Consider the following 72,089-nt stretch of genomic DNA (forward strand, 5'->3'; position numbering starts at 1 on the left):
ATATAAATACATTTCATAATAATATTTATTCTAATCTTAGTTATTAGCTTTAAGAGTTACTCCGATATCTATAGATCTCTATCATTTTAAGAGCGGTTTTACGTTTTATATCTCTGTAGATATTTATGTATTGAGATATGCTCTAAAGGAAAATGGAGTATGTTTTATGTTTTCTGTGTATGTTTTTGCACTACGCTAATATGGCGCTGAAACTGGAAGTGATGTTGTGGCATAGGCTACATAATTATGGCCACCTCACACAAACACTAAAGGCCCCTGAGGACACCCCCTGACGATTGCGCAAAATGGCGTTGGGTTGAGCTGAATTGCGAGAGGCCACGCTACCACTCAGTATGAATATATGTCAGATTATGTGGACGGGGCTCCGGCAGTCACACAAATGTTTTTTAAAAGCTCTATATCTATAAACCGTTATTTGAAACAAACCTATGAAAGCAAAATTTGCTTTCATGGGTTTATTTCACATAATGATACTTACATATAGACCTCTTTAAAAAAAAAAAATCACTTGACCACCAAAGCCCCACCCACACATACACATAGCCTGTAATGGCTCAGAGATCTTGATTAACAGCTGAGAATTTCCTCCTTGCTTTGCTGTTTATCATTTCAATCTATATGAATGTGTGGGTGGAGCTCCGATGGTCATGTGATTGTTTAAAAAAAGAGAGATTTTCTATGTAAATTACATTATGTGAAACAAACCTATAAAAGCAAAATTAATCATTCACACTAGTCATTTAATAAAAAGTTTAGTGCATTTTCATGAAGTATACCTACAAATGATCAATTGTCATTGTATAAAGAAGCTGCTACACACACACATGTAAATATGACTACAAGAAATGCATTTTAAAAATTGCATAGTAAACATATACAGCAAAAAACAAGACACAATAAACATAGAGCCCACAAAAACTTATACAAATATGTTACCATAGCCCATAGAAATGCCAAACATATGTACTACATGTAGGTTAAGAGTGACTTATCCCTTTATTATTACCCTTTCCCTTTTGAAAATTGAAACTAATTTATAGAGCACTAAGTGACTTTTGTCCCCCAGGAATCAAGCAATGACACTGAGTTATTTTTCTTAAAGGTAAGATCACTTGTATTCAGCTTGATAAAGCTCAGGAAAGGTGTTAACTACCTTTCAAATAACAGCTTAGACTAATTTTCACACCTCTGTTAAATTATCATTTGCTAAGTAGACCAAATTGGTTAGGTTCATTTTAAAGGCGCAGTATTTTTGGAATGTAGATGAGATACTGTAAGTTTTCAATAATCAACAATTCAGAGGTTTAAGTTGTTAAAACTAGACTGATCGTCTGATTTTTTTTTTACCTTAAACTTATAATTTGTATAATTTAATAGCATCTAAGTTTAAAAAACTGAAAAGAATAATTGAACCGTAGCTTTATACAAAAAACAGTTTGCTGCTTAAGCCATTTTTCTAAAAATGATTTCAGCTAGCTTTCGTAAGCCTTATTAATAATCAGTCCCGTGGGCAGAAGATTGTATGGGAATTAGAAGCAGCTGGAAGAAATTACTCAGTTTTATGAGCAATTTTCCTGCTTTTATCAGCTAAATATGAGGAATGGAAGTAGTGATTCCAGCGTGGTCTATCTGGGACCCTCGCTGAGTGAGCAAGTAATCATTTGTAAGCTGCTCATGGTAATTGAAAGTTAGATGTGTCCCCTGTGTGTCCTTCATTAGGCTGTTATGTAACTTGCATCATTTAGACTGTATAATAAATGAGTTCAATGAGAAGGATAAATCTGTAGTCTTCAGTGATCTTGAGCTTGGTTCTGTCTTTTGGGCTGTGGTCAGAAGGTGAAGGAGAATGTATAAATATCACATCACCATACTGAATGAACCAAAGCCTCGGCGATCACATATAAGCCAACAAAAGTGTACATCCCAACTGGGAGTGTTAATAGACTAGGCTTGATAATCACCTACAGATTTACTTTACCCCTTACCTTCCAAACATCAGTCCAAGTATTTCTCAGATGAATAGGTATGTTTCAAGGACTAATGATTTTCTAATTTCCACTTTAGTCTGCAGGACGTGGGTGCAGCCATTGGTTCAAAAGAGATTTGTAATGTTGGTTGGTGAGTAGGCTCAGTTATACACATCATGACACAGTCTATTTGAAATTTCCTCCTCTTCTAGCTTCTCAAGAATTGTGAATCCTGCTAGACTGTAGGAACATACCACGGATCACACATCTTTGATTTAACCTCTTAAAATCCTGTAGTGAATAAATATGCTGGCTTGAAATGATATTTATAGCTTCAAGTCATCTCATGCTACCAGATGGAGGAGGTTACAAAAGCAAAGTAGTCTATATTCATATTGACAACACAAAAATAAATGTGTACCATGTACTATATATACTTATCTATTATCTTGAGGTTAATTTGCTTGACAACTGATTAATTTAACACATGAAAGAAGATCAATAATTAAGAGTCAACAATGTTTTTTCCTTACTATACATGATTTATTTTATATAGGATGCTAGGAACTGTGACATTAGCAATGATTTGTGACCATGGGGAAGACATCATGAAGGTGGGGACAAATATCTGAACTCCAGCCCTTCTGTAAGTAAAATAACAAACAACTTTTTATGATGAGAGAAATCCTTTAAAATCTGATAATATACTGTAATAATGCAATAAACAATTTGTTATATTGAGAGAAGGTATCTATTTTCCTCCAGAAGATTTTGTAGGTTTCAACACAAGTCAAGTAAGGTTTGCATAAAATAGGGAATGGTTAAAACCTACGTTGAGCTCTGAACAAAGGGCATAAAATCCCTGTCTAACCACTAACATGCTTATCTTCATATGAGGTTTCTTCTCTTTTAGACAAAATACCATGGGATTATTGCTTTCCAAACAATACCAATTATACTTTTTTTTTAACATACAGAACCAACTGGCAGTCTGAGACAGAACAACCTTTAGTATCATTTTTATCTGCCACAGGAAGTAAGCCACTGTCACTCAGAGTTATCATCTACAGTGGAATTCTTCTAGATCTTGAAAGATATCCTACCAGCTGTAGTGCTTACTCCCATTACTCCCGCTGGAAACTTGCCCAGGTTGTTCCCCAGTGGATTGCCTGCAGCCAGGCACATGAACACAGTTACTTGTTTTCTTAATAAGCAGTCCAGGTGTTGTTCTTGTTTTTTTATTGTTGGAGAACTTGGATAGGGATGAGGGAATAGAGTGGGATACTCAAAAACAGACACTATGTACAACTTGAGGACAGTGAACTCCTTTTTTCAGCCACACTGAAAACAGCAAGACAAGCTAAATTTACCAGACATAAATACACGCAGCTCAACTGAACACAGTGAGCCAGCACTACTTCTAACTAATCCTAGCACTTATCAAGGAGGGTGCTACACATCTTAAACAATAATTCTGAAAAAATAAAATCCCTAACATTTAAAGCTGCTGAAGAACAAATCAATCTGCTAGGTTTGAGATCTGCTGCAGATCTGGTTGATCTGTAGCCATGACACCAATATTTCCCAATCCGATGGCCACTCTAATAGACCCTCAAACTATACTATCCTATAAAATCAGCCATATAAGCTGACATCCTTAGAGAAAGAGGTTGGAAGCAAGTAGTGGCTCTGCTATATTAATCGATTAAGGCCCACCCACAGTACCTTTACTGCTGCAGGGCAGCCCCACTGCACAAAATCAAGTATATATATATATATATATATGTGATTTTGAATTTCCGGGTGGGGGGGGCACGCGAGGCACGTGACCGCCCTACTTGCGCCACTGTTCACGGGCCCGGGTGTCAATTACTGGGTCCTGGCCGTTGATTACCCGCCAGCGCCTGGTGATTGCCGGCAAGCACTGACAGGGAAGACGGCTGCATTGTTTACAATGCAGTCGTCTTCCCTGTCAGTTTGGGCACACTGATCGGGATGGCTGAGCACAGCCATCCCAATCAGTGTGCTTACAGTGAAGCACCCCGCCCCCTAATAAAATGCTCCTAGCATACAGTTAACTCTTTGATTGCCCCCAAATGTTAACCTCTTCCTCCCCAGTGCCATTAGTATTAATATTATACAGTATTTATATAGCGCCAAAAGGTTTGCTCAGCGCTGTACATTATAGTGGGGGACAGTACATGAGACAATACAGTAACAAAACAAAACACGAGGGATTCAAGGGCCCTGCTCTTTCAAGCTTACAATCTAGGAGGGAGGGGATAGTGGTACAGGAGGAAGTGGCTGTGGGGGATGGAGTGGTAGGAGGAGTGGAGGAAATCGGCTGTTAGGTGAGGGCAGGGTAGGCTTCCCTGAAGAGATGGGTTTTCAGGGTGCGCCTAAAGGTGAGGAGGGTAGGTGACAGTCTGATGGATTGGGGTAGTGAGTTCCAGAGGATGGGGGAAGTCCTGGAGAAGTCCTGCAGTCGGGCGTGGGAGGTGGAGACCAGGGAGCTAGAAAGTAGGAGGTCTTGTGAGGAGCAAAGATTACGGGTAGGGTGGTATTTGGGTATCAGGTCGGTGAGGTAGTTTGGGGCAGCATTATGAATGGCTTTGTATGTCTGTGTTAGTAGTTTGAATTTAATGCGTTGGGCAATCGGGAGCCAGTGGAGGGAATGACGGGGGGTGGCAGAAGCGGAGCGGTTGGTAAGGTGGATGAGTCTGGCCGCTGAGTTCAGGATAGACTGAAGCGGGGATAGTCTGCGATGAGTTAGCCCGGTGAGAAGGGAGTTGCAGTAGTCTAGACGTGAGATAATAAGGGAGTGAACGAGTTGTTTAGTAGTGTCTAGGGTTAGGAACGTATTTTGGAGATGTTGCGGAGGTGGAGCCTGCATGAGTTTGCCAACGATTAGACATGGGGTTGGAAGGAAAGGTTTAAGTCTAGAGTGACACCTAGGACTTTGGCTTGCGGGGTGGGACTGATGGTGGCGTTGTTAGTCGTGATGGAGAGGGTGGGGGGGGCACGGGCTGGGGGGAAAATCAGGAGCTCGGTTTTGGAAAGGTTCAATTTGAGGAAATGGAGCAACATCCAGTCTGATATGTCGTTCAGTAGGTGGGTGATACGGGCAGAGACTGAAGGGGTGAGGCGAGGAGTGGAGAGGTAAATTTGCGTGTCATCGGCATAGAGGTGATAGTTGAAGCCGTGGGAGTGTATCAGTTTGCCGAGGGAGGAGGTGTAGAGGGAGAAGAGAAGGGGCCCGAGGACCGAGCCTTGGGGGACGCCAACAGAGAGGGGGAGAGAGGGGGAGGTGGTAGCATTATAGGTAACTCTGAAGGAGCGTTGGGATAGATAGGAGGAGAGCCATGAGAGAGCGGAGTCTCTGATGCTGAGGGAGTGTAGTTTGTTAAGGGGGAGGGGCTGGTCGACTGTGTCGAAGGCCGTGGAAAGGTCGAGGAGTAAGAGGACTGAGTAGTGGCCATTAGCTTTGGCAGTTAGCAGGTCATTAGTGATTTTGAGTAGGGCAGTTTCGGTGGAGTGTAGGGGATGGAAGGCAGACTGTAGTGGATCGAGGAGGTTGTTGTCAGTGAGGTGGGCGCTTAGGCGATTGTAGACTAAGCACTCAAGGAGCTTGGAAGTAAATGGCAGCAGGGAGGTGAGTCTAGTACAGTGTCAGTGCTTTTTTTTTCAATGATCACTGTATTGGTGTCACTGGGGATGTCAGTGACACCAAGTCAGATCCCCCCCAGTGTCAGAATGCCCGCCGCAGTCCCGTAATCCCACAGTCCCGCTATAAGTCACTGATTGCCGCCATTATTAGTATAAAAAAAAATTCCAGTATCTATACTGCCATTTGTAAACAGTATAACTTTCACATAATTCAATTAATTTACACGTATTGGGATTTGTTTTAGCAAAGACATGTCACAGAATACATTTTCATGTACTGGTACATCACTGGACTTTGAATGGTTATACCAGGATAATGCCTACAGCTGCAGGCATCATCCTGGTTTAATTTTTTTCAGCCGGTGATTGTCTTTCATGTAAAAGCACCATTTGTAAATTGGGAAAGCATCTGATCACACTGATCTTGGTGAGGTTAGATAATGTAAGGGCAGAGAAGATATCTAGAGCCTGATAGATCCTAGATTTCTCAAAAAAGAATATGACAATGCCCATTGAAGTTATAGGGGATATTTGCATTCCCCGTGATAGCATTAAAAGTGATAAAAAAAATGAAAGGGATAGTGTAAAAATAATGAAAAAAATCAAAATAAATGCTAAAAAAAAGCACCCCCTCATGTGTGCAGCTGCTTGTGTGAGCATTGACCCTATTGCCATTATGTAAACAGCAGTTGCACCATGCATGTGAGGTATTGCCGTGAACGTCAGATCAAGGGCAGTAATTCTAGCTAGACCTCCTCTGTAAATCTAAAATGGCAGCTTGCAAAGGCTTTTAAAGCGTTGCCTATGGATATTAAAAATGTATGCAGTTTGTCAACATTGCACGGGGCATGCACAGTTTTAAAGCATTTTATGTTTGGTATATATTTACTTGGCATACCATCATCTTTTATATATTACCAAATAATTGCCCAATATATTGTGTTTTTGCCCATTAAAAGTAAAAAAAGTGTATTTTTAAAAAAACAAATTGTGTTTGTAAAATCGCTGCGCGAGTACAGTGTGACATAAAAAAGTGCAGCACCCACCATTTTATTCACCATGGTGTCTGCTTTAAAAATATATATAATGTTTGGGGGTTCAAAGTAATTTCCTAGCAAAAAATACAGTTTATTTTTAACAAAAAGTGTCAGAAAAGGCTTGGTTTTCAGGTGGTTAGAAGAGTGAATGATGTGTGGCATAAAATTCTAAAATGCCCCTACCCCCCAAAACGACCCCTTTTTGGAAAGTGGATACCTATTTTCTGAGAGGCATGTTGAGTCAATAGAAGAATTTATTTATTACCACAAGTTTTTGGAAAATTTGTATTTTATTTTACACAAAATTTTTACTTAAATTATGTATTGCTCACACATGTCATGGGTATATGTGGAATTATTCCCCAAAATACATTCTGCTACTTTTTCTGAGTATGGGGGTACCACATTTGAGAGATTTTTTTTGGGCAGTCTAGCCAAATACAGGACCCCAAAATCTAATAAGCACCTTCAGACTTTTAAAGGGCTTTATTTCCTCATTACACTTCCTGACTACCTATCACAGTTTCAGAGGCCCTGAAATGCCAGGATAGCAACACCACCCAAATCATCCCTTTTTGTAAAGTAGATACCCCAAGGAATTTGATAAGAAGCATGGTGAGTATTTTGCAGATCTCGTTTGTTGCCACAGGTTTTTGAGAAATGAAGAAAGAAAACAAAAACATATTTTGTATTTTTTTATATTTCAAAACTTTGTGAAAAAAATGAGATCGGCAAAATACACACCATGCCTCTTTTTTAGATGTCTAATTTCCAAAAATGGGTCATTTGGAGGGGGGGGGGGGGAATTTGGTGCTATCCTGGCATTTCAGGGCCTCCGAAACTGTGATAGGTGGTGAGGCAATAAAATGAGGAAGTTACGCACCTTCAGGATTTCTAAGTGGTCATTGGATTTCAGGCTCCTGTATATGGCTAGGCTCCCAAAAAGTCTCACACATGTGGTATCCCCATACTCGGTAGAAGTAGCAGAATGTATTTTGGGGTGTAATTCCACCCATGGCTTGTGCGAGAAATATATAACTTAAATTACAACTTTGTGTAAAAAAAAAAATTTTTTTGCCATTTTCCAGAAACTTGTGGAAAAAAAAATTAATCTTCCAAGGACTTAATATGCTTCTCAACAGATAGCTTAGGGTGTCTACTTTCCGAAAAGGGGTCATTTGGGGGTGTTTGTATTGTCGTGGTATTTTAGCACCTGAAGAAACGTGAAGGACAGTCAGAAAGTAAAAGCTGTGTAAATTCCATTATCTATACCATAGTTTGTAGACGCTATAAATTTCCCACAAAGCAATACATATACACTTATTGGGATTTTTTTTAACCAAAAACATGTAGCAGAATACATTTTGATCTAAATATATGACGAAATTTTTAGTTTTTTGGATATTTGTTTACAGAAATTTGAAAATATTGTTTTTTTTCAAAAACTTTTTTTTTCTAAATTTTTTTGTTTATTTCGCCAAAAATAAAAACCACACAGGTGATCAAATACCATGAAAGAAAGCTCTATTTGTGTGAAAAAAGGATGTAAATTTAATTTATGTACCATATTGCATGACCGCACAATTGTCAGTTAAACTAGTGCAGCGTTGTATAGCAAAAAAATGGCATAAATTGCAGTATCTATACCAGCAATGGGCAAACTACGGCCCGGCGGACCTTTTAATCCGGCCCGCGGAGCTAGGCTCCAGCTAGGCTCCTCTCACAGTCCACCCTGAAGACCGGTGTAGCATGAAAATCTGTCTCCTATGAGGATCTGTCCCCCTCGACGTATCTGCGCATGTGCCGGATATCGCCGATCAGCTGCTAATGCCTGAAACTGGCACATGCGCAGATACGTCGAGGGGGATGAATTACTATATGGGGGATTAATTACTATGGGGGATTAATTACTATGGGGGATGAATTACTATGGGGGATGAATTGCTATATGGGGGATGAATTACTATGGGGGATGAATTACTATGGGGGATGAATTACTATATGGGGGATGAATTACTATGGGGGATGAATTACTATATGGGGGATGAATTACTATGGGGGATGAATTACTATGGGGGATGAATTACTATATGGGGCATGAATTACTATGGGGGATGAATTACTATATGGGGGGTGAATTACTATATGGGGGATGAATTACTATGGGGGATAAATTACTATGGGGGATGAATTACTATATGGGGGATTAATTACTATGGGGGATGAATTACTATGGGGGATGAATTACTATAAGGGATGAATTACTATATGGGGGATGAATTACTATGGGGGATGAATTACTATGGGGGATGAATTACTATATGGGGGATGAATTACTATATGGGGGATGAATTACTATGGGGGATGAATTACTATATGGGGGATGAATTACTATGGGGGATGAATTACTATGGGGGATGAATTACTATATGGAGGATGAATTACTAGGGGGGATGAATTACTATAGGGGGGATGAATTACTATAGGGGGGATGAATTACTATATGGGGGATGAATTACTATATGGTGGATGAATTACTATATGGGGGATGAATTACTATATGGGGGATTAATTACTATGCTTACTATGGGGGAATATTACTATACTTACTATGGATGACACATACACATCATTCATCTACTCTTGGTCCGGCCCCCGGGTCCAATATATGAACCCATTGCGGCCCTCAAGTCAAAAAGTTTGCCCACCCCTGATCTATACCATAGTTTGTAGACGTTATAACTTTCAAAAAAGCAATCAATATACACTTATAGGGATTTTTTTTACCAAAAACATATCAGTGCTTAAATTTATTACTAACTCTGAGGTTACTATATATATTTATAGTCGAAAGTAAAAAATATAGTTTTTCTTCAAAATTTTCGTTCTTTTTTTGTTTATAGCATGAAAAATAAAAAGTGCATAGGTGATTAAATACCACCAAAAGAAAGCTCTATTTGTGTGAAAAAAAGGATGTACATTTTGTTTGGGCACAGCAATACATGACCGCACAATTATGAAATAGTGCAGCGCTGAATAGCAAAAAGAGGCCTGGTCATTAAGGAGGTAAATCCTCAGGATGACAAGTGGTTAAATAGGCTCTTCATCATCAGGCAGGAGCTTCGCTAGGTGGACCAAAAAACAAAATCAAGCCCACCTCTGAAAACATTTCGTAGAGTTCCAGGCTTGTTTGTAGCAGCAGTGACCTTAAGTTAGGGTTTTTTTTTTTTTTTTAATCTTTATTATCATTTTCCAAAATCTAACAAGCAGATATTAACAAAATTCTCTTTTAAATTTAAATTTTAAAAGAGAATTTAAAAGGGGTTTATATTCAGATTACTTGAGATCATCACCACGGAGCTGACGGAGTCCCTTGGACATTTTAAATTTTTTAGCCCAATGCAAGCTAGCAAAGATGAGGAGAGTATAGTAGGATAAACTTTCTAAATTGCTGTAACCCTTGTGGTGCACTCCACCATCATCTATAAAACCCAGAAATGCCAGTTTTGGGTGGGCTGACTCGTTCAAGAAAAATGATAATCTGAGTAACAATATGTGCTACTGCACTTTTGTTTGCAACTTTTAGGTCTAGCAAGTTATTTTTTTAAGTAACAAATGGCAGGGAAAAAAATGACAGGGAAAAAGAATAAATCTTGAAAAGGGGTCTGGATTTCCTATACACACATAGATATACTGTATATGCAGTACTCAGCATAGATGAGTAAAGCCCAACAGATTTGTCAGAAAACCTTTTCCTTCCTTTCAAAATCAACATTTTCTATGGGACACTATTAGAGATGAGCGAATCGAAGTATCCGAAGTGGAATTCGAGTCGAATATCGGAAAAATTTCGATTCGTGCCGAATCCGAAAAACAGCCTAATTCGGACGCGCGAATCGAAATTTTTCCGAAAATGGCGGCTGACATGTGCGGCGACGGAGCGGGGATGTCGGGGAAGGCGCGCAGACAAGGCGCGCTGCCCCATAATGCATTCCTCAACGACATGTGATCGCATCAGCCAATCAGCAGCCAGCCAGCCAGCACTGTGTAATGGTCGAGGTATATATAGCGGCCATTTTGGAAATCTTCATTTGCCTGCAGTCATTGAACAGAGGCAGACCGCTCTGTACTAGGGACAGGGACAGAGTTAGGGCCACAGAAACGAGAATTGGGGACAGAGAGAAGTTACTTAGGGACAGAGAACCATTACTCAGGGACACAGACTTGTTAATGAGGGCCACAGAATCGTTATTTAGGGACAAAGAAACGCTAGTTAGGGCCACAGAATTCATACTCAGGGACAGACAGAATTGTTACTCAGTGCCAGAGAATTGTTACTTAGGGCCACAGAAACGTTATTAGGGCCACAGAATTTTTACTCAGGGACAGACAGAATTGTTACTGAGTGCCAGAGAATTGTTACTCAGGGACAGACAGAATTGTTACTGAGTGCCAGAGAATTCTTAGGGCCACAGAATTCATTCTCAGGGACAGACAGAATTGTTACTCAGGGACAGACAGAATTGTTACTGAGTGCCAGAGAATTGTTACTCAGGGACAGACAGAATTGTTACTGAGTGCCAGAGAATTGTTACTCAGGGACAGACAGAATTGTTACTGAGTGCCAGAGAATTGTTACTCAGGGACAGACAGAATTGTTACTGAGTGCCAGAGAATTGTTACTCAGGGACAGACAGAATTGTTACTGAGTGCCAGAGAATTGTTACTCAGGGACAGACAGAATTGTTACTGAGTGCCAGAGAATTGTTACTCAGGGACAGACAGAATTGTTACTGAGTGCCAGAGAATTGTTACTCGCACAGACACAAAATTGTTACTTGCACAGACACAGAATTGTTACTCGCACAGACACAGAATTGTTACTCAGGGCCACAGAATTCATACTCAGGGATAGACAGAATTGTTACTGAGTGCCAGAGAATTGTTACTCAGGGACAGACAGAATTGTTACTGAGTGCCAGAGAATTGTTACTCAGGGACAGACAGAATTGTTACTGAGTGCCAGAGAATTGTTACTCGCACAGACACAAAATTGTTACTTGCACAGACACAGAATTGTTACTCGCACAGACACAGAATTGTTACTCAGGGCCACAGAATTCATACTCAGGGACAGACAGAATTGTTACTGAGTGCCAGAGAATTGTTACTCAGGGACAGACAGAATTGTTACTGAGTGCCAGAGAATTGTTACTCAGGGACAGACAGAATTGTTACTGAGTGCCAGAGAATTGTTACTCAGGGACAGACAGAATTGTTACTGAGTGCCAGAGAATTGTTACTCAGGGACAGACAGAATTGTTACTGAGTGCCAGAGAATTGTTACTCGCACAGACACAAAATTGTTACTTGCACAGACACAGAATTGTTACTCGCACAGACACAGAATTGTTACTCAGGGCCACAGAATTCATACTCAGGGATAGACAGAATTGTTACTGAGTGCCAGAGAATTGTTACTCAGGGACAGACAGAATTGTTACTGAGTGCCAGAGAATTGTTACTCAGGGACAGACAGAATTGTTACTGAGTGCCAGAGAATTGTTACTCGCACAGACACAAAATTGTTACTTGCACAGACACAGAATTGTTACTCGCACAGACACAGAATTGTTACTCAGGGCCACAGAATTCATACTCAGGGACAGACAGAATTGTTACTGAGTGCCAGAGAATTGTTACTCAGGGACAGACAGAATTGTTACTGAGTGCCAGAGAATTGTTACTCAGGGACAGACAGAATTGTTACTGAGTGCCAGAGATTTGTTACTCGCACAGACACAAAATTGTTACTTGCACAGACACAGAATTGTTACTCGCACAGACACAGAATTGTTACTCAGGGCCACAGAATTCATACTCAGGGACAGACAGAATTGTTACTGAGTGCCAGAGAATTGTTACTCAGGGACAGACAGAATTGTTACTGAGTGCCAGAGAATTGTTACTCAGGGACAGACAGAATTGTTACTGAGTGCCAGAGAATTGTTACTCAGGGACAGACAGAATTGTTACTGAGTGCCAGAGAATTGTTACTCAGGGACAGACAGAATTGTTACTGAGTGCCAGAGAATTGTTACTCGCACAGACACAAAATTGTTACTTGCACAGACACAGAATTGTTACTCGCACAGACACAGAATTGTTACTCAGGGCCACAGAATTCATACTCAGGGATAGACAGAATTGTTACTGAGTGCCAGAGAATTGTTACTCAGGGACAGACAGAATTGTTACTGAGTGCCAGAGAATTGTTACTCAGGGACAGACAGAATTGTTACTGAGTGCCAGAGAATTGTTACTCGCACAGACACAAAATTGTTACTTGCACAGACACAGAATTGTTACTCGCACAGACACAGAATTGTTACTCAGGGCCACAGAATTCATACTCAGGGATAGACAGAATTGTTACTGAGTGCCAGAGAATTGTTACTCAGGGACAGACAGAATTGTTACTGAGTGCCAGAGAATTGTTACTCAGGGACAGACAGAATTGTTACTGAGTGCCAGAGAATTGTTACTCGCACAGACACAAAATTGTTACTTGCACAGACACAGAATTGTTACTCGCACAGACACAGAATTGTTACTCAGGGCCACAGAATTCATACTCAGGGACAGACAGAATTGTTACTGAGTGCCAGAGAATTGTTACTCAGGGACAGACAGAATTGTTACTGAGTGCCAGAGAATTGTTACTCGCACAGACACAAAATTGTTACTTGCACAGACACAGAATTGTTACTCGCACAGACACAGAATTGTTACTCAGGGCCACAGAATTCATACTCAGGGATAGACAGAATTGTTACTGAGTGCCAGAGAATTGTTACTCAGGGACAGACAGAATTGTTACTGAGTGCCAGAGAATTGTTACTCAGGGACAGACAGAATTGTTACTGAGTGCCAGAGAATTGTTACTCGCACAGACACAAAATTGTTACTTGCACAGACACAGAATTGTTACTCGCACAGACACAGAATTGTTACTCAGGGCCACAGAATTCATACTCAGGGACAGACAGAATTGTTACTGAGTGCCAGAGAATTGTTACTCAGGGACAGACAGAATTGTTACTGAGTGCCAGAGAATTGTTACTCAGGGACAGACAGAATTGTTACTGAGTGCCAGAGATTTGTTACTCGCACAGACACAAAATTGTTACTTGCACAGACACAGAATTGTTACTCGCACAGACACAGAATTGTTACTCAGGGCCACAGAATTCATACTCAGGGACAGACAGAATTGTTACTGAGTGCCAGAGAATTGTTACTCAGGGACAGACAGAATTGTTACTGAGTGCCAGAGAATTGTTACTCGCACAGACACAAAATTGTTACTTGCACAGACACAGAATTGTTACTCGCACAGACACAGAATTGTTACTCAGGGCCACAGAATTCATACTCAGGGACAGACAGAATTGTTACTGAGTGCCAGAGAATTGTTACTCAGGGACAGACAGAATTGTTACTGAGTGCCAGAGAATTGTTACTCGCACAGACACAAAATTGTTACTTGCACAGACACAGAATTGTTACTCGCACAGACACAGAATTGTTACTCGCACAGACACATAATTGTTACTCAGGGCCACAGAATTCATACTCAGGGACAGACAGAATTGTTACTGAGTGCCAGAGAATTGTTACTCAGGGACACCTAATCGTTGAATTAAATAGTATGTCAGACAACATGCAGAGGAGTGGCAGAGGAGGCAATGTTTTAGGAGCGAGCAGACGTGGCAGCAGAGGAAGGGGTCGAGGCAGCAGTATTCGCAGCCAGAGGCCAGTGCTCCCGATGTCATCCAGCGGTCGTGTCTCCACCGACAACCCTGCCGTCATTGATTGGTTGGCTCGGTCGTCTTCCTCTTCCCAGGTCACCTCTGACACCTACAGCCAACGGTCGGTGGGTACGTCAGACACAACCGTTAGTTGGCATGGCCCGGGACCAAGCCCACTGAAATCACGTGTCCTCTACCTGCCCCTGTCCTTTGCTGTTCCCTCACCAAGCGAAGTATCGCATGCTGTGGGCTCAGCCCCACTGTACAGTGAGGAAGAGCTAACAGAGGGCGGTCAGGAACGGGGGGAGACATCGGCCTTTTCAGCAGCCAAGCGAACAAGTACTGGCGAGGAGAGTGGCTCGGTAGCCGGTCTAGAGACAGGTCTGTCTCCTGACCCAGACGCAGCCGAGGGGGCTAGTAGTGAGGCGGAGACCCTACTTGATGATGAGGAGGTTGATCGCACTTGGCAGCCTCGTCGTCATCAGGCAATTTCTTCCGCATCATCAGGAGAAGAGGGTGGCAGCTTGGCAGCGAGCAAAACAGTCGGTGGGTTGCCCAGGAGACAGCAGCAGGGTCGCATCAGTGTCAGTGGAGCCAAACGTCCACGGAGTAGAGCACCAGCTCCACTGCAGCCTACCACCACGGCCAGTAGTGGTGCCGTTGCGCACGGAGGAAGTAGCAGTCAGCCAGTGAAGAGTAGCGGGGGCAAAGTTTCCTACTCGGTGGTGTGGCAATTTTTCCTCAAGCCGCCCGAGGAAGTAAACGTAGCCGTATGTCGACTATGTGGCCAGAAATGCAAGCGTGGCCAGGGGGCCCATGTTGGGACTACAGCGTTGCGTCAGCATATGCAGCGTCACCATTCGGTGGCCTGGGAAAACCGTGATAAACATACGGCGGTTCTGCCTGCCCCAGCCCCCGCTCCATCACCCGCTCCGTTACTTGCTCCGTCACCCGACGTCGTCAATCGCCCTCTATCAGCCAGTCAAGGCTCCAACACCTCTGCTGAGGGGAGTTGTCGCTCATTGGCATCTTCCGCTCGTTCAGATGCTCCTTCTCCTGCTACTCCTCTTCTCGGATTCCGTCAACAGTCTTTCTTGGAATCCGTATCCAAGAGACAACAGTTTGCGAGCACGCACCCGACGGTGCAAAAGCTGAACGTCCTCCTGTCCAAGTTGCTGGTGCTGCAGTCCCTCCCTTTCCAACTGGTGGACTCAGCACCTTTCCGAGAAATGATGGCTTGTGCCGCGCCGCGGTGGAGAGTGCCAAGCCGTCATTTCTTTGCCCAAAAGGCAGTGCCAGCCCTGCATTCACATGTAGAAGAGATGGTGGGCCAGTCTTTGAGCATGTCGGTCTCTGCCAAAGTGCACGGCAGCGCCGACGTGTGGAGCTGTAACTACGGTCAGGGACAGTACATGTCATTTACGGCCCACTGGGTGAACGTGGTGCCGGCACAGCCGCACCAGCAACTTGGACAGGTCACGACGCTTTTGCCTCCACGTTTGCACGTCCTTGGTCCAGCAAGCATGTCCGCCTCTACCACCTCTTTTTCCGCCGTGTCCTCAGCCGCCACCCCCGTGCCAAGTCCCATTACCCGACCGGCATATCACATGTGCAGGGCGCAACGGTGTCACGCTGTGCTGCACCTGGTATGCCTTGGCGAACGTAGTCACACAGGGGAGGAATTGCTGAGTGTAATGAACAGAGAAATCGACAGATGGCTGTCTCCGCGCAAACTAAAAATCGGAACCATGTTAGCTGACAACGGAAAGAACATGGTGTCTGCTCTGCGTCAAGGAAGGTTGTGCCATGCGCCATGCATGGCTCACGTGTTCAATCTGGTTGTCAAGCGGTTCCTAAAATCCACCATCCCACTGCAAGACATCCTTAAAATGTCACGTAAACTGTGCATGCATTTCAGCCATTCCTACACCGCAAAGAACACCCTCATTGAGCTGCAGCGGCAGAACGGAATTCCACAGCATCGCCTGATCTGCGACGTTGCAACAAGGTGGAATTCAACCCTACACATGTTAGACCGCCTTTACGAGCAGCGAAAGGCCATCACCGATTTCCTGATGTTACAAGCGGATAAAGGTACTCCCCTGTGTAACTTAGATGTCAGCCATTGGCAGCTCATGCGTGACACCTGCCGCTTGCTCAGGCCCTTTGAGGAGGCCACGCTATTCGTGAGTCGGCAGGACTATGGGATGAACGACGTCATTCCTCTGTTGCACGTCCTGGAACAAATGCTGTTAACAATGGCTGGTCAGGGTGCGGTAGACGTGGCGCACAGATCTCAACGCCACATGACCCCTGTGGGGGCAGGACAGGAAGAAGAGGAGGAGGTAGAGGAGGACATTTGTGCTCAGGAATTATTGAGTGAAATGGGTGGTTTTTCCACTCAGCGGACAGGAGTGGAGGAGCAGGAGCATCTGGTAGAGGAGGAGGAGGAGACAGAGGACCCAGACGCACCGTGGCAGTATGCTGTGGAGATGGAGGCAGGGAGTCCCTCGCATTCCTTGGCACAAATGGCCCATAGCATGCTCGGTTGCTTGCGTAGCGACAGCCGAATAATAACCATCAGACAGAGGGATGACTTTTGGCTGTCCACCTTGTTGGACCCTCGCTACCGGTCCAAAATGGTGGCCTTTTTCACACCTGCTGAGAGGGAGGCCAAAATTACGTACTATAAAAACCACCTATGTAGTCAGTTGGTCTCTGCCTTTGTGCGCCAACGTCCATCCTCAGACACTGTGGGCCCTGTGCGCTCGCGTTCCGCTGGCATGGCAGCAGGGGAGGGGTGGGGTGGTAGGAGCAGTGGCAGCTCCACCAGCAGCGGCTGCCTCAGTCTGCAGTCGATGATGAGTAGCTTTCTTCACCAGCGCAGTGAGGAAACTACTAACCAGCCGCAGCAGCAGCAGCAGCATCAGGTGGACCTGGAGCAGGAGCTCAAACAACAGGCTTGGGCCTACTTGGACAGCACCCTGCCAACCGAGGTAGACAATCCCCTTGACTACTGGGCAACGAAACTTGACCTTTGGCCCCAACTAGCTGAATTTGCCCTTGAAAGGCTGTCATGCCCGGCCAGTAGCGTGGCATCGGAGCGCGTGTTTAGTGCGGCAGGAGGTATTGTAACTCCGCGGAGGACACGACTGTCCACCCAAAGTGTGGAGAGACTCACGTTTGTGAAAATGAATCAGGCGTGGATTAGTCTGGATTTCAAACCACCAGTTCCTGACACAACTGACTAAATCCGCCATGAATCATGCCTCAAACATGTGCCACTTTCAGGTCTCCTCACACTGCTGGTGTGTTTAATTTTTTGACATAGGGTGCTGGCAGATTACGGGCCTCCTATAGCTGCTGCCAGGCCCCTAATCTGCCATAGGCCCCTATATACCGCCTCCTCATGCTGCTGCCAAGTCCAGAGTCTGTCATGGGTCCCTGTATGGCCTCCCATTGCTGCTGTCTCCATCGCCACACTCTGCTGCCATGTGCCACTTTCAGGTCTCTTCACACTGCTGGTGTGTTAAATTTTTTGACATAGGGTGCAGGCAGATTACGGGCCTCACATAGCTGCTGCCAGGCCCCTAATCTGCCATGGGCCCCTATATACCGCCTCCTCATGCTGCTGCCAAGTCCAGAGTCTCTCATGGGTCCCTGTACGGCCTCCCATTGCTGCTGTCTCCATCGCCACACTCTGCTGCCATGTGCCACTTTCAGGTCTCTTCACACTGCTGGTGTGTTAAATTTTTTGACATAGGGTGCTGGCAGATTACGGGCCTCCTATAGCTGCTGCCAGGCCCCTAATCTGCCATAGGCCCCTATATACCGCCTCCTCATGCTGCTGCCAAGTCCAGAGTCTGTCATGGGTCCCTGTATGGCCTCCCATTGCTGCTGTCTCCATCGCCACACTCTGCTGCCATGTGCCACTTTCAGGTCTCTTCACACTGCTGGTGTGTTAAATTTTTTGACATAGGGTGCAGGCAGATTACGGGCCTCACATAGCTGCTGCCAGGCCCCTAATCTGCCATGGGCCCCTATATACCGCCTCCTCATGCTGCTGCCAAGTCTAGAGTCTGTCATGGGTCCCTGTACGGCCTCCCATTGCTGCTGTCTCCATCGCCACACTCTGCTGCCATGTGCCACTTTCAGGTCTCCTCACACTGCTGGTGTGTAGAATTTTTTGACATAGGGTGCTGGCAGATTATGGGCCTCCTATAGCTGCTGCCAGGCCCCTAATCTGCCATAGGCCCCTATATACCGCCTCCTCATGCTGCTGCCAGGTCCAGAGTCTCTCATGGGTCCCTGTACGGCCTCCCATTGCTGCTGTCTCCATCGCCACACTCTGCCATGTGCCACTTTCAGGTCTCCTCACACACTGCTGGTGTGTAGAATTTTTTGACATAGGGTGCTGGCAGATTACGGGCCTCACATAGCTGCTGCCAGGCCCCTAATCTGCCATGGGCCCCTATATACCGCCTCCTCATGCTGCTGCCAAGTCCAGAGTCTCTCATGGGTCCCTGTACGGCCTCCCATTGCTGCTGTCTCCATCGCCACACTCTGCTGCCATGTGCCACTTTCAGGTCTCTTCACACTGCTGGTGTGTTAAATTTTTTGACATAGGGTGCAGGCAGATTACGGGCCTCACATAGCTGCTGCCAGGCCCCTAATCTGCCATGGGCCCCTATATACCGCCTCCTCATGCTGCTGCCAAGTCCAGAGTCTGTCATGGGTCCCTGTATGGCCTCCCATTGCTGCTGTCTCCATCGCCACACTCTGCTGCCATGTGCCACTTTCAGGTCTCTTCACACTGCTGGTGTGTTAAATTTTTTGACATAGGGTGCAGGCAGATTACGGGCCTCACATAGCTGCTGCCAGGCCCCTAATCTGCCATGGGCCCCTATATACCGCCTCCTCATGCTGCTGCCAAGTCTAGAGTCTCTCATGGGTCCCTGTACGGCCTCCCATTGCTGCTGTCTCCATCGCCACACTCTGCTGCCATGTGCCACTTTCAGGTCTCTTCACACTGCTGGTGTGTTAAATTTTTTGACATAGGGTGCAGGCAGATTACGGGCCTCACATAGCTGCTGCCAGGCCCCTAATCTGCCATGGGCCCCTATATACCGCCTCCTCATGCTGCTGCCAAGTCTAGAGTCTGTCATGGGTCCCTGTACGGCCTCCCATTGCTGCTGTCTCCATCGCCACACTCTGCTGCCATGTGCCACTTTCAGGTCTCCTCACACTGCTGGTGTGTAGAATTTTTTGACATAGGGTGCTGGCAGATTATGGGCCTCCTATAGCTGCTGCCAGGCCCCTAATCTGCCATAGGCCCCTATATACCGCCTCCTCATGCTGCTGCCAGGTCCAGAGTCTCTCATGGGTCCCTGTACGGCCTCCCATTGCTGCTGTCTCCATCGCCACACTCTGCCATGTGCCACTTTCAGGTCTCCTCACACACTGCTGGTGTGTAGAATTTTTTGACATAGGGTGCTGGCAGATTATGGGCCTCCTATAGCTGCTGCCAGGCCCCTAATCTGCCATAGGCCCCTATATACCGCTTCCTCATGCTGCTGCCAGGTCCAGAGTCTCTCATGGGTCCCTGTACGGCCTCCCATTGCTGCTGTCTCCATCGCCACACTCTGCTGCCATGTGCCACTTTCAGGTCTCTTCACACTGCTGGTGTGTTAAATTTTTTGACATAGGGTGCAGGCAGATTACGGGCCTCACATAGCTGCTGCCAGGCCCCTAATCTGCCATGGGCCCCTATATACCGCCTCCTCATGCTGCTGCCAAGTCTAGAGTCTCTCATGGGTCCCTGTACGGCCTCCCATTGCTGCTGTCTCCATCGCCACACTCTGCTGCCATGTGCCACTTTCAGGTCTCTTCACACTGCTGGTGTGTTAAATTTTTTGACATAGGGTGCAGGCAGATTACGGGCCTCACATAGCTGCTGCCAGGCCCCTAATCTGCCATGGGCCCCTATATACCGCCTCCTCATGCTGCTGCCAAGTCCAGAGTCTGTCATGGGTCCCTGTATGGCCTCCCATTGCTGCTGTCTCCATCGCCACACTCTGCTGCCATGTGCCACTTTCAGGTCTCTTCACACTGCTGGTGTGTTAAATTTTTTGACATAGGGTGCAGGCAGATTACGGGCCTCACATAGCTGCTGCCAGGCCCCTAATCTGCCATGGGCCCCTATATACCGCCTCCTCATGCTGCTGCCAAGTCTAGAGTCTGTCATGGGTCCCTGTACGGCCTCCCATTGCTGCTGTCTCCATCGCCACACTCTGCTGCCATGTGCCACTTTCAGGTCTCCTCACACTGCTGGTGTGTAGAATTTTTTGACATAGGGTGCTGGCAGATTATGGGCCTCCTATAGCTGCTGCCAGGCCCCTAATCTGCCATAGGCCCCTATATACCGCCTCCTCATGCTGCTGCCAGGTCCAGAGTCTCTCATGGGTCCCTGTACGGCCTCCCATTGCTGCTGTCTCCATCGCCACACTCTGCCATGTGCCACTTTCAGGTCTCCTCACACACTGCTGGTGTGTAGAATTTTTTGACATAGGGTGCTGGCAGATTATGGGCCTCCTATAGCTGCTGCCAGGCCCCTAATCTGCCATAGGCCCCTATATACCGCTTCCTCATGCTGCTGCCAGGTCCAGAGTCTCTCATGGGTCCCTGTACGGCCTCCCATTGCTGCTGTCTCCATCGCCACACTCTGCTGCCATGTGCCACTTTCAGGTCTCTTCACACTGCTGGTGTGTTAAATTTTTTGACATAGGGTGCAGGCAGATTACGGGCCTCACATAGCTGCTGCCAGGCCCCTAATCTGCCATGGGCCCCTATATACCGCCTCCTCATGCTGCTGCCAAGTCTAGAGTCTCTCATGGGTCCCTGTACGGCCTCCCATTGCTGCTGTCTCCATCGCCACACTCTGCTGCCATGTGCCACTTTCAGGTCTCTTCACACTGCTGGTGTGTTAAATTTTTTGACATAGGGTGCAGGCAGATTACGGGCCTCACATAGCTGCTGCCAGGCCCCTAATCTGCCATGGGCCCCTATATACCGCCTCCTCATGCTGCTGCCAAGTCCAGAGTCTGTCATGGGTCCCTGTATGGCCTCCCATTGCTGCTGTCTCCATCGCCACACTCTGCTGCCATGTGCCACTTTCAGGTCTCTTCACACTGCTGGTGTGTTAAATTTTTTGACATAGGGTGCAGGCAGATTACGGGCCTCACATAGCTGCTGCCAGGCCCCTAATCTGCCATGGGCCCCTATATACCGCCTCCTCATGCTGCTGCCAAGTCCAGAGTCTGTCATGGGTCCCTGTATGGCCTCCCATTGCTGCTGTCTCCATCGCCACACTCTGCTGCCATGTGCCACTTTCAGGTCTCTTCACACTGCTGGTGTGTTAAATTTTTTGACATAGGGTGCAGGCAGATTACGGGCCTCACATAGCTGCTGCCAGGCCCCTAATCTGCCATGGGCCCCTATATACCGCCTCCTCATGCTGCTGCCAAGTCTAGAGTCTGTCATGGGTCCCTGTACGGCCTCCCATTGCTGCTGTCTCCATCGCCACACTCTGCTGCCATGTGCCACTTTCAGGTCTCCTCACACTGCTGGTGTGTAGAATTTTTTGACATAGGGTGCTGGCAGATTATGGGCCTCCTATAGCTGCTGCCAGGCCCCTAATCTGCCATAGGCCCCTATATACCGCCTCCTCATGCTGCTGCCAGGTCCAGAGTCTCTCATGGGTCCCTGTACGGCCTCCCATTGCTGCTGTCTCCATCGCCACACTCTGCCATGTGCCACTTTCAGGTCTCCTCACACACTGCTGGTGTGTAGAATTTTTTGACATAGGGTGCTGGCAGATTATGGGCCTCCTATAGCTGCTGCCAGGCCCCTAATCTGCCATAGGCCCCTATATACCGCTTCCTCATGCTGCTGCCAGGTCCAGAGTCTCTCATGGGTCCCTGTACGGCCTCCCATTGCTGCTGTCTCCATCGCCACACTCTGCCATGTGCCACTTTCAGGTCTCCTCACACACTGCTGGTGTGTTACATTTTTTGACATAGGGTGCAGGCAGATTACGGGCCTCACATAGCTGCTGCCAGGCCCCTAATCTGCCATGGGCCCCTATATACCGCCTCCTCATGCTGCTGCCAAGTCTAGAGTCTCTCATGGGTCCCTGTACGGCCTCCCATTGCTGCTGTCTCCATCGCCACACTCTGCTGCCATGTGCCACTTTCAGGTCTCTTCACACTGCTGGTGTGTTAAATTTTTTGACATAGGGTGCAGGCAGATTACGGGCCTCACATAGCTGCTGCCAGGCCCCTAATCTGCCATGGGCCCCTATATACCGCCTCCTCATGCTGCTGCCAAGTCCAGAGTCTCTCATGGGTCCCTGTATGGCCTCCCATTGCTGCTGTCTCCATCGCCACACTCTGCTGCCATGTGCCACTTTCAGGTCTCTTCACACTGCTGGTGTGTTAAATTTTTTGACATAGGGTGCAGGCAGATTACGGGCCTCACATAGCTGCTGCCAGGCCCCTAATCTGCCATGGGCCCCTATATACCGCCTCCTCATGCTGCTGCCAAGTCTAGAGTCTCTCATGGGTCCCTGTACGGCCTCCCATTGCTGCTGTCTCCATCGCCACACTCTGCTGCCATGTGCCACTTTCAGGTCTCTTCACACTGCTGGTGTGTTAAATTTTTTGACATAGGGTGCAGGCAGATTACGGGCCTCACATAGCTGCTGCCAGGCCCCTAATCTGCCATGGGCCCCTATATACCGCCTCCTCATGCTGCTGCCAAGTCCAGAGTCTGTCATGGGTCCCTGTATGGCCTCCCATTGCTGCTGTCTCCATCGCCACACTCTGCTGCCATGTGCCACTTTCAGGTCTCTTCACACTGCTGGTGTGTTAAATTTTTTGACATAGGGTGCAGGCAGATTACGGGCCTCACATAGCTGCTGCCAGGCCCCTAATCTGCCATGGGCCCCTATATACCGCCTCCTCATGCTGCTGCCAAGTCCAGAGTCTGTCATGGGTCCCTGTATGGCCTCCCATTGCTGCTGTCTCCATCGCCACACTCTGCTGCCATGTGCCACTTTCAGGTCTCTTCACACTGCTGGTGTGTTAAATTTTTTGACATAGGGTGCAGGCAGATTACGGGCCTCACATAGCTGCTGCCAGGCCCCTAATCTGCCATGGGCCCCTATATACCGCCTCCTCATGCTGCTGCCAAGTCTAGAGTCTGTCATGGGTCCCTGTACGGCCTCCCATTGCTGCTGTCTCCATCGCCACACTCTGCTGCCATGTGCCACTTTCAGGTCTCCTCACACTGCTGGTGTGTAGAATTTTTTGACATAGGGTGCTGGCAGATTATGGGCCTCCTATAGCTGCTGCCAGGCCCCTAATCTGCCATAGGCCCCTATATACCGCCTCCTCATGCTGCTGCCAGGTCCAGAGTCTCTCATGGGTCCCTGTACGGCCTCCCATTGCTGCTGTCTCCATCGCCACACTCTGCCATGTGCCACTTTCAGGTCTCCTCACACACTGCTGGTGTGTAGAATTTTTTGACATAGGGTGCTGGCAGATTATGGGCCTCCTATAGCTGCTGCCAGGCCCCTAATCTGCCATAGGCCCCTATATACCGCTTCCTCATGCTGCTGCCAGGTCCAGAGTCTCTCATGGGTCCCTGTACGGCCTCCCATTGCTGCTGTCTCCATCGCCACACTCTGCCATGTGCCACTTTCAGGTCTCCTCACACACTGCTGGTGTGTTACATTTTTTGACATAGGGTGCAGGCAGATTACGGGCCTCACATAGCTGCTGCCAGGCCCCTAATCTGCCATGGGCCCCTATATACCGCCTCCTCATGCTGCTGCCAAGTCTAGAGTCTCTCATGGGTCCCTGTACGGCCTCCCATTGCTGCTGTCTCCATCGCCACACTCTGCTGCCATGTGCCACTTTCAGGTCTCTTCACACTGCTGGTGTGTTAAATTTTTTGACATAGGGTGCAGGCAGATTACGGGCCTCACATAGCTGCTGCCAGGCCCCTAATCTGCCATGGGCCCCTATATACCGCCTCCTCATGCTGCTGCCAAGTCCAGAGTCTCTCATGGGTCCCTGTACGGCCTCCCATTGCTGCTGTCTCCATCGCCACACTCTGCTGCCATGTGCCACTTTCAGGTCTCTTCACACTGCTGGTGTGTTAAATTTTTTGACATAGGGTGCAGGCAGATTACGGGCCTCACATAGCTGCTGCCAGGCCCCTAATCTGCCATGGGCCCCTATATACCGCCTCCTCATGCTGCTGCCAAGTCTAGAGTCTCTCATGGGTCCCTGTACGGCCTCCCATTGCTGCTGTCTCCATCGCCACACTCTGCTGCCATGTGCCACTTTCAGGTCTCTTCACACTGCTGGTGTGTTAAATTTTTTGACATAGGGTGCAGGCAGATTACGGGCCTCACATAGCTGCTGCCAGGCCCCTAATCTGCCATGGGCCCCTATATACCGCCTCCTCATGCTGCTGCCAAGTCCAGAGTCTGTCATGGGTCCCTGTATGGCCTCCCATTGCTGCTGTCTCCATCGCCACACTCTGCTGCCATGTGCCACTTTCAGGTCTCTTCACACTGCTGGTGTGTTAAATTTTTTGACATAGGGTGCAGGCAGATTACGGGCCTCACATAGCTGCTGCCAGGCCCCTAATCTGCCATGGGCCCCTATATACCGCCTCCTCATGCTGCTGCCAAGTCCAGAGTCTGTCATGGGTCCCTGTATGGCCTCCCATTGCTGCTGTCTCCATCGCCACACTCTGCTGCCATGTGCCACTTTCAGGTCTCTTCACACTGCTGGTGTGTTAAATTTTTTGACATAGGGTGCAGGCAGATTACGGGCCTCACATAGCTGCTGCCAGGCCCCTAATCTGCCATGGGCCCCTATATACCGCCTCCTCATGCTGCTGCCAAGTCTAGAGTCTGTCATGGGTCCCTGTACGGCCTCCCATTGCTGCTGTCTCCATCGCCACACTCTGCTGCCATGTGCCACTTTCAGGTCTCCTCACACTGCTGGTGTGTAGAATTTTTTGACATAGGGTGCTGGCAGATTATGGGCCTCCTATAGCTGCTGCCAGGCCCCTAATCTGCCATAGGCCCCTATATACCGCCTCCTCATGCTGCTGCCAGGTCCAGAGTCTCTCATGGGTCCCTGTACGGCCTCCCATTGCTGCTGTCTCCATCGCCACACTCTGCCATGTGCCACTTTCAGGTCTCCTCACACACTGCTGGTGTGTAGAATTTTTTGACATAGGGTGCTGGCAGATTATGGGCCTCCTATAGCTGCTGCCAGGCCCCTAATCTGCCATAGGCCCCTATATACCGCTTCCTCATGCTGCTGCCAGGTCCAGAGTCTCTCATGGGTCCCTGTACGGCCTCCCATTGCTGCTGTCTCCATCGCCACACTCTGCCATGTGCCACTTTCAGGTCTCCTCACACACTGCTGGTGTGTTACATTTTTTGACATAGGGTGCAGGCAGATTACGGGCCTCACATAGCTGCTGCCAGGCCCCTAATCTGCCATGGGCCCCTATATACCGCCTCCTCATGCTGCTGCCAAGTCTAGAGTCTCTCATGGGTCCCTGTACGGCCTCCCATTGCTGCTGTCTCCATCGCCACACTCTGCTGCCATGTGCCACTTTCAGGTCTCTTCACACTGCTGGTGTGTTAAATTTTTTGACATAGGGTGCAGGCAGATTACGGGCCTCACATAGCTGCTGCCAGGCCCCTAATCTGCCATGGGCCCCTATATACCGCCTCCTCATGCTGCTGCCAAGTCCAGAGTCTCTCATGGGTCCCTGTACGGCCTCCCATTGCTGCTGTCTCCATCGCCACACTCTGCTGCCATGTGCCACTTTCAGGTCTCTTCACACTGCTGGTGTGTTAAATTTTTTGACATAGGGTGCAGGCAGATTACGGGCCTCACATAGCTGCTGCCAGGCCCCTAATCTGCCATGGGCCCCTATATACCGCCTCCTCATGCTGCTGCCAAGTCTAGAGTCTCTCATGGGTCCCTGTACGGCCTCCCATTGCTGCTGTCTCCATCGCCACACTCTGCTGCCATGTGCCACTTTCAGGTCTCTTCACACTGCTGGTGTGTTAAATTTTTTGACATAGGGTGCAGGCAGATTACGGGCCTCACATAGCTGCTGCCAGGCCCCTAATCTGCCATGGGCCCCTATATACCGCCTCCTCATGCTGCTGCCAAGTCCAGAGTCTGTCATGGGTCCCTGTATGGCCTCCCATTGCTGCTGTCTCCATCGCCACACTCTGCTGCCATGTGCCACTTTCAGGTCTCTTCACACTGCTGGTGTGTTAAATTTTTTGACATAGGGTGCAGGCAGATTACGGGCCTCACATAGCTGCTGCCAGGCCCCTAATCTGCCATGGGCCCCTATATACCGCCTCCTCATGCTGCTGCCAAGTCTAGAGTCTGTCATGGGTCCCTGTACGGCCTCCCATTGCTGCTGTCTCCATCGCCACACTCTGCTGCCATGTGCCACTTTCAGGTCTCCTCACACTGCTGGTGTGTAGAATTTTTTGACATAGGGTGCTGGCAGATTATGGGCCTCCTATAGCTGCTGCCAGGCCCCTAATCTGCCATAGGCCCCTATATACCGCCTCCTCATGCTGCTGCCAGGTCCAGAGTCTCTCATGGGTCCCTGTACGGCCTCCCATTGCTGCTGTCTCCATCGCCACACTCTGCCATGTGCCACTTTCAGGTCTCCTCACACACTGCTGGTGTGTAGAATTTTTTGACATAGGGTGCTGGCAGATTATGGGCCTCCTATAGCTGCTGCCAGGCCCCTAATCTGCCATAGGCCCCTATATACCGCTTCCTCATGCTGCTGCCAGGTCCAGAGTCTCTCATGGGTCCCTGTACGGCCTCCCATTGCTGCTGTCTCCATCGCCACACTCTGCCATGTGCCACTTTCAGGTCTCCTCACACACTGCTGGTGTGTTACATTTTTTGACATAGGGTGCAGGCAGATTACGGGCCTCACATAGCTGCTGCCAGGCCCCTAATCTGCCATGGGCCCCTATATACCGCCTCCTCATGCTGCTGCCAAGTCTAGAGTCTCTCATGGGTCCCTGTACGGCCTCCCATTGCTGCTGTCTCCATCGCCACACTCTGCTGCCATGTGCCACTTTCAGGTCTCTTCACACTGCTGGTGTGTTAAATTTTTTGACATAGGGTGCAGGCAGATTACGGGCCTCACATAGCTGCTGCCAGGCCCCTAATCTGCCATGGGCCCCTATATACCGCCTCCTCATGCTGCTGCCAAGTCCAGAGTCTGTCATGGGTCCCTGTATGGCCTCCCATTGCTGCTGTCTCCATCGCCACACTCTGCTGCCATGTGCCACTTTCAGGTCTCTTCACACTGCTGGTGTGTTAAATTTTTTGACATAGGGTGCAGGCAGATTACGGGCCTCACATAGCTGCTGCCAGGCCCCTAATCTGCCATGGGCCCCTATATACCGCCTCCTCATGCTGCTGCCAAGTCTAGAGTCTCTCATGGGTCCCTGTACGGCCTCCCATTGCTGCTGTCTCCATCGCCACACTCTGCTGCCATGTGCCACTTTCAGGTCTCTTCACACTGCTGGTGTGTTAAATTTTTTGACATAGGGTGCAGGCAGATTACGGGCCTCACATAGCTGCTGCCAGACATGTAATCTGCCATGGGCCCCCGTACCGACTCCTCATGCTGTGACGTTGCAACAAGGTGGAATTCAACCCTACATATGTTAGACCGCCTTTACGAACAGCTAAAGGCCATCACAGATTTCCTGATGTTAAAAGCGGATAAAGGTACTCCCTGTGTAACTTAGATGTCAGCCATTGGCAGCTCATGTGTGACACCTGCGCTTGCTCAGGCCCTTTGAGGAGGCCACGCTATTCGTGAGTCGGCAGGACTATGGGATGAATGAGGTCAAATCGGCCATGGGCCCCCGTACCGCCTGTTCACGCTGATGCTGGTCCCACAGTGTGACCTGGGTCCCTGTACGGCCTTCCATTGCTTCCACTCTGCCATGTGCCACTTTGAAATCTCCTCACACTCCTGCGGTTGTCCATTTTGTCATAGGTTGCTGGCAGATTACAGGCCTTCCATAGGTGCCACCAAGCCCCATATCGGCCATGGGCCCCCGTACCGCCTGGTCACGCTGCTGCTGGGCCCATAGTGTGACCTGGGTCCCTGTACCGCCTCCCATTGCTCCCACTCTGCCATGTGCCACTTTCAGGTCTCCTCACGCTCCTGCTGGTTTCCATTTTGTCATAGGTTGCTGTATGGCCTCCCATTGCTGCTGCCTCCACCGCCACACTGTGGCTCCAAACACTGGTTTTGGCCCCGTGACTGGCCAAAGGAGTGAAGTGTGCAGTGATTCTAAGATCGACGGCACTCATCTGCATGTCATACTGACAGACAGTATTATTTCTCTTCCCCAGCAGACTCCAAGGGCATTTAAATTAAAGGTACAGTGTTCTGCACTAATATTAAGTCTCTCTGAAGCCTAGAAACACCCTTTTTTAAGTTAAATTCACAGCGAATTTATTCGACTCGAATCGAATATTGTCCACGAATTCGCCGAATCAGTCGAATCGAATTTTTCATTTCTTCGCTCATCTCTAGACACTATACTACAAAATACTCCCACATGTGTCGGCCATTGATTGCAAAAAAGATTTGTTAATTTGCACACACAGAAAAGTATTTTTCCTAATAAATTCATTCAAAACCATGTTGCAAAAATGAATACACTCCAATGAAAGTCTTAGGATAAAACTAAATTTTAGAGAACAAAATCCTAATTAACAAGAATTCAACTACAGGTGAGTCTAATTATTCATTAAACAGATGTCCAGCAGACAGTTGATAAACAAAGGGCGATATACTATAACAAAGAAAACCCCTTCCCATTTCATGCCGTCAGCAATGGCACCCCATGAAAGAGAAATGTCACAAAGGCCTAAGAAAGAAAATCATTTCTTACACAAGAAAGGTGAAGGTACAAGAGGCTCAGCAAAGCTTTACTTATCAGTCAGAATATTGTAGCAAAAGTGATAAAAAAATTTAACAATGATGGAACTACAACCATCTCACAGGCCAGGCCATCCTCGGAAGTTAACATCTCTGCAGGAGCGTCTTCTGATGAGAAGGGTTGAAGAAAATCAGCATGCAAGTTCACTGCTGTTAGCTAAAGAAGTAGAAAGCCAAACGGGGGAGATTGTTTCCTATGACACAATACTGCATACATTGCAAAGGAATGTCATGCATAGGTGTTGTCCACGAAGGAAGCCTCTCCTAAAGCCCATGCACAAAAAAGCCCACCTCGAATATGTCAGGGCCCATGCTGAAAAAGAAGACTACTGGGACTCTACTCTGGAGCAATGAGACCAAGATGAATGTTTTTGAAACTGATGGCTTCAAAACTGTATGGCGCCGCAAAGGTGAGGAGTAGAGATGAGCGAATCGAACATGGCGAAGTAGAATTCGTTTCGAATATCAGGAAAAATTTGATTCGCGCCGAATCCGAAAATTAGCAAACTTCGGATGCACGAATCGAATTTTCCCAAAAATGGCGGCGACATGTGTGGCGACGGAGCGGGGATCTCTGGGAAGGCGCGCAGACAAGGCGCGCTGACCCATAATGCATTCATTCATGACATGTGATCGCATTAGCCAATCAGCAGCCAGCCAGCCAGCACTGTGTAATGGTGGAGCTATAAATTACGGCCATCTTACAATTCTCCATTAGCCTCCGGTCATTCAAGAGAGACAGACCTGTCTGTATTAGGGACAGAGTTAGGGCCAGAGAGACTTTAGGGCCACAGAATCGTTACTTAGGGACACAGAATCGTTACTTAGGGACACAGAATCGTTACTCAGGGACACAGAATTGTTACTCAGGGACACAGAATTGTTACTCAGGGACAGACACAGAATTGTTACTCAGGGACACAGAATTTTAACTCAGGGACACAGAATTGTTACTGAGGGACATAGAATCGTTACTGAGGGACACAGAATTGTTACTCAGGGACACAGAATTGTTACTCAGGGACACAGAATTGTTACTCAGGGACAGACACAGAATTGTTACTCAGGGACACAAAATTGTTACTCAGGGACACAGAATTGTTACTGAGGGACACAAAATTGTTACTCAGGGACACAGAATTGTTACTCAGGGACACAGAATTGTTACTCAGGGACAGACACAGAATTGTTACTCAGGGACACAGAATTGTTACTCAGGGACACAGAATTGTTACTGAGGGACACAGAATTGTTACTCAGGGACACAGAATTGTTACTCAGGGACACAGAATCGTTACTCAGGGACACAGAATTGTTACTCAGGGACACAGAATTGTTACTGAGGGACACAGAATCGTTACTCAGTGACACAGAATCGTTACTCAGGGACACAGAATCGTTACTCAGGGACACAGAATCGTTACTCAGGGACACAGAATTGTTACTGAGGGACACAGAATCGTTACTGAGGGACACAGAATCGTTACTCAGGGACACAGAATCGTTACTCAGGGACACAGAATTGTTACTCAGGGACAGACACAGAATTGTTACTCAGGGACACAGAATTGTTACTGAGGGACACAGAATTGTTACTGAGGGACACAGAATCGTTACTCAGGAACACAGAATTGTTACTCAGGGACACAGAATTGTTACTCAGGGACACAGAATCAATACTCAGGGACACAGAATTGTTACTCAGGGACACAGAATTGTTACTCAGGGACACAGAATTGTTACTCAGGGACACAGAATCGTTACTCAGGGACACAGAATTGTTACTCAAGGACACAGAATCGTTACACAGGGACACAGAATTGTTACTCAGGGACACAGAATCGTTACTGAGGGACACAGAATTGTTACTCAGAGACACAGAATTGTTACTCAGGGACACAGAATTGTTACTGAGGGACACAGAATCGTTACTCAGGGACACAGAATTGTTACTCAGGGATACAGAATCGTTACTCAGGGACACAGAATCGTTACTCAGGGACACAGAATCGTTACTCAGGGACACAGAATTGTTACTCAGGGACACAGAATTGTTACTGAGGGACACAGAATCGTTACTCAGGGACACAGAATCGTTACTCAGGGACACAGAATTGTTACTCAGGGACACAGAATCGTTACTCAGGGACACAGAATCGTTACTCAGGGACACAGAATCGTTACTCGGGGACACAGAATCGTTACTCAGGGACACAGAATCGTTACTCAGGGACACAGAATTGTTACTGAGGGACACAGAATCGTTACTCAGGGACACAGAATTGTTACTCAGGGACACAGAATTGTTACTCAGGGACACAGAATCGTTGAATTAAAGAGTATGTCAGACAACACGCAGAGGAGTGGCAGAGGAGGCAATGTTTCAGGAGCGAGCAGACGTGGCAGCAGAGGAAGGGGTCGAGGCAGCACTAGTCGCAGCCAGAGGCCAGTGCTCCCGGTGTCATCCAGCGGTCGTGTCTCCACCGACAACCCTGCCGTCATCGATTGGTTGGCTCGGTCGTCTTCCTCTTCCCAGGTCACCTCTGACACCTACAGCCAACGGTCGGTGGGTACGTCAGACACAACCGTTAGTTGGCATGGCCCGGGAGCAAGCCCACTGAAATCACGTGTCCTCTACCTGCCCCTGTCCTTTGGTGTTCCCTCACCAAGCGAAGTATCGCATGCTGTGGGCTCAGCCCCACTGTACAGTGAGGAAGAGCTAACAGAGGGCGGTCAGGAACGGGGGGAGACATCCGCCTCTTCAGCAGCCAGGCGAAGAAGTACTGGCGAGGAGAATGGCTCGGTAGCCGGTCTAGAGACAGGTCTGTCTCCTGACCCAGACGCAGCCGAGGGGGCTAGTAGTGAGGCGGAGACCCTAATTGATGATGATGAGGCTGATCGCACTTGGCAGCCTCGTCGTCATCTGCCAGGCCCGTAATCTGCCATGGGCCCCCGTACCGACTCCTCATGGTGCTGCCAGGCCCGTAATCTGTCATGGGCCCCTGTACCGCCTCCTCATGCTGCTGCCAGGTCCAGAGTGTGTCATGGGTCCCTGTACGGCCTCCCATTGCTGCTGTCTCCATCGCCACACTCTGCCATGTGCCACTTTCAGGTCTCCTCACACTGCTGGTGGGTTCCATTTTGTCATAGGGTGCTGGCAGATTACGGGCCTCCCATTGCTGCTGCCAGGCCCGTAATTTGCCATGGGCCCCCGTACCGACTCCTCATGCTGCTGCCAGGCCCGTAATCTGTCATGGGCCCCTGTACCGCCTCCTCATGCTGCTGCCAGGTCCAGAGTGTGTCATGGGTCCCTGTACGGCCTCCCATTGCTGCTGTCTCCATCGCCACACTCTGCCATGTGCCACTTTCAGGTCTCCTCACACTGCTGGTGGGTTCCATTTTGTCATAGGGTGCTGTCAGATTACGGGCCTCCCATTGCTGCTGCCAGGCCCGTAATCTGTCATGGGCCCCTGTACTGCCTCCTCATGCTGCTGCCAGGTCCAGAGTGTGTCATGGGTCCCTGTACGGCCTCCCATTGCTGCTGTCTCCATCGCCACACTCTGCCATGTGCCACTTTCAGGTCTCCTCACACTGCTGGTGGGTTCCATTTTGTCATAGGGTGCTGGCAGATTACGGGCCTCCCATTGCTGCTGCCAGGCCCGTAATCTGCCATGGGCCCCCGTACCGACTCCTCATGCTGCTGCCAGGCCCGTAATCTGTCATGGGCCGCTGTACCGCCTCCTCATGCTGCTGCCAGGTCCAGAGTGTGTCATGTGTCCCTGTACGGCCTCCCATTGCTGCTGTCTCCATCGCCACACTCTGCCATGTGCCACTTTCAGGTCTCCTCACACTGCTGGTGGGTTCCATTTTGTCATAGGGTGCTGTATGGCCTCCCATTGCTGCTGCCAGGCCCGTAATCTGTCATGGGCCCCTGTACCGCCTCCTCATGCTGCTGCCAGGTCCAGAGTGTGTCATGGGTCCCTGTACGGCCTCCCATTGCTGCTGTCTCCATCGCCACACTCTGCCATGTGCCACTTTCAGGTCTCCTCACACTGCTGGTGGGTTCCATTTTGTCATAGGGTGCTGTCAGATTACGGGCCTCCCATTGCTGCTGCCAGGCCCGTAATCTGTCATGGGCCCCTGTACCGCCTCCTCATGCTGCTGCCAGGCCCGTAATCTGTCATGGGCCCCTGTACCGCCTCCTCATGCTGCTGCCAGGTCCAGAGTGTGTCATGGGTCCCTGTACGGCCTCCCATTGCTGCTGTCTCCATCGGCACACTCTGCCATGTGCCACTTTCAGGTCTCCTCACACTGCTGGTGGGTTCCATTTTGTCATAGGGTGCTGTATGGCCTCCCATTGCTGCTGCCAGGCCCGTAATCTGCCATGGGCCCCCGTACCGACTCCTCATGCTGCTGCCAGGCCCGTAATCTGTCATGGGCCCCTGTACCGCCTCCTCATGCTGCTGCCAGGTCCAGAGTGTGTCATGGGTCCCTGTATGGCCTCCCATTGCTGCTGTCTCCATCGCCACACTCTGCCATGTGCCACTTTCAGGTCTCCTCACACTGCTGGTGGGTTCCATTTTTTCATAGGGTGCTGTATGGCCTCCCATTGCTGCTGCCTCCACCGCCACACTGTGGCTCCACACTCTGGTTTTGGCCCCGTGACTGCCCAAATGAGTGAAGTGTGCGGTGATTCTAAGATCGACGGCACTCATCTGCATGTCATACTGACTGACAGTATTATTTCTCTTCCCCAGCAGACTCCAAGGGCATTTAAATTAAAGGTACAGTGTTCTGCACTAATATAAAGGCTCTCTGAAGCCTAGAAACACCCTTTTTATAAGTTAAATTCGCAGCGAATATATTCGACTCGAATCAAATTTATTCCGCGAATTCGCCGAATCAGCCGAATCGAATTTTTGAATAATTCGCTCATCTCTAGTGAGGAGTACAAAGAAAAATGTATGGTGCCTACAGTGAAACATGATGGTGGCAGTGTCTTCCTGTGGGGCTGCATGAGTTTTGCTGGCATGAGGGAGCTTCATTTGATTGATGGTATCACAACTGTACTGCTCTATGTTGAAAGAGAAGATGCTACCATCACTCCGTGCCCTTGGTTGTCGTGCACTTTTCCAACATGACAATGATCCAAAACACACATCTAAGGCCACTGTTGCATTTCTGAAGAAGAACAGGGTGAAAATGATTCAGTGGCAAAGTATGTCTCCTGATCTGAACCCAATCGAAGACCTATAGGGAATTCAGAAGACAAGTTGAGCATCACTCTCCACCCAACATCCAGGCTCTAAAAGAGGTCATTCTTGAAGAATGGAAAAAGATAGATGTTGCAATATGTCACCAACTTGTTTAATCCATGCCTAGAAGACTTGTTGCTGTCTTTACAAACCATGGAAGTAATAAAAAGTACTAGATGTAGTAGTTTCTGTTGTGGGATGTATTCATTTTTGCATCAACTAATTTGAGTAAAACTGAAGATTTTGTAGACTGTTATATTATTAATCTTAATTTCATGTAATGAGCTAAAAAAAATGTTCTATAAAACTCAGTTTTTTCAAAATTTTTGAATTTTTTTTTGAAAATTATTCTTGTGTTCATTGAGATATTGATTTAAACCTTACTTTTCAAAAGAGGTGCACTCATTTATGCTGAGAACTGTGTATATATATATATATATATATATATATATATATATATATATATATATTCTGTTTATACATATACCCGTGTATATTATTCTGTATACAGCATTCTATATGTAATATAAATATACCAAACCTTTATATACTTTACTTGATATACTCCAAAGAATTGAAAATTAATAGGTGAAAAATCATTTAACCACATCCTGCCCACCATATAAGGAAATGACGGGTGCAAGGCGGCTCTCTTATTCTGGGAGGATGTCATATGACGTCCTCCCACTCTAGTAGTGTGTGCGCGGCTCCGGGGATGCGTAGCGCGGCGATCTGTGGTGCGCTGTGTCCCTTGGATACATAGTGGATTACCGATCAACGGAAAGAGCCGAAGACGTCAGCGCTGTCATGTGATCAGCTTTGTCCAATAATAGCTGTTCGCATGTAAATAAGGAAATGCCTGGCAAGCAGATATCCTGACAGGTCTGCAGGAGACCTGCATAGCATCAGCGATCTACTGATCACTGGTGCAATGCTTTCCATGCTCCTTTGGACAAAAATAATAAATGCACATTTTTTTAATTTGCAAAAAAATGTGCATTTATTATTTTTGTTCAAAAGGTGAACTTATCCTTTAACCGCCTCCCGCCCACCATATAAGGTAATGACGGGCGTAGGGCGGTTCTTTTCTTCTAGGAGGACATCATATGACGTCCTCCCACTTTAACCGGGCATGCGCGGCTCCGGGAGCTTGCAGCGCGGCGATCGGTGGTGCGCTGTCTCCCTTGGACACAGCAGATCACAATCAATGGAAAGAGCCGAAGATGTCAGCTTGATCATGTGATCAGCTGTGTCCAATCACTGCTGATCGGATGTAAATAGGGAAATGCCGGTTATTGGCATTTCTCTCCTTGCGAACTGTCACGCTGACAACTCGTGAGGAGAGGAGAGCCGGTAATCGGCATTCCTCAGAGGGGACATGTGCACTGATCATCAGGGCACTGATGATCAGTGTGCCCTGATGATCAGTGTAGCCCCAGCAGTGCCACCTGTCAGTGTCCATTAATGCCAGCTATCAGTGCTCATCAATGCCACATATCAGTGCCCATCTGAGCTGCCTTTCAGTGCTACCTATCAGTACCAGTCAGTGCCACCTATCAATGCCAGTCACTGCCAACTATCAGTGCTGCCAATCAGTGCCACCTATCAGTGCCAGTCAGTGCCGCCTATCAGTGCACATCAGTGCCACCTATCAGTGCACATCAGTGCCACCTATCAGTGCTGCCTAACAGTGCCAGTCAGTGCCACCTAACAGTGCAAGTCAGTGCCACCTATCAGTGCCATATATGAGTGCTGCCTTTCAGTGTCTATCAGTGATGCCTGTCAATGCCCATCAGTGCCACCTACCAGTGCCTCCTCATCAGTGCCCATCACTGCAGCCTCATTAGCGCACATCAGTGAAGGAGAAAAAGCACTTATTTACTAAATTTTATAACAGAAACTAAGAAAAAACGTTTTTTTTTTAATTTTCAGTGGTTTTTGGTTTGTTTAGCAAAAAAATAAAAAACCCAGAGGTGATTAAATACCACCAAAAGAAAGCTCTATCTGTCTCACAAAAATGATAAAAATTTCATATGGGTACAGTGTTGCATGACTGCACAATTGTCATTCAGAGTGTGACAGCGCTGAAAGCTGAAAATTGGCCTGGGCAGGAAAGGGGGTATAAGTGCACTGTAGGCAAGTGGTTAAAATAGGTTCTTTGTAAGCAATTGTAAATAATACATTCTTCTTTATTGCATGATATATTAGAACAGCTTACTCTCCTCACAGCTGGTTTTGAAGAACAAAGCATTGAAAAACAAAAGGAAAAGTCATATAAGACACTTTTAGTATGTGGGTGTACTTAGCAGTTTTCCAAACTACTTCTTTATGGACGGATAACATTCTGAGGTCCTTGTCGGATACGCTCATTTCAAGAGGTAATTAAATTTTCTAGCATCAGCCAGCAAAGTATTCAGCTTATATTTTTACCTCCTCAAGCAGAAAAAAACATGACAAAGTGATAATCGTATTTTTAATTGAGCACCATGGAAAGAAATTCCAATGCTAACTAATTACTTTTCATCTTGAGTAGCTAACTTGTAACATGACAGCCACTAGTAACTGTGACTAATTATTTTTTATTAGAACACTTACAACAGGGTGAATTGAATATTGTACAAATTTAAGAGGAGAGAGAGCAAGAAAGAGAGAAGGGGAGGGAGAATAGATAATTGATATGCTAAGCTGGGCTTCCTAAATATATTATGTACAAGATAAGAAGTGCACATTTAGAACAAATGACCAGGAATACTTTGAAGGGTGTTGGGTTTGTCTATTTGTTAAATTCTGGGTATTGCCATTTTAAGAAAATGTTATCATATCTCCCCTTTAAGAGCTTTCGGCGATGGTAGTTGGAGTGGGAAATTTGTGTGATTAATAAAGATGGTGACCTGTTAACAGTCTGTCTGCACCTCTCAGATACAAAAATGGCAACAAGGACACTCGAACCCTGTGTGTAACCTCCAGAGACGTTTCTGAAGCACACTGGAGAGCTTACAATGTCCTGGGATCTTCGGTATAAACAATTTTCAATCTACTTACTCACATCCAGGGGCAGACTGACAACTCATGGGGCCCCCGGGCAATAGGGGATCATTGGGCCCCTGTGTCCTTGCCCAAACTCAAAAAAGGCTATAAAAAAGGTACCAGGGGCATCTCATGGGGCCCCCTACTGACCCTGGGCCCTCAGGCAGTGCCCGAGTTTCCAAATGGTCGGTCCGCCCCTGTTCACATCTGGCCCAAATGGGACCTCACCTGAGAGATAGAGGGCTTTGCTGCTTAATTCATTAAGTTCAGAAGGCTATAGGATTTTCTCAACTTTGGTTTCAGATTCTTCATATAGCTACAGTACAAGCCCTGAAATGGTATTTTACACCAGTCACAGATGCATTAGTGGCCAGAGTTCATTTCCAGAGACACTTTGGGGGAGATTTACTAAAGCTGGTTCACTCAGAATCTGGTGTAGCTGTGCTTGGTAGCCAATCAGCTTCTAACCTCAGCTTGTTCAATTAAGCTTTAGCATAAAAACCTGTCAGCTGGTTTCCATGCAGAAGTGCATGAGAGTCTGAGTGAACCAGCTTTAGTAAATAAACCTCAGTCTATTACTGAGACAGTTAGCAGCACCCTGCAGATTTGAACCCTTACATGAGAAAATGATTAGAAACCAACTTATTGAAAAGACTACAAACCCAAAACTAAGGGAAAGAAAGACTGCTTATGGAGCCAGATACACTTACTTTGCAAAGAGCAGTAGATTGTGGATGCCTGATGGTAATTGGCTGCGCAGGAAGCCAGAACTATTCTGTGCTCTGAAAATGGTAATGAAGCCACTGTTCAAGTATAAAAATTGATTGACATCATACCAAATACACATTGTTTTACCTGTGAAGGTATTTTTCATAATGAAGCCGTGAAGCTGTACTCTGCATAAAGCAAACGAAGGAGGCACAGTAATAAACTGAACCGCTTTGCTAAATGTTGCTGTTCCACCCTAAATGCATCTGTTCATAACTTGAAGCAGCCAGATCAAGAGCCTGATGGCCTGCAGATTTATACACTTAGAAAGGATCAGACAAATTTGAAACTTTGCCACTGTGTTATCACTAATGTCAAAATTGTAGACATAGGCACAAAGGTTTCAGTTTTGAATGCAACAACTTTGAGTCCTCATGCACACTGGACATTTTTACAGCTGCTGTTTTTCGCTTTTGATGTTTTTCTACAGCCAGTAAACCCCCCAGCATGTTATCCTATGTGTTCATGCACACATAGGCTGTAATCAATGATTTTTGGCAGGGGTGTTTTTGGCTGGAAAAAAACCCCAGGACAAGTGGGTTTCTAGAGGAGTTTTTTAGCTATAAAAATGCTCTAATGCTGAAAATTGCGGCAAACCGGTGTTGTTGGACATTTTTGGTAAAAAAAACTAATAAACACTAAGAAACGCAAAAAAACGCAGCAAAACACTGCTAAACGCTAGTTCAAAAATGCTAAATAACACTATGTGACTTTACACAGCTAACGTTACCAGCGTTATTTAAACGCCCAGTGTGCATGGAGCCTCAATTTCCATTTTTATCATTACCAACTCTAGGAGACACTGACTACTGTCACGATCGCATGATCGCCGCCACCAACATGCGACAATCTCACGACCGCGACCACCAATACGTCACGATCGCGGCGTCAGACCCCAGACCTTCTCACCAAACTCATGACCGAAGGACCGGCAGATCAAGACCACGATGTGACGTGCGTAACAATGCCACACTCAGCACAACGATTGTCCAGCTAATGGAACGCAATCGACGCACCGGCAGCCTGAATGCGATTGTTACTGGGTCAGGTTAATTACGCAACTAACCCTTCACACTGCCACCACCCCTTTTTGTACAGAGAAAGGGTAAACTCTCTTTATCAAATACGGTCACCGCAGGCCGATTGGGCAGAGGATTAAACAAACACAGTAGCGTCTCTTCAAAAGGCAGGGATTCGTAAATTGCAATTAAGCGCTTTAGAAACAGTTTGACTCTTTTAGTAATAAATCTTTCTTTCTGAAAGTGTTAAACAGGTGCAATACAATATTTACAGAAAAAAGATGTAACTAAAATATATATATATATATATATATATATATATATACATATATATACACACAAAGGACCATAGCAAAGCAAGGAGATAACAGGGAGAAGTTAAAGGTTTAAGTTACTTGCCATTTAAGCCTTTGAGGTAAGCAGATCCAAGTTGCATAGCGAAAGGATCTTTGATCTCCCACTGTTACGATAGGAGATGTCTTCAACTTTTTTTTCTATGCCTACTAGCCTTTGTTTTAAAGTTCCCCAGCAGGGGGGTGGCTCTGAGTAACTGGCCAATACTCTGTTTAGGGCGGGATCGTCGGGCGGACTCTGAATTAAAACCAACAGCTTTATAATCCATGATATGAAACATAGGGGACAAACTGACTGAGGACTTTTCATTTAATTCTGTCACTTCTGCTGTTAGGTTTTATGAGGTTACAATCTCTTTCAACTCCTGGGAGAAGCTGCCTTATCTCTGTTAGGAGGTGCGAGTTTACACAGGCTTTTGGACAGCCTGTCTCTGAGAGGCTCTGTCTCTATGGGAGGGGGGCTTTGTAGCTCTGGGCTCCCTGCTGCTCTACCTGCCAGTGACTTTTAACACACACACATCTGTCACTGTGCCTCTCAGGAAGGGAGGGGCAAGGAGAATAAAGGATAAATGAATACTTTTAATAAAAAGGGGGACTCTGTGTCCATCTCTGATGAGCAAGTTTGCTACAACTACCCTAACAGGCTAAAGTAAAACACACATTTCAGTACTGGGTAAGGTAACAATAACTGTCACATACCAAAAGAAGAAGTTTATGCAAATGTATGTTCTGGATCAAAAAGATGCTGAAATATGCTTGGTAGACAGTGTCTGTAAAGAAAAAGTCAAAGGACTAGGTCTCATTTACAAATTTTCTCACAATCCAGCTTTGAACCCTCAGATAGCTCCAGTGATGCAGATCCTGCGCAGGCTCCCTTAGCAGTTCCAGCCACAGTGGAGGAAGAGCTGCAAAAACTCTTACAAGAGGATGTTATAGAACCTATTAACTCCTCCCTATGGGTTTCCTACTTGCCTGCTTGTCATGTGTTTCATACTTCCTGCTTTTACTAGTTGCATTGCAGGCCAGAAACCTAACAGCATTCTTTACACATCTAGGACTTTTTCATTTTAAACGTGTGCCTTTGGGATTGTGCTTGGCTGCAAACTGTTTCCAAAAAATAATGGTCACTCTTTTTGCAGGAATACCCAGTGTAACAGTTTACTTGGATGATATCTGTGATGGACTGCCTGGCACCCTACCTGATTGCTTCTGTCAGAGAACTGCTTCTTCACCACTGGAACATAGGAGCAAGGTATCATAGCTGTGCATTGCACTCAAGAAATAGGTAACACTAGCTTAGGTGCAAGCTAAACTCTTGATTGAATAGATATACAGGTTTTTATAAACTTTAAATATAGGGGCAGTCCCCACATGAGCAATAAAAACAAATATTACACACTGGGATAAACATCCCACACTGATTAGGTAACGCAGTACAGTTGACACAAGTCTCATCCCATCATGTAGGAACCTCCAGGAGGACTAGCCAACAGAAACAATAGGTGACTCAATTAACTATGTGATAAAGGCACAACAGTAAACACATAACACCTCAATAAACAGATTACAGCAAGAGACTTCAGCATCAGGTTTTTTTGAGCTGATTATCTTAATATCTACTCTGAGTCTCTAGGAGGGGGTTTCATTTAGCATTCCTAACTTTTTAGTGCACAATCCTACACTGCTCATTGTGTTTCTTTTATCAGGAGCCAGACTCATACACTGTACACAAATTCATGAAACAGACTAATACTACTTCTCTGTCACACTCACTGCATCCTTTATTCATCTGTTTTTTGCCAGTGCATGTAAAGGATTTTTGTTGGTGCTTCGTAATAACAGGATCTACAAATGATAAAATAATAACATTTACTAACAAAATAAAGTATCTTGAAGAATATAGAGATACAATTTGATAATCAAAACGGTATCTCTTTAAAATGTTTCTTTCACATTAAATAGCAGAGGCACAACTGAATTCTCTGCATTAATTCAGAACTTCCAAAAATCTCAATCTACAAGTGTTTTTCACTTTAAATGTTCCATTAATGGAACTCCCACAGGCACTCTGCTAACAGTACTATGCTCCCCCAGGATTGGGGGGGTCCCTTGAATCTAGCATACATGATAGTGTGCCCCCCCCCCCCAAGCAAGGAACAAGCAACAAAGTTTGATTATTGACCAAGTCTAAAAAGAGCCATAGATGAATTGTACAAGTACAGCTGGAAAAGGAAATAGAATGCATTTCCAAAGGCTGTTTGTTTGGTCTACAAATGGAAGAAGTACAGTACTTTTACCTAGATTATTTAGACGTGAAAGCCATGCTTCGATCATGGCAAGAGTGCAGCAAGCTAACCTAAAGAAGATGAAAACTAACCTGGTATAACAGCAAAGGATCTGTTGAAATCTCTTGAACATTCCGAAGTCTCTGTTAATGTGTCCAACATGAAGAAAACACTGAAAAAGTATGGTGCCAATGAAAGAATAATACTAGGGATACCTTTGTTCTGCAAAAAATGCTTTTATATCTATTGTGTACAAAAGACCACATGTATGTTCCTCAGTGCCTATGGTTCAATGTTCTAATCACTGGAGAGACAAAAGTTAACAGAAACATGCTGTCAGGGTTCACCGTGACGCATAGGTCTGTGCATGCGCAGATTGCCAAGACACACTAACATGCGGGTGCTAGGACCTGGGCGCCCGCGGCAGCAGTTGTGGCCGCGCATGCGCACTCGCGCACAAGGGCGCGTGCTTGTCACCAATGACATTGCAGGGCGCTATATTTAAAACCGGCTCTTGCAATGCTAAAGTGCCGTATGGTCTTACTCCTGTTGTCCTGTTGTATCCTGAGAGATTGCTTGTTGCCGACCCTGCCTGACCCTGATCCATTGACCATCTCCTGGTTTGATTCCTGGCTTGTCTGACCATTCTTCTGTTTGCTCCTGAACATATTGACCTCCTGTTACTGAACCAGGCCTGTGACCCATTTATCCCTCTGCCTGCTGCTCTGTACCATTCTGCCTCCACCGTTACCGGCCTGGCCTGTCTGACTACGCTTAATTCACCTATTCACATCAAGCTCTCACCCACTACGTGCCACTGGCAAGTACCTCTACCACAGCTGCTTGTACCCAGGGGCCGGGACCTGGTTTTCGATCTGCTCCAAGTCCATCCCCACCATCGGGGGCTCTGGTGAACAAGCAGGTTGTTGCTTAGATTCCGCGCCTTGGGGAATTCTGGCCTGTGGGGCGCTAGAGGCTTCTGTCAGTCGGTCCCTGACACATGCAATGCTGTTTATGGAAGTAAGAAGAGCATACTAAAGCAACAACAAAACCTCATTCCAGCCGTAAGGACGGTGGAGAAAGGAGCATAGTTTCATGCTTATTTCCTGCATCAAAGCCTGGATAGCTTGTTATCAAAGAAGAAATAATGCACTTGATATTGTATCAAGCAATTCTACAGGAGAAAGTCATTCAAAAAAATGTGATAAAATAAGTAAACCCTGAAACCTAATAGGAAATAACAGAATTGATTGAACATCCTGTTTGTCCAGGCATATTATATTTTTGCAAGATTGTGTTTTTACTTCTGAACTGTAGTACCATGGTATCATTTTTTTTGTACAGTATATCAATGGTTGGCCCTGCTGGTAGACTCACCTTCAGAATCATTTCATTAAACAAACCTTACCACAATATCAAAGTACTAACCACTTTGGTGAGATAGACTTGTTTCTCAGTTTAACCAGACCAACCCTTCATGCAATATAGGTTGCTCAGATGTTGGCAATATATTTCAGCGAATTCCAGTAGTAATTCTAACATCCTATGTTTCCAGTAGTCTTATGATCATAGCTTCCTGTGTACAGTCAACATTAGCTCAGTCTTTGGTTGACACTATTTTTTAGGTATGCATAAAAAGTTCTGCTGTTAAAATTATACTTATTGCCTATTTGTTTGCTTGGGATATTATCTGACAGCTGGGTATGCTTTGGTTTCTCATCTGCTTGATGGCTGGTAGCCTTCTGGTCCACTGTCTGCTTCATAGTTATCTGTCAGTTGACTATCTGATGGTTGCATGATTTAAAGTGGAACTTTAGAAAATTAAGTTCTGCTCGATCCCTTCAGGCTGGCCCCTTTTGCAGGTATAGCTATGTAAAACATTAAAAATAAGTGTCTATACTGTTTAAAATCCAGTAATACACTGTCTCGCCCTGCTCTGCAAATGCTCAGTTGCTTTCTATTTTTTGGCACTGTGCAAAAAATGTAGAGGTCGATCTGCTGACAGCCTAAAGATTTACTGCTGATCAGGGGCTCTGGGTTTCAAGAAAATGTCAGCCTCCATCAAGAAGAAACAGGAACAATACTGGAGACAATTTACAGAACACACTAGTTTTGGTAGCATAATTATTAATATGGAATGTATGTTCCTTTCTAAAGAACATTATTTTTATCACGTTGTAATGGGTAAAGTTCCGCTTTAATGGTTACTTATCTGTGGCTCTGTATTTATCATAATTTCATGTCTGTGAAATTCTCACCTCTTTTCTGCAGTGCTTCTACCAGACCTGTGATCCTACAGTATGTGCTGCTTACCTGTGTTCAACTTTGGGCGTCACCTGCTCTATTGTGGATTTACATCCCTTTCCCTTCTATCACTTCCTGACTGACCTCCCATTCTGCTTCCCCATATAAGACATGCTCTTAGCAGCCCACTCTGCCTTAGCAACTTCCCGCTTTCTCTGAGCTCCTAGATAGCCTTGCTTGTATTCTGTTTGACTTCCCATGTATGGACCCTGGCTTCATCTACAGTTTTTTCTTGCCTGCCTCCCACCCTGACCTCAGATCATTTCCCAGGTCCTCTTCTGTCTTCTGCCATCTGTACTTTACTCATTTACATGAGTGGTCTTCGCATCATCAGCTGGGCATATCTGGGGGCCACAAAATGGTTCCAGCTTGCTGCAAATCCATCCCCACCTTCAGGGGCGCTGGTGAAGAAACAGGCTGAAACTCTCCACATTGGAGAACCCCGAGTTGGCCTACTACAAGGGCTCACTACCACAGAAACCTGATAGTATTCTACTTCATTCTACTATTTCCCTGTTGTTGCTTGTGTTGCTGCTGTCTCCCCTGGGTCTTTTTTCTGTCTTCTGACTCTGCCAAGTCCTCTTGTTAATTTGCTGCTACACTGTTTTATCCAGTGGATAACTACAACATTTCAAGTCTCCTTTTCCTGTGTCCTAGCATGTACACATTATGTTTTTATAACCAAGCAAGCTATACATTTAAGAGAGTGTGCCCAACTAATTAGTCCATTCTTGTTAAAAAGAGCACCATACGTTACACTATTGAAGTTTCCAGGTTACTACCCCAGTCCTTGTCAAGTTCTAGTACTAACTTCCAAGTTCCTGGCTCTATCCCCTTGCTTAATAGACCATTTCCTAGCTGCTGTCTCCCCTAACCTTTTTTGTTCCCATATTTTCTTTGGCTGCCCTGTGACCTATTGGTCTCCCTAGATCTCACTGCTGGTTAACTCCTGATCTTAGTGTTATTTACTGCTGAAGTATTGCCCTACTCCTTTGGTTTTGTTGAAACACTGTACTTCTGGTACTCTATCAGCTTGTTTGGTATTAACCTCTGTCTGTCTGACTGCCTTCTAGCTTACCCTTGGTGGAGAGAACTTGGAACTCTGATTGCACCTAAAACATAACTACTAGCTCTACAAGCATAATGTGAACATATGGCCATAGCAGTGGCTGAACTCTTGCATTTAATATAATCAATGACTTGCAAAAATAAAATGCATATACACTCACACACACATACACACACATTCATATGTCTATGCATACATATCTGTTTGTCATCAGCTTACTTTGCTTTTAGAGCTGAACTAGAAAAAATAGTATCATTCTTATCTTCAGTTACTGCATGAAAAAAGTTTCCCATGGATAAATAGCATACATGGTGGCTGCAAGGTTTCTTTAATCCACAGGCTGTTGATAATAGGAAACAAAATCTGGTGTATGTGCACTAACTACCAAGCACTGCTGACTAAATACTGGTTATTACAAGGACACTGGGGCCATTCCAGTGTCACAAAGCAATTGAACACAGATCACTGCACGCGCATTCAGCTCCGGGGAAACTTGAAAGCACATAGAGATAATTAGGATATATAAATAAAAAGTACATCAAAGCAGGGGATTTTACCTAGATAAACTTGAAGACCCAGTCAGCTGCTTAATTCTGTTTTAATTAATTTTTGCCCAGATTGAATAGTCACCAATTATCATTTTATTACACTGAATTCTTGTGAAAGTGTAAAATCCACTTACAGCTATTAAGCACTATAGCAAATGTCAATATTATTATACAGTCTATTTTTACCAATCATATGTAAATAAATAAAGATTTATAGATTCTTTGGTGTGCATAGCATTTAGTGTAGTGGCAACATTGTGGTACAGTTGAGATGGTCCAGAGAACCCCTTCAGACCAGAAGGCTGAACTACTGCAGAAGTGACTGGCAAAAGAGTTCCTTGGTATCTATCTATATACAGTATATTGCCTATCCAAAATGGTTGATAAGGTTAGCATCAGCATCTGTGTCCATACTACCACTTAAAAAATGAAAGGCGTTGTGTGTGATCCATTTTCTGTTAGCATGGATGTAACTACAAATCATGGGGCCCCTAGGAGAATTTTAAAGAGGCCCACTGGTGACCTTTTTCTGGCACTAGGCAGTGTCAACTGGGACAAAACTGGTATTGTTTCTAACAAAGTATGCCAACATCAAAGGCAGGCAGCAGGAGGAGCTTAGCATAGTCACTATACTACTACTACTACTACTACTACTACTACTACTACTACTACTTGCGTTTCTGATAGATAGGATTGAGCTGCATCCAGGCATGAATTTTCAGGCATGAGCGGTGGAAATTGAGGCTAGTCACATTACGCAACTACATTCTTTACGATTATGTGCAAAAATGAGGATGACAAGACAGAAGATGATTCATCTATACCAGCTCTGGAAAAAGAGGATCAGTCACCATAGGTAAATATTATACTAACGTAAATGACAAATTTCAGATGATACCAGGTCAACATGCAATGCACATGGACACTGATGTTACATGCTTACATTGGTATGAACCAGTCATCCAGTTCAACCTGTGTATGTGTCAGTACCATTTTTAGAAAGGGAAACATTTCATACTCCCCACTGATAGCACCAACTGCGGAGAAGGGATCAACATCCTTCATACTCTTTGAACCGCCTCTCATCAAGCGTCATTGTGTGGTGATGTGTTCAAGACATCTGTTTGCTCCCAATGTTAGAGGGACTTTTTTAGATTGCATTTGTATGTTATGTATAAGATATTGCATCTGATCATAGCTATTTGTTACCAATAGTATGGTTCCTTGTCAACAGGCTTGTGCTTCTGCTAGAAGACCTGCCAGAACCACAACACAACACAACACCAAGCATGCGGAAATGACAACTGTTTGAGTCCCCAATAGATAAATTGCTATTGTGAATCTTGGAAGAGCTGCAGAGGCAGCCATTTGCGCTGGCATCTGGATTCAATGTAAATTATGAATTTCTAAAACACTAAGACCCTTATTCCTTAGAATATTATTGCCAATACTTAGAGATCTTCCAGCTGACAAACATCACCAGATGCAATGCAATATACCTACTAACTTGTTGTCTGGAGGGATGTTCCATAACAAGATATTCTTCTTGGCAAATGGGTATTACACCACGCATCAGCTTAGATTCCACGCATGGATCAGAGTACAATTATCATCTCCCTCCTTTGTCATGCTTTTTAGCTGTCCGACCGCAAGAATTTTTGCCTATCCATCAGCTAGGTCAACAGCCAAGAGCATCTTCCTCCAACACACCTTCTCTTTTAGGTGTCCCAGAGTACATCTTAACCAACTATCATACCTCCCCCTACAATGTTTATGAACAACTGTAGCCATGCTAGGTGCACTGATTAATAATTATTAGTGTGAAGTGCGCTGATAAGTTCACCTTTTGACAAAAAATAACAAACACACATTTTTTTCAGGTAAAAAAAGTGCTTCTATTATTTTTTGTTGTAGGAGCCTGGAAAGCATTGCATCTGCTGATCGCTGGTGCCATGCAGGTCTCCTGCAGACCTATCAATATATTTGCTTACCCGTACGGGATGTACAGGCAAGCAGATATACTGACAGGAAGAATCAATAAACTACCATAGCACTTACAGTGGTGTGGTAGTTTACTGAGAACTACAAACCGACAGCCGCTTAGGCTGTCGGAACTTGTAGTTTTCTCATTCACAGAGGACTGTGAATGAGTGACGCAGTCGGGTGGGTGGAGCATTTTTTAAAACATTTTTGACAACTAGTGAGGAGAGAAGATCCCCCGCTAGCTGTCAAAGTGGGAAGCAGAGGGGGGGGGGGGGGTGAGGGCTGGTCCATTCATAACATGTTACATGTTACACCCTGAATATGGGTGTAACATGTAACATGTTATGAAAGGTAAACTTATTAAGTTTTATTTGCAACCAATGAAAAATGTCTATGTTTAACAAAACCAGCCTTTTGTGTTGTATTCCCTTTTTGGATGGGCCAGGCATGACTGCTTGGGGCATTTAAAGAAGGTGATACTCCACAAAAGCCTGATCTATTGAGACAAAAAAAAAGTGTATTGTTCACAATACTTTGTTTTATGTTGACTCTTTTTTTTGCATTTCTTCTTTGATGGTCCAGGCATGATTTCTCAGCTAATTGATGAAGATGATACTTCAAGAAAACCTGCTCTCTTGTGACAAAAAAGAGTACCGTTCACAATACTTTGTTTTTATGCTGCCACTTTGCCAGGCATGACTGCTCAGTCAAATCAAGAAGGCGATACTCCAAGAAAGCCTATGCTCTTTTGACTAGAAAGAATAATGTTTTATATAACTTGTTTTTATGTTGGCACTGTTTTGTGTTCTATCCCCTTTTTGGTGAGCAAGGCATGACCACTTGGCCTATTGAAGAAGGCAATACTCCATGAAAGTCTGTTATGTGTACTTGACATCCAAAAATGAGGACTATTCGCAAAAAAATTAAATGTTGCACTCTTTCGTGGTGTAGACCTTTCAGCCATGACTGTTTGGTCCATTGAAGGATGAGATACTTGACGAAAGGCAAAAACTGTTGAAAAATCAGAAGATTAATTTGCAATGTAGTAATTTTCCAATAAAGTTGGTCTTCATCTGTTAAAAACAAAATCAGTAAACTGTTCTAACTAGCGTAAGGCTGACCAGTTGGATATAAACTGGTTTCTCATTCTTGTTTTCCTGAGTTACATCATGTAGATGCCAATTATACCTTAAATAGTGTAGAGTAACCCCAAATTAACACCAAATAATCACTATTTAAAAGTTATTAAAAGATATTATATAAACAATAATAATAGTCCAACATACCAACTTGTGACTCCCACGACTGTGGACTCTTAATATCCTTATATTTTCAAGTCTGCCATCTTGTTACACCCGTGCTCCACAATACGTGCAACATCCAATATGCTCACCATCTTATAATGACCCCTGTATCATTCTGAGGTCGAAACCAGCATGAGAAACTCAAAAAATTCAGGTGCATGTTCCCCTTAAATCCTCCTTAGTCAGGGTGTGTGTTCAAAAGTTGCTTCTGTGCTGTTTGTCTTGAGTCGATCGAATTTATAAAAAAAAATAATAGTTATAAAATTAGTGTTAAATTAAAAAAAAATAAATAAAGTGTATGTGGGTGCCAGGATAAGGATTATCAGTCATTGTGTGATATGTTGTTTTTATGTAGCTGGCAGGAAGATTTTGAACATTCCTGCAGACTGGATTTCACAAGGCTGAAGTATTGGCTGCATCTCTGCTAGAATTTCTAGAAAAAGAAGGTATTCATTTTTGAAGACTGCAGAAGACAGCCCTACGACAGTGCCTGCAAAGTGTCTAGTTGATACATAGAAATACAGGTCAGAATTAAAAATAAGAATTCAGCAGCAGTTTTTATTCCCTGTGCTGCTCACTCATTGAATCTTGTTTGGCAGGCTGATGCCTGTTGCTCTGTTGAAGCTTTTAGTTATTTTGGCATCATACAAAGCTTACACACCTTTTTTTCTGCATCAACACACATTTAATGAAGTCTTAAGACAGGGTCACTCTGCTTCAACATATTTGGTACTTTTACTCTGGTGCCATTTCATCAATGCCCTTGGACACGGTCGAGGCCGCTGTAGGAGAATAATCAACCTAAAAGCAGGTGTCCATTCTTAGAGATGAATGTACATCATGTACACTTGCATAGCAACTGTTCTCCAGTTACTCTCAAGTCAATGTGTAAATGTACATCTTCCCACTGTAGCTTGCAATTAGGTGGGTCATGCTGAACACTGACCGCAGTCACCTGTCCAGCATTCTCCACTACCGGTTCTGGTAGCAGCATGGATCCCTGCCGTGCACATAGATAGGGCTCCATCACGCACTTGACATTACCTTTGGAGCTTCTATAACTCTGTACAGGATTGAGACCTCTGTAATGCAGTTCTGCTCTGGTTGCTAAGAGGAACAGAATGCAGCATAAGGACTGTTGCCAACAACTCTCTTGTGGCTAGAGGCTGTCCAACCTATAACAGGCCCACATTTCCAAAAGGCTGCTTGCTGACTGCACCACCCTTGCTCATGGCAACCACATGTATAACCTGCACTAGGATGAATCTTAACATGCACAACCCCAACATGTTAGTGACCCAATGCTGTAGCATTGGGCTGGTTACTTTCATTACACTCCTTTAAATAACTTCAGACTTGGCAGAAGGCAACGTTTTAATGCTTTACTGAATAAAGTGCAAAACAGTACAAAGTCCAGCAAAAGAAAGTCCCTTTTCCCTACTCCTAATCAGGCTATGTACTATTCTGGCATACCTGGAAAGGCAGAGTTTCTGTCTATAGAGGTCCGTGGGTGGCAGGCTCCAGTGGCTGGTATCTTCAGGGGAGACCCCCAGGTGCGTGGCTCCCACATTTTCAGGGCCTATGGATCTGAGGCAGGATTCCTCAACTCTTACAGTGGCATTGGCTTCCAGTAACAAGAATATTCACAGGGCTCTCGGGCTATGGACCACTGTCCTTTATATACCCGTTGGTGATCTTTGGGTCCAATCCAGAGCATTGGGTCGGACCCAAAGATCCAGCCAAGCAAATAATATGGGAAATACGTTAACTGAGCCCTCCTGTCAGGGGCAGTACCTAACTAGCTAATTCTAACTTGCTTACAAGTATGTGTTAGCTAAATATTTTGCAGATGCTAACTGCAGTAAGAAAGATTTTTTGTAATAATTGTAGTGTGATGCATAACTGTGATGTATGATATGCCAGTTCCAATTACCAGCGTAATGTGTATTCTTACAGACAATAAAATAGTGGAAAAAAAATCAGACAGGTGTCTTCTTCGGAACATATCATATTTCTTTTATTAGAACAAATGTTTATCATTCATTTCAGTTCACTTTTTTATTTGTCATATAATTTAATTAAAGTGCACCAGGCACGCCGCCCCCCCAGGTCTAAATTCTTGGATGTGATATAAGCAGCCTTAGCAAACTCTAAGCCAAAATCCGAGCGACCCTTTATAACATTCACCTGCACTCTTTAACCAGCAGATACATATTAATTTTTAGAAAGAAAAAACACTGCAAAGACTTTTACATGTACTTTTTCAATTTTTTGACAGGGTCTTTTTAAATGCTTACTGGACTTTGAATGTGTCTGATAATCCTGTTAGCAAGTGGGCACAGCACTGATTAAAAAAATGTTACCACTTATAATAAAGAGAAGTGAATTTAAATGCTGATATAAGTGCATATTCATGGTACTCACAATGGCTGAATTAAGTATGAACCAACTACTTTCTGTAATAAGTGTTTGGAAGTGATATATTTGGAGAAAATATTGTTCAGAAGGAAAATTGTGCCAATTGGCAATGTAACTCATTTAACAATTAGTAATAAAATCTAAAGGCATTTTTAGAGCATGAAGTTTTATATGCACTTCTCTCTCTCCTCCACAAAACTGTCATACCCAAGTTGAGTCCCTGCTGACTATGGCAAGGCTGTGAAAAATGGAAGCTGGCCTTTTTGTTATACTGCAAATGCATAGGTTCCCCTTTCATAGCATACAACATAAAAACAACCTCCCTGCAGGTGGGTAAGAGAAAGAGGAGTAAGTCTCCTCAGGGGTCTTTTATTTATATGGCAGCTTTGTCAAGGAGTCTGAGGGCATACACTTTATTGCTCTGAAGGTGGACTTATTCCATTATTATAGGCAATGGCCATTTTTTACAATTTATAAAACAAAGTGTTCATGTATGTCCTTCTTAAATGACTTGATTCCTAATCTATTTTTCTAATTTATTCTTTTTTTTTTGTAAAATAAAAATGCTTGCTTTTAGAAGATATCTTTTTATCTTCAGCACATTAGAAAGACCTGTAATTGTGTCCCAAATTCACCCTTGATTCAAGCTGTATAATTCTACAGCACATTAAAATTTGTGTGCATACTGTAAAGTAGGGCCCTCTTGGCGATGCTAGGCACTGTGCTAAAGCAGCAGTGTATTCTAGCACAAAGGGAAAAAAGCCGTATTAATCTCATATTTGGCATTTCACATGCTTTTTATATACATTTATAGCTTTTCTTATGAATTATTTCTGGTCATACACTGGCCTTTTATTTACAAACTAAAAATCCACACATACATTGTCTTCTTATGTGTCAATAAATATGAAGACATTTTTGAAAATGACTTTACTGAAAACTCTAATAGTAATAAAGTAAACCAAGTGTGGATAAAGCTATTTCTTAAAGCGGTATTAAATCCAAAAAAAACATTATTTTATGGCAACTTTCTTAGATGTGATGGCTGCATTAGTTTTTCTTTTTTAGGCTTTTTTTTCTCTTATTTTTACCTGGTGATCTATCCAGTAAGTCTCTTTTTTAAAAGAACAATCAGTCCCTCAGATTTAGCGATACAGAGATACAAACCATTCAACATTGACAAGGGGTACTTACAAATATCAGCTTGTATTTATTTATTTATTTAACTTTTATCCCAAACAAACAGTTGTTGTAACTGCTTATAAACTGTAAGCTGGAGTTTGTGTATACAATTGTTTATACAGGCAGTTTAGTAATGTATGCATGTATCTTAATCACTTCCAGTCCGGGCCAATTCTGACATTCCTCTCCTACATGTATAAAACATAATTTTTTTACTAGAAGACTACTTAGAACACCCAAACATTATATATTTTTTAAGCAGAGGCCCTATAGAATAAAATGGTTGGTGTTGCATATTTTTAAGTCACTGGTATTTGCGCAGCAATTTTTCAAACACAAATTTTTTGGAAGAAATATACTTTAATACATTTTAATGCAAAAACACAATATAAAGCCCAATTTTTGGTAAACTTTAAAAGATGATGTTATGGCAAGTAAATAGATACCAAATATGTCATGTTTTATAATTGCAACCACCCGTGGAATGGTGCCAAACCACAGTACTTAAAAACCCCATAGGCAACACTTTAAAATCCTTTACAGTTTACCTGGCTGTTTAGATTACTTTTACAGACTGGAATCGCCGTCTGGAAATACTGATACCAGTCCGGGAAGTGGTTTTAATACACACGTAGACAGCTCATTTGTCAGTCCCATCCTTCCCAGTACCTTGGTTCACAGACTTTGACATGTATCTTCCAGTGAAGTGTTGCCCGAGGGTGGCAAAGGAAGAATATTTGCTGTCTACCCTTCTCCAGATACTTCTTTTTCAGCAACATCAACAAACTTCTCTAAACCTATCATAAGAATAATGGAGGCTGCCATTGCTCTCCTAAAAATGCTGGTTGTCTTGCAGAAATGCAAACCCTTATGCTTTAGTTCTTACAATCTCTGACGCAGAACAAGCACACATATTAGGACTTTTGACTTTTTTCAGACTGTCATGACCTGCAAACGTTTTCTTGGTCACTGACTTAGAAAGTACTGAAATCAATAGATCATCGGTGTAACAGCCGAGTAACATGCACACAGAGACATACACACATCAGTTAGTGAATGGGCACTGCCTGAGTAGTTTATGCACACCAATCTCGCATTCCTAATGTTTCCACCTTACATATGTACCACCTATGATAGAAATGAAGACATAGGCATTAATTAGTATTTCTTTGGTCATTGTAAATTATTGTTCTAATGACTATCTAACGTTACATTCACTTAATTTATATTTATTATCACTTCAAGCTCTATGCTCCATTTTATTTACAGTGTATTTCTGATGTTTATCTATATATTTGTACAGACTAAACATTAAAGAACTAAAATATACTCATGTTTGAACAAAGCACAAACCTATAAAAAGAATATGCTGTATAATTGTCATTTTTTGTGTTGTCTGGTTCAGATTTTGGGGTTTTCATTTCCCATCTTATGAGCACACAGTGTTTTGATCTGCAGGAAATATGAAAACCTTGAAGAAACAAGGCACAGTGCTTGGAAAGATTTCCCTAGACGAAGATAAAGTGAGAGAACAAGATGCACACACCTACAGTATAGGTAACAACCTTCTTTCCATGGAACCTTATATTCTGCTCATTAATCATCCATGTTAAGACAATACAGCTTCTGAGTGGCTTTCATGTTTTTTTTACATGCACGGTAGATTTGCATTTCACATGATTTTGCTTAACTGCTTAAAGTGGTCCTGTCACAAATAATATATCTTTTCCATTCAGTAGTTTTTATTACGAAAGATAAACTGTTCATAGAAAAAAGTTACAAATTATAGCGATCTCAGAGCAAGGATCGTCATTACCAAATTGAGAACCCTACCATACAAAAGACATACAGTTGCAAGAAAAAGTATGTGAACCCCTTGGGATTACGTGGAGTTTTGCATGAATTGGGCATAAAATGTGCTCTGAACGTCATCTAAGTCACAACAATAGAAGAACACAGTCTGCTGAATATAATACTACACAAACATTAGATGTTGCCATGGTTTAATTGCACATAACATGTAAACATTCACAGTGCAGGGAGGAAAAAGTATGTGAACCTTTGGACTTAATAACTGGTTGACCCTCCTTTGGCAGCAATAACCTCAACCAAACGTTTTCTGTAGTTGCAGATCAGACCTGCACAACGATCTGGAGTAATTTTGGACCACTCCTCTTCACCAAACTGTTTCAGTGTAGCAATATTCTTGGGATGTCTGGTGTGAATCGCTCTCTTAAGGTCATGCCACAGCATTTCAATCGGGTTGAGGTTAGGACTCTGACTGGGCCACTTCAGAAGGCGTATTCTGTGCTGTTGCAGCCATTGTTTTGTTGAATTACTTGTATGCTTTGGGTCATTGTCCTGTTGCATCACCCATCCTCTGCGGAGCTTCAGTTGGCGGACAGATGGTCGTACGTTTTCCTGCAAAATGTCTTTTTTTTTTTTATTTATTTAAATATTTATTAAATTTTTCATATTAATGCAAAAACCCAAAAAGGGAATTAATTCTCATACAAGTAAGCAATTATATAACATTTCTACCTTTCCCTTACTAAAAACTCTTTTCCTTCCCGTCCCACTACCCCCCCTCCTCCCGCCCCTCCTCCCCCCTCCTCCCCCTCTCCCCCTCTGCAGACTCTAGCCCTTTCTAATCTCTTGAGGTTTATTAATTTTTTTGCTAACATCCTAGTTCATATCTCCCTATATTTCTCTTTCAATCCTGCTCTTTCCCACTTTTCCCATCTCCTGGAATAAACTCTCATCCTATCTTCTTGCATATGGTATGATCTTTCCATTCTACCTATCTGGTTTACTCTATTAATCCAGTCTACCTCCTTCGGTACCTCAGCTTTCCGCCAAAACCTGGGTATCAACCCTTTCGCCGCATTCAAGAAGTACCAAATACCTGAATCTTTATATTTATTTACAGATGTCTCCACATTGTGTAGGAGGCACGTCGTTGGGTCTAACCCTATGTCAATTCCAGTTATTTCTTCAATTAATTTAACTATTATCTTCCAAAAAGCCTGGATTTTCGGACATTCCCACCATATGTGAAACACCGTGCCTATCTCTCCACATCCTCTCCAACACATATTTGAGTTTTCCCCATTCATCTTGTGCTCTACACTCGGTGTAATATGCCATCGTGTCACACACTTATAATTAACCTCAACCTCTCTCATACTAACATTATCGTGTATCAATCTAAACATCTTTCTCTGTCTATCTTCATCAAACCCAACTCCCATATCCCTTTCCCATTTTGTCATAAAAATTAACTTTGTGTTTGTGTCTAATTCTGTGAGTATTCTATACACTTTTGAGATACCGTGCTTCCCATCCCTTCATGTCTCTAACAATCTTTCAAACATATTCCACTCCCGTTTTATTCTCAGGGGTTTCGGTAGATTTCCAATAAAACTTTTCAATTGATGATATTTCCACTCATCTATTCTAATAAAAATATCTCCCTTCTTCTCTATTAACTCTTTAAGTGATCTCAATTCTCCCTCCACCAAAACATCTCTCAATTGGGTATCCTCCTTTCTAAACCATCTCCCTGATATCTTATTCTTTCCCGGGGGGAAGTACTCAGTATTTGTGAGAGGCATTAATATAGAATTAAATTCCCATTTCATGTTTTTGTGTAAATTGTCCCATACCCTAAAGACATTTAAAGTGTAGATACTTGTGCTTTCTTTAATTCCCCTGAACTGTGGTGGAACCCATATCATCTGACTCAATCTATTGCCACTAAGATCATTTTCAATTGTTACCCAACTTTTCCCCTTATGGTTAAATGTCCAGTCATATATTCTTGCTAAAACCACTGCTTTATAGTATCTCTTGACATCTGGTAGGCCCATTCCCCCTTTCTCTTTAGTCCTACTCAATGTTTCATATGGTATTCTAGGTTTTTTATTCTTCCAAATATATCTTGTTAACATTTTTTTCATTATCTTAAAGAAGGCTTCTGGAATTTTAATTGGTACCATTTGAAATCTATACAGTATTTTAGGCATAATTACCATTTTGACTAGGTTTATACGTCCTATCCAGGATGGGTTTCCTCCTTCTAGTCTTTTTAAATCTTCCCTGATCTCATTTATCAAAGAGATATAATTTAATCTATACAAATGCTTAGATGAGGCAGTGAGTTTTATTCCTAGGTATTTTATCTCTTTTTCTCTCCATATAAAGGGGAATTCTTTTTGTAGTTTTTCTTTTTCATTCTTTGGTATATTAATATTCAGGATCTCTGTTTTTGTTGGATTAATTTTTAAATTTGATAGTTCACCATACTCCTTCAGAATCTTCATTATATTTGGGAGAGTTATTCGGGGATTCCCCACATAGAACAATAAGTCGTCCGCAAAGGCCGCTACTCTATGTTCTATGGATTCTATCTGAATTCCCTTTACTGATCCACTATTTCTTATTATTGACAACAGAGGTTCGAGAGACAATACATATAGCAGAGGGGACAGTGGACAGCCATGTCTTGTACCATTAGACATTCCGATGGGTTCTGATCTCTCCCCATTTACCGTGATGATTGCAGTAGGCTCCCTATATAATTTACTTATCCACTCTCGCATTCTATCACCTATCCCCAGCACTTTTAAGTTGTCCATCATAAAGCCCCAGTCCACTCTATCAAATGCCTTTTCTGCATCAATTGACAAGAGCACCACCGGGGCTTTCCCTTTTCTACTTTTCTGAATAAGCATCAGGGTTCTCAAGCCGTTATCTCTACCTTCTCTCCCCGGTACAAAGCCCACCTGGTCTCCATGGATCCATTCAGGCATCAGATCCCTCAACCTGCTTGCTAACACCTTTGCATACAGTTTAGTGTCTGTGTTCAATAATGAGATAGGTCTATAGCTGGAGCACTGAGATGGATCTTTTCCCTCCTTGTGAATAAGTACTACATGGGCCTGTAGGGATTCTCTCCTCACTTCCATCCCACCTCCCAGAGCATTCATATATTTCTCCAACTTGGGTAGCAGTACTTCACTAAATTTCTTATAGTACTTAACTGTATATCCATCCGGGCCTGGGCTTTCCCCCCCCCCCTGTGCTTCTTAATGCTATTTTAATTTCTTCCTGGGAGATTTCTGCATCTAGGGAGTTCAACTGTGCTTCACTTAGTTTTGGTAATCCCGCATTTTTTAAGTATGTCATCTTTTTTTCATTAATTCCCTCTTGGGCTTCTTTTAGGGGGCCTTGGGGGCTAATATTATATAACTTTTTGTAATACTCCGTAAACACTTTAATAATCTCTTTATTTGAGTGGACCAACTCCCCCTTTGAACTTTTTATCTTTTCTATATAGTTCCTATTTTTCTTTTTATTCAAAGCTCTCATTAGATATCTTCCTGGTCTGTCCCCCCATCTATATCTCTCGTTCAAAACCCTGTTGTATACTCTTCTCTTCTCCTCATCCATCAACCTCTCTAGCTCATCTTTTTTATCCGATAACCTCTGTCTCGTATCTTTTGTTATTTTCTTCTTATGGATCTGCTCCAAGTCCAATATTTCTTTTAAGAGCCCACTGACCCTCTCTCTTCTTTCCTTTTTCTTCCTTGCTCCCGCCGCAATCAAGATCCCTCTTATGAATACCTTATGGCTTTTCCAGACTGTAGCTATCGATACTTCCTCTGTTTCCTTAAAGTATACCTTAATCTCTTTCTCGATTTTCTGAACTACATCCTCATCCAGAAGAAGACCCTCATTTAACCTCCACCCTAATCCTCCCGTCCACCTTCTTCCCCATCCCATTTTCATTACAACCGGAGCATGGTCCGAGAACGTCCTTGTCTCTATGTCAATTTTAACCAGATGATCTATAAGTTGATGGTCTATTAAGATGTAGTCTAATCTCGAGTATATCTCATGTACATTAGAGAAGAAGGTATAGTCTCTGTCTTTCATATGCTTTATTCTCCAAGTGTCCACTAGTTGATATTCATGCATCACTTTTTTCAGAACTCTCAGAGACCTACTCCCCTCTCTTTGCACGGAAGAGGTATTATCCTTTTGTGGGTCCATACAGAAATTTAGGTCTCCAGCTACTATCAGGCGCCCTTTTTTAAATTCCATTAATTTTTTCAGCAGACCCTTCATATACATCTCCGGGTTTTTATTAGGGCAGTATATATTGGCTAAAGTACACTCAATCCCCTGGAGTCTACCTTTTAAGAATAAAAACCTCCCCTCCGGGTCGGTTCTTCTATCCTCCAGCTCAAATCTCATATTCTTTGCAAAACCTATTGCAACCCCTTTTGCTCTTTTAATTGGAGAATCTGCATAGTACCATGTTGGGTAGTGTTTGGATTTCAATTTCACGTTTGCCTCTATCTCAAAATGCGTCTCCTGTAAAAATACCACTGACGTAGCCCTATGATGTAACTCATTAAACAACCTAAATCTCTTCCCTGGACAACTCAACCCGTTCACATTATAGGTTATAAACTGTATTTCTTCCATCATTCCCAATTAACTTCATCTCTCTTCCAGATTGCCTCTTCCTCTTTATCCCTTCTGTCATGCAGAGTATTGACCCAATACCTCCTCCCCTCCCTCCCTCCCACCCAACTCTCGTCCCCTCCCTCCCCCCCTTCCCCCCACCCCTTTTTAGGCTTGTAAAGTGCCTACTAATCATTTGTGGGATCATTCCCACCCTTGATTTAAGACTTTGGGGTTGACCTCCGCCCATGGGCGGCTCACCTCTCCTCCATCCTCCCCAGTTTACCTCTCTCTAAAAATTTGACTCAGAAAAAAAAAAAAAAAGATGAAATCGGTCCAGAAGAAATACCCTATTTTCAGAAGGGGGTGGGTGGGAAATGAGGAGAGTGGAAGGGAGAGAAAAAAAAAAAAAGAAAAGAAAAAAATTTGAGTCTCTATTTCTCCCCTCCCTCTCTCCCCCGCCCCAAACCGCCCCCTCTTCTTCCCCTAACCCGCAGCCAGTCCTCTTTTCTTATATCTTCTAATTCTCCTTTTTCTTCTTCCCATCCTTCTATTTCCATTCTTTGCAAGTCCAATCTCTCACAAAAGACTCTCAGTTCCTCTGGAAATCTCAGATAGGCTGTGACTCCGTTTCTCCATCCAATTAGGCATTCTGTGGTTCCCCATCTATACTGCACCTTCTGCTTTCTCATTTGTTCCAATAAAGGTCTCAAGGATCTTCTTCTCCATAGGGTTTCTGATGTTAAGTCCGCATAGATTTGGATATCTAAATCTCTATATTTAATTCTTATCTTAACTTTCTTATCTTTGTCCCCAGATTTTTGAAATTGAACAACTGTATCCCTCGGTCTCTCCTTCCCCATGATCTGTTTGAACTTTCCTGTTCTGAACACTCCATCCAGATTAATCACTTCTGATTCCGCTCTATCCATTATGGAGTTTAGAATTTTACTAACTAGTTCATACAGTGATTCCCCTTTTACAGACTCTGGGATTCCTCGTATCCTAAGATTACTCCTTCTTTCTTTATTCTCTTGAACCTCCATCCTATAAAGAAGTTTTTTCTGAATAAAGTCCATATTTATTATCTTTCTTTCTAGTTTACCAATGGTTTGGGCCTGATTTTTAACTTTCTCCTCTGTTTCCTCCACTCTCAGCAACAGGTGCCCCAAATCATTCCGAATAGATGTCATTTCTTGCTTTATCATTTTCTCCAGACTTTGAAACATTTCTGTCATCTCTTTTTTATTTGGTACATGTAGTTCACCCTCAGGTTCGTTTTTCTCCAGCCTTTCCACCGTTTGTTGACTACAGCTGCTATTCATGTCCAGTGATAATCTAGGGTTACTTCCCAGACTGATTTCCATTTCACCTTTTTCACTAGTATCTTGGGGCCTTTCTGGAGTACTATTTCCTTGAGTAGTATATTTCTTGATCGTTCCCGTTTGGGACCCTTTGAGCCCTGCTCCTTTAATTCCTTTATTCTTCATGTCCTCTATGGGTCTTGTTTTCTTCTATGACCCCTTATACAAATGTAAGTCATATGTCTATGGCTTGTTACCCAACCTTGCCTTGCTATTTTTCCTTTTATTTTACTTTTCTGTGTCTCCTTATTCCTCTTCTCTTCTCCACCTCTTCTTGACCCTTGGGAATCCCCCCTCCTCTCTTTCACCTTTTTCCTCCCCTCTGCCACAGGAGATTATAGTACACACACAATATTCCAGTATGTAAAAAGCCCCAGCCGCTCTCACTCACCCATCTCTTTACTTATAAGAGGCTCTGGTCGTCGGGTAAAGGGCCTTTCTCAGTCCCAGGGGGATTCCTCCGGGTCTCCTTTGGCCTCTCGGTCACCTGGAGGTCATCACAAGGCTACAGGCTGCTTCTCACAATTTTCCAGGGTCCAGGGTCAGTCTGCATGCCGGGGAACGAGGCCAGGAGTGAGCCGGCACTTCCCTCTCTGCTCGGGATGCCGGCCGGTCTCACCTCCTCCCAGAGATCCTCCGCGGCTTGTCACATGGTCCCGCCGCGTCTCCTCGTCTCACGGCTGACCCGGCTCCTGCCTCTCTTCACGGGCCACTCAGCTCCCCTGCTCTCCGGCCTCTCCTGCTCGGCCCACCTAACTCCGGTGAGTCTGCCCCTTCATTTTTTTGTTTCCGAGGGTCCCTGGGAAGGATGGAAAGCGGAGCCTAGCAGAGTGCTAGTGCCTCACGCTCACCTCGGCCGCCATGTTCGGGCTCCTGCCCCTGTCCCCAGCCAGCAGCAGTTTTCTCAGGATGACTTTCTCAGGCAAGCCTGGATGGCTGATTGAACTTTCCTTTCACAGTAGGCTCAAGTAGCTATCATTGCACGTGCAAAATGTCTTGATAAACTCTGGAATTCATTTTCCCATCAATGACAACAATCCGTCCAGGCCCTGAGGCAGCAAAGCAGCCCCAAACCATGATGCTCCCTCCGCCATGTTTTACAGTGGGGATGAGGTTTTGATGTTGGTTTGCTGTGCTTTTTTTTCTCCACACATAGTGTTGTGTGTTCTTCCCAAACAACTCAATCTTGGTTTCATCTGTCCACAATATATTTTGCCAGTAGTGCTGTGGAACATCCAGGTGCTCTTTTGCAAACTGCAAACATGCTGCAATATTCTTTTTGGACAGCAATGGCTTCCTCCGTGGTGTCCTCCCATGTACTCCATTCTTGTTTAATGTTTTCCTTATTGTAGATGTGTCAACAAAAATGTTAGCATGTGCCAGAGATTTCTGTAGGTCTTTAGCTGACACTCTGGGATTCTTCTTTACCTCATGCAGCATTCTGCGCTGTGCTCTTGCAGTCATTTTTACAGGATGACCACACCTAGGGAGAGTAACAACAGTGCTAAACTTTCTCCATTTGTAGACAGTCTGTCTTACCATGCACACATGAACATAAAGGCTTTTGGAGATACTTTTGTAACCCTTTCCAGCTTCATGCAAGTCAACAATTCTTGATCGTAGGTCTTCTGAGAGCTCTTTTCTGCGAGGCATGGTTCACATCAGACAGTGCTTCTTGAAACCAGTAAACCCAAAATAGGTGTGTGTTTTTTAAGGGCAGGACAGCTGTCAGCAACACATCCAATATCATCACACTGATTGGAGTCAAGGTTGGCTCACTCCTGGCTCCAATTAGCTCTGGGAGAAGTCATTAAGCTAGGGCCTCACATACTTTTTCCTCCTTGCACTGTGAATGTTTACATGTTATGTGCAATTAAACCATGGCAACATCTAATGTTTGTGTAGTATTATGTTCAGCAGACTGTGTTCTTCTATTGTGACTTAGATGACGTTCAGAGCACATTTTATGCCCAATTCATGCAAAACTCCACGTAATCCCAAGGGGTTCACATACTTTTTCTCGCAACTGTACATATATAAATTTTGCAGCCCATGGTATATGCTACTGAATTGACTATGGCCATAGCTATAGAAGTATTCTTTTGTTCAGAGTAGACCAATCCCACAAGGTTTTTGATTCAGTCTGATATCACAGAAGAGCAATAGATCCCATATTTCAAGAAAAAATAATAAAGAAAAGAGGAAGAAAGGGAATGAGAGGCAAGGAAGTAAAGGGTGAGTGTCCAGACTTAGAGGTATCCTATATAAAATAAATCTGGTTAGATTTCTTCATCCAAGCGCATCTTCATAAAAGTGGCCCAGGGTGTACAAATTTTTTTAAACCATTTTACCTTATCGTATATCTTTCTGGCGTTTTTTTCATGTATCGTAATCCACAAAATTGTGTGCTTGGTATGAGACAGGTCAAAATTTAGTTTTTCCAATGCACACATTCCTGCAAGTGGCTGTAAATGGTGTTTGGGTGCTACAGTGACCACGGGCTAGGAACCGCAAACAATCCAGAAAGAAAAGTGTCACCAGCACACCAAGGAATCCTCAAAAGGGTCTGAAGCTATATTTAGTGGTCACATAATATCAACAGTAGCAACATTTCAAAGCCATTCAGTTCCCCTTCGTCACTGCCTGATGAAGGGGTCCTGCGTGGCTCCAAAACGTTGCTGCTGTTGATATTATGTGACCACTATATAAAGCTTTGGAGCCTTTTGAGGATTTCTTGGTGTGCTGGTAACACATTTCTTTCTGAGATGAGACAGGGAGACAGACAGTTTTTTCTATGCTCCAGCTATAGTGCATTTAACCGCAAGAAATAGGAATGATGCAGTCGTTGTTTACTATGAGAGGTTTTAGGGATAGGTTCATTCAACAAGGCATACTGAGGTTGTTGGTATATCTGTACCCAGTTCAGTAAATAAAAAGTACCCTCACAAATACTCAGCAGGAAGGTGAATATTTACAGTCTTCTTTGTCAAGGTATTTGTTTTTTAAAGATTCTATTGCCCAGGCACAGCTAATACATTAACCATACTGTATTTTATGAATGGACAGCAGAATGAGAATGCTGGGACTTGTATACTGCACGCAGGATTTCTTCATTCAGTTTAGCTGACATAGAAACACAGATCCCAAGTGAGTTAGTAAAGGGGCAGGAGTATTTAAAAGGGGAAAGCTCGGGAGAAGACTGAGAGAGAGAGGTGGGAAATGTGTGAGAACAGGGTGCCGATCCAGTTGGCCTTATGCTGGGTCAGAGTCGGAGGACGGAGATGGGAATTTCCAGATAATTGATCATGCTGAGAGGCAGGATAGTCAATCCTGCATACAGGTAGATTGGGTCATCGCCATCGGTACCACTATCTCCACAAAAAGGCAGCAAGAAAAGGAGGCCCTCCCAGTAACAAGGCGATCCTTTCACACCTCTACTTCGAAGGACTGGGCGAGAAGGTTCCTAACTCATACCACACCACAACATATTACAAGTTCCATAGTTGTTGTTGCCAGTTACTTAAGTTCAGGATTCTTACAATACAGACTGCCACATAGAGACACAGACTCTGTAGCCCAATCAGTGCTGCAGCCTATCTACACCAGTAGCCCATTTAAGTACTGTACAGTGTATCAGCCTTAATAGTTTCTGCTTTCCTGATTGGCAGGAACTGTAAAAAGTAAAAGCATATTACCTCAGGCCTTTTCTACACAAAGAAGCAACATGTTCCACCAGCAAAGTCTCGCACTTAAAGGGACGTACTTCTGCTAAAGTCTGCTCCTCTCCTCAGTTCAAATAACCATCGTACCCTTTTTGATGCATTCAAAGTAAACTCCCAGCTTGTTGGGAAGCTTGGAACTCTGCTTGCTGTGTCACCATCTTTAGGGAAGTGTAATTTTTTCTTAAAGAAAAGGGATTATACCTCCACTGTGCACCAACATAAAGAGCTCCACCAAAGCTAGCAGAGGAGTCTTTCCTACATTTTGTGCTAGGGTTTATAAGGGACTTTTCACTTGCCAAAAACCTCAGACAGTTGAGCGCTAGTTCTAGTTACTGGGAGCCAACAAGCGAGCTAGCCTAACATTCGTAATCCCTCCTCTTCTGTTTGTTTGGGGAAACCTCTCTTGGTAGGAGAGCTCTGATTAAACTCTAAATCCTGCAGGACAATTGGGACTATTTAAAGTACCATTGTGCTGTACTCTGTTGTTTATTTCTCCTGTGCGGTTCATTTTTTCTCACATCAGTCATTGATTCTTTCTGTGTATATTTCTGCTAATCTGACTGTAATACAAACGATTTGCTGTTTATCAAACGCTGTGTGATTATTGTATCTGTTATAGCTAGGGGGAACACTTGGCCAAGGTATTACAGTGGTGTCAGCAGGGGTTGTGCTCCAGCCAGGGCTCAGAAGTGAATGGGGAACCCGTAATACTCAGCTCTTGAGAGGGCAGCGCTACATATATATAGTATAATATGTATATATACACATACTATATATATCCATCTTAGTTATAGTTGGAACCATGCAAGATAGATTCATGTTGCACGGAATAAGAAGATTTCCCAACTGGGACCTCACACTTTATTACTGTAATGCAATAATAACTGTGTTACTCAGATAGCAAATGTGCTGAAAGCGGGTGTTGGATGGCGGAGAGCAGAGCCACTACTTTGTGTGAGGGAGCTGTAGCCTGATTCTCTACATTGCTGCAGCACAAGCTACTTGAAACTATGTTGCAGCACCTTACCAGTAAAATGAAGAGTAAATGAGGTCAGATTTGTATATACTGTACACGGGAGCTGTTTTAACTACCAAAGGGTTTGCATTTCTGTCCATCCAGTTCTGAGATCCATGAAAACCCTTCTCTTTAAAGAAGCCTATCCTGCTTCTAACTAATATACTGTGTTTAAACTTTCTCCAACAGCTCATTCCCCACTATTATTACCTTTTGTATCACTTGGCCCTCCTTCTCAGATTGAAAGCTCTAATGAGCAGGGCCCTCTGATTCCTATTGTACCAAATTGTATTGTAACTGTAATGTCTACCCTCATTTTATAAAGCACCATGCAAACTGTTGGCGCTATATAAATCCTGTATAATATTAATAATAATTTACAGAGCTCTGTCGCACAGCACAGTCCTGTCTGATAGGGCAGACCTTACGTTTTTCTGCTATATTTCAGTATCACTTACAGGTCTCCTCCACATTTCCACCTTGTGACTGGACAGTGAAAAGAGAAGCAGAATGGATTTGTCACTTCGAGCTCTCCTATCAGCATGCTCTTTCACTGCAGCTGAACTGATTGGCTACTGGTTCAGCTTCTCCTTTCCCCAGTTTGGGTTTTGCTGTGCAAGGACTGTAAGAAAATTGGTAGCAGGTAAGATTCAGGTACTTGCAGTGCATTCATTTTAAAAATAAAGTTAAGGTAAAATGTAAAAAGTGAAGAACTGCATTCATTTGTTTCTTTCAAATCCACCTGCAGCTCAGCTTTAACAATTTGACATAATTTCAACTTTGTCCACGACACTTTAACGTGCAGTTCTACATTAACATGCAATTTATTAAACTGATACAACTACATACTGTACATTGATAGAATAAATAGGATTTCAATAATTTTTGCTGAAACCAAAATGCATGATGAATTATTAGTTATACACTGTATTATTTGTGGGAGCCAATTATTTGCTTTAAAATGTTCTTTTTGTTAGTATATTCTGTTACTATATGCTGCTGACCAATAAATAATACATGATTAAAAAGTTTTAGAATTGACAATTATGTTTTACAAGCACTGCAGTAGAAAAAGTTTATATAACATTAAATTAGGGCACAGAATGAACCCTTTGCATTGTTTCTCATTTCAGAATTAGCTTTTAACTTCTATGAAGCATTTGTAAGTAAAAGGACGTAAGAATGATGTAGTGGTAATATAAATAATTATTGTTCCAATGCAAAAAGAAAACATAATAAAAGTAGTCATGATGTTCTCAGATGCTCATTATTAAAATGACATAATTATATGAAGCATTATGTTTATACAAAATATTCATACTTATAATGTTTACTGAGAGAAATTTGAAGGGTGAAAATACTACCTGATGACCAACCTAGATGATTGGTTTTCTTTGATTTTAACCCAAGTCAGTTTATTATGCACAGAGGTAAAACCAGAACTGCCCTACATACACTATATTGCCACAAGTATTGGGATACATCTTCAAATCATTGGATTCAGGTGTTCCATTCACCTCCATGGCCACAGGTGTATAAAATCAAGCACCTAGGCATGCAGACTGCTTCTAAAAACATTTGTGAAAGAATGGGTTGCTCTCAGGGACTCAGTGAATTCAAGCGTGGTACCCTGATAGGTTGCCACCTGTGCAATAAGTCCACCCAAAAAATGTCCTTGCTACTAAATAGTCAACGATCAATTGTTAGTTGTATTATACCAAAGTGGAAGCAACTGGGAACAACAGCAACTCAGCCATGAAGTGGTAGGCCATGTAAAATGACAGAGCAGGGTCAGCGCATGCTGAAGCGCATAGTGCAAACTGTCCAACTGTCTGCAAAGTCAATAGCTAAAGACATCCAAACTTCATGTGGCCTTCAGATTAGCACAACAACAGTGCGTAGAGATCTTCATGGAATGGGTGTCCATGAATGAGCAACTGCATCCAAGCCTTACATCACCAAGTGCTATATAAAGCGTTGGATGCAGTGGTGTAAAGCACACCACCACTGGACTCTAGAGCAGTGGAGACATGTTCTCTGGAGTGCTGAATCACAATTCTCTGTCTGGCAATCCAATGGATGTGTCTGGGTTAGGTGGTTGCCTGACTGCATTGTGCCAAGTGTAAAGTTTAGTGGAGGGGGGATTATGGTGTGGGGTTATTTTTTAGGGGTTGGGCTTGGCCCCTTAGTTCCAGTGAAGGGAACTCTTAAGGCATCAGCACAGCAAGACATTTTGGACAATGTCATGCTCCCTTTTGTTGCAAGTAAACTAACACCAGAAAGTAAACTCACACACAGATTAGAGTAAACTGATATGAGGTTTATTTTAAACGTCAATGCAAACTTAGTTGAACAGTACAAACTTATAATGATACCTGGAATAGCAATAATTACTCTTAGCAACTCTAAGCAAAGAAGTAACACATATAGCAGAAGATCAGTCAGTGTTAGCAGGTCTGCTTTCAGAAATTAACCCAATGCCTTGAACCTGAGGTAGTAGCAACCCCAGTGAGCAATAAGAACTAGCAACAATGAGACTAGCTCACTATCGGCCCTCAGAATCTGACAGCAAGGTTTAAATCTGAGGTAGCAGAGCTCTATGACCAGGGTATTAGTCCCTTTACGTGCAGTGGGGACTCTTTGCACGCTCGCTGGGACCCAGTTGGTGCACAAGTAGGCAGGACTGTAGGTGATGTAGGTGATAGTTCCTGACAGGGTTGATACAAAGATGAGGTAGAAGAAAGGACAAGGACTTTCCCTTTAAATAACACTTGACTTGCATGTTGTCTCCTTTAATGCGCTGGGAAAAGAGCAGCTCTTAAGCAAATAAAGTGCTAAACTGGTAAATGGGCTTGTTGGCAAAAGAGCAACTCCACTCTGGGATGTGGTAACCAATGGCAATGCTGGAAGAAGTTCCTTTAGAAGGATAAGCCAGTTCAGGGAGCACTGATGTGATCTGGCCTATAGGAGGCGTGCACTGCGGTCAGGTCTGATGATTTGACTGTACTACAAATGTGTTTAACAGCTATAGGAACTAGGCTGCAATACGTGTTAACGGGATGCAATGTCCGCAACTTTTTGCAGGTAAAGTAGCAGGTAGGAGGAGAATGTCAGTGTTCTCTTGCTTAACTGATATATGGGACTGTCTAAGCAAAGCATAAGAAAAGCTGGTGCTCCAGTGCAATGGCTATAATCAAATGCTCTTTATTAAAGTTCCTGTGAAACAGTCATGTAAAAAGCCAACGCATTTCAGCCATTAGGCCTTAATCATGGCTAAGAAACAAGTGAATATGACTCTAATAAATAGTACAAACATAATTGTCAATCCTACCTCCCAAGATCACATGACTCCAGGAGGGAGGAATAAATTATGCAGCAGAAAACATGCACACATATAAAAAAAGAAAATGTATAAAAGCAAGAACAGACATGAGAAAATGGATATACCTATATGGATCACTGCATAAACAGAAAACGCAATTGCATAATCAAAATATCAGATAAATAATAAACTAAAAAAATGCAAAACAAAGCAAACCATGAAAAGGTGAAATAAAGGGAGGAAAGATAGCAAAAGACCAAAAAATCTCACTTGAGAAACAGGTCCACATCCCACCTGTGATTTCGTCTAGAAGGGATGTGGGTCTGTAGTCTATATATCCAGTATACCTCTTGCTGAAATAAACATCAGTATCTGTCACCTCCCATTTTAGCTGGCAACACTCTTTCTATACCATTAAAAATGAATGAAGCCATATTACCATTATGCACATTTTTTAAATGTTTGGAAACAATTGAAATGTTCCTAGCATTTTCATTAAGGCTATCACAATAGTGTTCAGCTATTCTACAGTGCAGTGGATGGATGGTGCAGCCGACATATTGTAATTTACATGCAGTACACTGGATAAGATAAACTAAATAGTCTGTACCACAAATGATATATTGTTAAATTTTAAAACTTTCCTTTGTGATATATGAAATAAAATCCTTGGTCACAAAGTGCAGATTGCACTATCTACAGGTATTTAGTCTGCATCTATATGAACCAGGAAAAGATAACCAAGGTGTTACTCTGCTGCTGGAAACTACATGACTGGGAGATAAAACTGAACATAAATTGGAGGATGGCGGCTGGAGAAATGAATACCATTCTTCAAAACACCATACAAGATCTTATTGGAAAAAAGAATTGGGAGGTTCTCCTTAATGATATTAACAATATACTGATACTCTGCAGAGTGAGAGGTAACAAAAGTTACCTGTTGATTTTTGCATTTACATTTTCCCACATTCTTAATACTGGATTCTGTATTATAGCAATATTCCAATAGAGATTCTCTCTGTGTACTGTAGCAACTGCAATCCTATAACCTCTGTCAATAGACGATTGAGGATAACCCCTGGCCCTAAGGCTCTCACTAATGATTTTACACTCTTCAGTAAATGCATCTTTAGTGGAACAGTTCCTCCTGGCTCTAGTGAATTCATCTACAGGGATGGCTTTAATGGCTCTCACCCGATCAGCGGCTTCCAGCAGATCCTGACTGTCTCTCTCTTGGCGAACAAGTTTCTCTGGCCTCATGTGTAGCATTCCGTCTGGTCACTACACTCCGGGTCGCCTGCTGGCAGACTGTCTTGCTGAACAAGGGGGCAAGGTCAGCGGTCAGTGGCTCCTCCTTCTTCTCTCTCTGACTCTGCGGCCTGGTCCTGTTCTCCGGCAGTCAGCACCAATATCTCTCTGCTCACTCTCTCCATCTCTCTTCCCTCTCACTTCCTGTCCAGTCTCCCAGGCTTCTATATATATATGCTCCCACCCACATGCCAGCACTTCTGGGAAAAGTAGTCCTCTGATGCACTGCTCCCCAGCGAAGTCCTGCGATTCAGCACACAAGGTCCATGGGGCTGTACTGCAGAATGTGAATGCCACTGAATTTGCAGGACACTGCCATCTTGTGTTGGTTTTAACATCCTGCAGCTGACATTAGAGCAAGGGTTTTACATTTAATTAATATGAGGGTATTATATCTTACTGACCAGTTATGATATGTTGGTCATGCATAAGGTAAGCTTTCAGTCTTTTAGTTTCAGAAATGTCAACAAATGTGAACTCCTATAATAAATAGAAACTTAATTTACTTTACTGATTCTTAGTAAATACTGACAAGCCTAATTCTGACCATACACAAGTATTTCCTAGCAATTTCAACCATCCTTCAATCACAAACTTTTCTAGAAACTAAAATATAAGGCAACCACCAACGCTTTCTATGTCAGAGATGTTAGGCTACCTCGATCTATCCACAATGTGCATAATCAATGCTGGCTGGAAGTGGTTAAAGTTGCTAGAAGATTGTCACGTGTAGCATTACAGTAGAGATAAAGGCAAAATGGCTAAAAGCACACTTGAGATATATATATATATATATATATATATATATATATGTATATATATACTGTGTATATACTATATATATATATATATATATAGATAGATAGATAGATAGATAGATAGATAGATAGATAGATAGATAGATACAGTATATACACAGTGAGGAAAATAATTATTTGATCCCCTGCAGATTTTGTACGTTTGCCCACTTGCAAAGCAATAAAAGGTCTATAATTTTTATCATAGGTGTATTTTAAATGATAGAGACAGAATATCAACCAAAATCCAGAAAAAACACATGATACAAATGTTATAAATTGAGTTGCAGTTCAGTGAATAAAATAAGTATTTGATCCCCTATCAACCAACAATAATTCTGGCTCCCACAGACTGAAAATGTGCTCATGTGGTACACACATTAGTCCTGTCAGTTTAAAAGCTGTCAAAGGATGTCAGGGACAAGATTTTAGACCTTCAAAAGGCTGGAATGGGCTATAAGACCATCAGCAAGAAGCTTGGTGAGAAGGAGACAACTGTTGGAGTGTTTATTCACAAATGGAAGAAATACAAAATAAACATCAATTGCCCTCAGTCTGGAGCTCCATGCATAATTTTGCCTCATGGGGTAAGGATGATCATGAGAAAAGTGAGGGATCAGCCCTATACAGGAGGAGCTTGTGAATGATCTCAAGGCTCTTTTGCAATAACTCGACTCACCCTGTTTAGAGGAAGAAAATTGCTGACTATGACCCTAAGAACACCATCCCTACAGTCAAGCACAGAGGTGGAAACATTATGCTTTGGGGCTTTTTCTCAGCTAAAGGTTCAGGCCGACTTTGTGTCATAGGGAGGCCAATGGACGGGGCCATGTATTGTAAAATCTAGGATGAGAACCGTCTTTCCTCAGCCAGAACACTGAAGATGGGTGGTGGATGGGTCTTCCAGCATGGCAATTACCAAAAACATACCATCAAGGCAACAAAGGAGTGACTCAAGAAGAAGCACATTA

This window comes from Staurois parvus, unplaced genomic scaffold (assembly GCF_062004578.1).
Source record: "Staurois parvus isolate SC_StPar_1 unplaced genomic scaffold, SC_StPar_1.0 ptg000454l, whole genome shotgun sequence".
Taxonomy (NCBI): domain Eukaryota; kingdom Metazoa; phylum Chordata; class Amphibia; order Anura; family Ranidae; genus Staurois; species Staurois parvus.